Consider the following 61,096-nt stretch of genomic DNA (forward strand, 5'->3'; position numbering starts at 1 on the left):
ATTACAAGGATAAACATAAAAACGTAATTCACAAGGGTAGAAACTTGGGCGAGTCGGTAACGGTGATCCATTTTAGTGAAGTAGCGCAAAACGGGACAAAGGGACAGAGAAAGACAGACAGTAGATAGTCACGGGATTCACCTAGAACCATTCGATTGTTTGTTTTCTATTTTCTGCAATGGGTTGTAAAAGTAGGCTGAATTATTAAATCCAAATTCGGGCAGAAATAAGGATTGTCAGCAAAAATTTTCCAAATTAGGAGTTTTCAGGCCATTTTTGAGAAAAGAAAATCTGCAATTAGCGGTTGTTTTTGCGCGCGAGACAAATTGTTCTATTTTATTGAGCAATATTTTACAGATGAGGTTTACATCACTGGTTCCTTGCGAAATCACACTTTTCCTCCTGACGTATTAAATTTATTTTGTCGCGGACAGTTAAAATATCCTACGCGGCACTTCTGCCAGAGTGCAAGAGCTGCAGGCCTTGCGCAATTCTAAAACTGTCATTAAACATGGCAATCGCAATTTTAAAAGCAGAAGAACTATGGAGCAGTATGTCAATACCCTGGACGGAGCTTGGTTCAATGTCGCCAATTAAATGTTTGGTCATAACCCGTGTTTCAGCCTGTCGTTTATACAACGTAGTTCTGAAAATCATTCTAAAATTACGCCTTCTCATGAAGAGAAAGCGTTACAAGAGATTTAGCATCATCCATTAAATGAAAAATTCCTGTAGTTTCTAAGCGCTGTCTTCAGTGGAAAGCGTGCGTGATGTAGGCTTTTTATAAATGCAATAATGAGTCCCTTATTGTCTGCCTCTGTGTATTCTCTATAAGGGATGTTTCTGCACAGAAATAGGGCTTAACTCTATTTCTAAGACACCTTTTAGGTGTGCAAGATGGCGGTAAAATTTTCATTTATCTGAAAGCAAAGGGCCCCAGATATAACCTAGAGGGGCGGGTGTTCAGTGTCCTAAAGACGAGCTCTAGCTGCACTGAGGCAATTCAAAAAGCCAGTGGTAAAAGGTCATAGCGGCTTCCGCGAAGAAAGCAGATAATGATGGTGTGCATTATCTAGGAAGAAGGTCGAAGTCGCTGAAAGAAGAATAATTACCTTTCCCGAAATGAACCTGTCGAGAAAGCTTTGGAAGGAGATGTCACTTCTTGCCTCTGGCTTCCGTAACCCCTTGAAGAAGCGATAGTACGACACGGCGCAGTCGTATGAATTCCTTGCTACATAAATATATTTGACGCTGGCCACAGGACGCAGAAGGCGAAAGGTGGATTACAATGGGACAAACTCTTGATGGCTTTTCGGCTTCCGAAGCTCCATGCATTTCGATGAGCCCACGCATGGCACCATGTTCGGTAGCACTGTTCGGAACTATTCTTCCCCTGGTCAGAATGCTGTATATGATGAATTGTGTCCAGTGCATGCCGGTTTTTGGGTATGAGACCAGAAATACGTCGCCGTCTTGCGGCCTTTAGTTAATGGCTGAGTGAAAGGTGTCGTCACGAAAGATGTCATTCATCTACAAGCCTCCCACGTAGCGACAAACAATTTTGTCCGTTGTCAGATTGTCTACTTCCCCTGAAATATGTGAAAATGAAGATAATTCAGGTGTAAGCAAACCTGTGTTGCCATGGAGAGCACTAGCATGTCATTACTGAAATATTAAGTCGCAGTTTACGTACATACCAATCACAAAATTACTAAAAGAGTAGACGACAAATACGAACACACGTACTAAAAATAAATGGTCTGTGCTTCGAACAACACGTAATGGCTGCCAGTATTTTTCCAGAACCATTTTGCTGCATTTGAAGAAATTAATAGGACCATCATAGGGTTAAATGGTGCTAGTAATGTGATTTGTGCTGGATGTTGGACAAATCTATAGGTAACCATCCAGAGAAAAGCAAACGCATGCGTGCAGAATTTTAAACCGCCTCTGACGCCTTTTCTTATTATGGGACGACATGAATAAATAGATTCGTCCCAAACCTGGGCTATTCTCGGTCCTTGTGGATTATGCTAAAATGTTTTGCTTTCACACAAATTCATTTATGTGAAATTATTCGTGTGAAAACCAAGAATCGAGTCATCCAGTTTTGCGGCTACTGATCCAAGAAATATTATCTGGCAGCCCGTCTTTGGCTTCAGGCGCAATAACGCGTTCACACGCTTCCCTTATCCGTTCAAACACATCATTGCTTGTTTGTATAATAGTGGGAAGTGCAGTATGATCGATACCTTCAGAAGGAGTCTGGGATTGTTGATGCGACTTATATTTCTCGGAGCAGAAAAGTACGGCCCTCCATATGTTAAACGAAAATAGCTTTTAGCTAGCACACCCTTGGCTAAGTCTTAGCGTAGAAAAAAACCCCTGAAACTAGGCGTACCAGTCACTGGCGATGCAAAACACAATGTGGTTGCGGAGTCAACTGCAGAGGACAAGTACCACAGCACACGGGTGAGTACAGTCGTTCGCACACTTGTCAAGGTCTAGGCCCTTCACAATGACACAGGTGAACTGGGTGGTGCGGCGTTCGAGCGCTTTGGACAGGTGTTTCGATGACTGTAGTACATATACAGCGGCTCTTGGGGGTTGACCAGCTTGATGGTTCAACGCATGCATCCCATGCTAGCCTCATATCTAACATCTGAAAAGATGGCGTGATCGCATAAATTCTAAATGAACCGGCCCCTAAATATATTACTGCCACGTATGCATCCTGTTCAACTCAGTGTTCAGCTTTTCTTTTTAGCACGGCAGAAAACGGTACTCTGGGTCAACAGTCCTAAAAGAATTATTTCCTACATAGAAATTCACTTTGCAAAGTTGTCCCCAAGGGGTTAGAATCACGAAGTATGGGCATATTTTGTATAAGAGTATGCCACTCCACATAAATTTGCAAAGAGAAACTTAAGCAATACCGAAGAATGCTGCAAGACAATTCTTTAGGTTAAAACGATGAGAAATTTTTTGAAAATTGATCTTATCTTTCCTCCAACTTTGTTTTGGTCAAGAAAAGTTATAAGCCTCCAAGAATAACTTCGATTATTTTCTCTGTTCAGTCATTTCAGGAATTCGGTCTACTTATACACATAAACCGAAAAAGTCTACTATTTGTCGGTAAAACGAGCACTTAATGACCCCTTTTTTTGCTAACAGAATACTTTTGTCTTGTAACTGGCGTTTTTTGTCTAACTGAAGTCCCCACTCTGACCTTCATGATGCTTTTCAGGAAATTTGTACCTTTAATATTATTTCGCACTCCGAATTCCTCTTGCAAACAAGAGATTGTTAGGTTGAGACAATTATCAGAACAGGGTGACCTAAACTCAAGTAGAGTTATGCTGCACGATACGCAAGTGAGGTAAACAGTACTAAAAGTGTGCGTGTTGATTGCGAATGAAGCGGTTTAATATCAACACACACTGAGTAAGCTTATTTTTCCTGCATATCAAGGAAGTCAGCAGTCACCGAAACCACGGAGCATACGGAATGTTCCTACATTTTTTAATTTTGTGTTGTTGATGAGTGGTAATTTAATGGTATAATAATTTCATCACTCAGCTATTGACCACCACCGGCAGGCGGTTCTTATAAACAAGAGAAAACAACATGTCATCGGTGGATCCAAACTCACGACGTTCGTATTTTCCCTCCGCTGCTCACAAACTCAACTGTGGCGGCGGCTCTCTAAACAAGCCCCCCATTTTCCTACACCTTCTCTGTTCAATAGCTTAACAAGGGCCTCAGTTGTGGCAGTCGCGATTTCGCAGACAGCATCACAGAGTTCTAGCACCGCGTCTGCCCTCGGCGTTTGATCACGTTATACTTGTAACATTGGATGTACGTCCGCCGCTATAACGATGGTGGCACTGGCGAACACTCTCAAGGGCAGGTTACGAGCAACACAAATACTCCTGAAAGCAGAACAGCCGCCGCCGTGGCTTAGTTACTAGAGAACCGGATGCTAGATATGGAGGTCGTGGGTTCGGATCTTACCAGATGAACGTGGTTGTTTTTCTTCTCCTTTCTGATTAATTCTCTTCGAGCGACACAATAACCAGCATCAATTTTCCACTCAACACAACAACAAAATAGAAAATCTCTTGAGGTTTCTTTTTTCTTTTGTGTCGGTTATTATTGTCTTCCTTTATTTGTACGTCACAGCGAACCCTCATTTCACTACACCTTGTCTGCTCAGAAGTTAAAGTCGATAACAAACAAATTTATACGCCTTCTTCGAGCCGCCGACATTGTAGTGGCCATTTCATCGAGGCGTGTTTGAAACGAACCAGAACAAAGACCCAAGCAGCGCAGGTAATCGGAGGAATATTAGAAATGTGTTGGCAAACGCTGACCCTACAAAGGACCAGGTTGACACCATACGTTTTTAATATTGGGCCGATTACCTGTGCTGCTTGAGGACGTGACTATTAGCTGACGCCCTGAGTCTTGGAGTGAACGGTATGAAATATGTTTCGCATTTCTCCAAATGAAGCACTATATATTATTCGGGCTTTCATTCCAGATGCTAGCGTAGTTGGCCGACTTACAACAACGCTTGTCGTGTATTCTTCCCTCTCGTCGGCCTTTGCTCTTGCGATGTGCACCTCTACGTATGCTAATGAGTAGCCCTGGAATAATTTTGCTTGCCTCTTGTAGGTGCTCGATCATGCTTTAGAGATAAGCCAAACCATGTTTGATAGCTAAGCGTAGCCGTAAATTATAAAAATGTTAAATAAATAGAGAGCACTTTCGATCACTGTACTGAACAATAAATGTTTATGTCGCCCTTTAAATCCAGAAATCTCTAATATTACCTATTTTTTTAATAAACTGGCTTACTGAGAACTAATGTACGAAGTAATAAGCACAATATAGTCTATGAAAGGCGAAATAATACATGGGGAACAAAGCATGGCTCCTGAAGTCTTTAAAAGATACTAGCACATCAGGTAAATGCCTTCCATTACAATCATATTGCTCTAGAAACCACCTCTTAATGTGGCATCCATTTCTACTCCGTCTCATATTCCGGAGCGTTCCAAAGCAAATTAACTAAATTGCGCTCTTTGCTGTATATTTTTTACAGGCAGTACTTATCTTGAGCTTCTGTAAATTGTATGAATCTGGTGTATTGTAATCTGTAAGTGCGGCCCACTATTTTCCTAGCACATTTCGAGGCCCAGTGCTAATGGCTGAGTCAAGCAGTCCAAGGAGACGCTTTTACTATTAGCACACAATCATGATGTGCCATGTGGCGGTTACTATTTCTATTACTATTTCTATTAATATACTGGCCCAGAATATATGATGGGGCACTGGCCGCCTACTACTCCGAACTACCGCTTTGTGCTCGAAGTAGGCGCAACGGCCATTCATGGGTGTATGCATGGATTACCGTTATCGTTTATGTTTTCTTTTCTGAACGCAAGATGTCCTTTTAAAATGACCTTATGATAATCGTCATATTACTGGTGGAACTTCGATGGATGTTTTCTCCGGGTACTCCTCTGGTATTACAAGACTGTCCAAATTTTCATTGTTTCTAGCGCTCTGATTTCTTATTGCTTTGATAAAATACCTGAAATTTCTCAAAAACAAAGCAATAATGCAGAGACTGACACCAGTAAAAACGAGCCCCATGCACTGAGAAGCACAGCACAGGCCCGACTTCGGAGACGAGCTGTTAAACTTCCGACGGATACGCGAGCGCTTGACTCGGAGTTCTGAGATGCGCGATCCAGGCACGCAGTGGAGATCAGTAGCTCCATCTATGTTGTTCACACAAACCATGATCGTTTTTATTTCCCTGTGTTAGAATCATTGTCTCTTTCTTTGAAACAGATGTCTTCTGTGTGTCTGTGTGAAGCCTCCCCTCGTTAGCATGCCTATAAAATCGATGCACTTTCCGGGCAGGTGAAGGGTGATGAGGGAATAGTGGTTGGTTGTAGATGCATTTTTACCGGTGCATACCTGGAAGAAGAAATTCCGTTGCAGGCGCCTTCCGGGGAGGCTACGGGCCCTGAAAACGCATCTATAGCCAACTGTCTTTCACCCAGCACACTCACCAGCCTCCCGTAGTGCCACAGATCAGAACGCAGGAGCGGAAAGAAAAAGTAGCGATGAAATCAAATTCAAGGACGATCGCTGTTCAGAGTTTAGAGCACAAAGAGTTTGCTTCTTCGTGAATTCATGTGGTGTCGCTTCGCTTCCAAGGTTTCAAACCTCTTGAAGGTAGGAAAGACTCTGGTTGTGTACCCTCCGAAAGTTGCGACTTTCATTAATGCTACATGAGCCTCGCTACACGGCTTACAAACAAACACACTGGGCTCGAAGCTCGACAAAGGCTGTATATTCGATACTGCTAATGCAGATTTCTCGCATCACATATCGTACGATCGCCTATATAGTTTTCGTTTAAAGTATTTATTTGCCACACTACCTATTAGTAACCTATACGCTCAGTACAATTCAAAGATAAATCGAAACAGCATATCAAGCAGACTATTTGCACATTCCATGGTATCATATCAAATGAGCGGCTACTCTGACAACGTGTGGCAATCAGATATTGTGTGAAGTTGCCTTTCCCCCTCGGGTAGGATTATGGCTTGTTAAAAGTGCTCCGGGAAAGAAACATTTAACCTTCAGAAATGTGCGCATGATAGGCCAAAAACGGCATGGTTCTAAATGCCAGGTGAGGCACAGCTTGAAGCGAATGGTGCGCCTGTTGTGCGGAGGAAAGAAAAATCGCTCCCACATCTCACCAGCCGCCGTCACCACAGTGCTGATTCACGAAAAATCTAGAAACTTCCGTTCCAAATGTAGCGTACGTAACAGAATCGGAAGAAAAAGGCACTGGAAGTCCCGAGAAACCTTTACCGTTCCACTACCGTCTCTTCTTTATTAAAGCTACCTTCTAATTTCGGTAGCGTTCCATAAGGACACGCTGACACTATTGTTTCCGGAGGCAAAAGGACGTGATCAGGAAGAGTTTTTTTTTTTTAATCGCTCAGTTTTTTAGAGCGCAGCTCTTTACCGCCCGTCCTTGAGTTGAGCCACGTCGCCGTCATTGGTGTAAACGAGCCAAACCATAAATAAATGAAATGAAACAAAACACTGACGCGACAGGGATTCAAAACAGCAACGCCGAGAACAGACCACATGTCTAGCCACTTCAAGAGAGGATTAAAAGAAGGAGTGAAGAACCGTTACGCTGAGGTAGTCGCACAGGTTGCTAATGAAAAGTGCATTCCTTCCCCGCCCCTCTTCCTTTTCCAACTTATGCCTCATGGCACACTACTCGAATAAAAAAAAGAGATAGATAGATAGATAGATAGATAGATAGATAGATAGATAGATAGATAGATAGATAGATAGATAGATAGACAGACAGACAGACAGACAGACAGACAGACAGACAGACAGACAGACAGACAGACAGACAGACAGACAGATAGATAGATAGATAGATAGATAGATAGATAGATAGATATATAGATAGATAGATAGATAGATAGATAGATAGATAGATAGATAGATAGATAGATAGATAGATAGATAGATAGATAGATAGATAGATAGATAGATAGATAGATAGATAGATAGATAGATAGATAGATAGATAGATAGATAGATAGATAGATAGATAGATAGATAGATAGATAGATAGATAGATAGATAGATAGATAGATAGATAGATAGATAGATAGATAGATAGATAGATAGATAGATAGATAGATAGATAGATAGATAGATAGATAGATAGATAGATAGATAGATAGATAGATAGATAGATAGATAGATAGATAGATAGATAGATAGATAGATAGATAGATAGATAGATAGATAGATAGATAGATAGATAGATAGATAGATAGATAGATAGATAGATAGATAGATAGATAGATAGATAGATAGATAGATAGATAGATAGATAGATAGATAGATAGATAGATAGATAGATAGATAGATAGATAGATAGATAGATAGATAGATAGATAGATAGATAGATAGATAGATAGATAGATAGATAGATAGATAGATAGATAGATAGATAGATAGATAGATAGATAGATAGATAGATAGATAGATAGATAGATAGATAGATAGATAGATAGATAGATAGATAGATAGATAGATAGATAGATAGATAGATAGATAGATAGATAGATAGATAGATAGATAGATAGATAGATAGATAGATAGATAGATAGATAGATAGATAGATAGATAGATAGATAGATAGATAGATAGATAGATAGATAGATAGATAAAGAGGAGGAGGGAAATGCAGGCATGTTAACCAGAAAGGGGTTCCGGTTGGCTACCCTGAACCGGAACCCCTTTCTGGGGACTAGACCATCACTGCAGCCGATCACGCCTCGTATTAAATTCCAACACACTCTCGCGCTGTGTATTGACAGCGCCGTCTTCTTCAACTAATACTACTATTGAACTAATATTGTTGCCAGACGTGCCGACGACCCAACAAAGCAAAATAATGAGCCTACAGAGCCTGACACACCGACAAAGCTGCGCTGCAGCTTAGCGTTAGGGCGAATCGTAATATTCCTTGCAATTCTGGTCATTTTGTGTCTTTTCTTCTAGGGTGTAAATGTCTTATCGTTGTAACTCGACGTTTCCTTTCTTCGGACGCCAATAAACTTTCTCCGCGAGTGAATGCGTTTCCTTTCACCACCCAACAAAGAGTCACTTTTAGCCCTGATAATCAGACACGTCTACAATGCTTCTCGCTCGTTTTTTTTTAGTACGATCATCACGTTTTTGAACAGAAGATAATTAAAAAAGTGCTTTTGCATAAATAACCGAAACAGCTGACTAAGCATGTATATGCATGATAAGAAATATAATTTATTTTGCTTGATATGCGCTCTTCAGTTAATTGCGGGATGAGTTGCTAAAATATATGAGGCCGGTTTGAAAAAACGACGATCAATACAAATCATCGCACGACAAAGGCAACTAGCCAAGTTTGGCATGTGATCGCCGATACCGGAGAGCACACAATCCCAGTTTACAGCTTAGTTGTGCTAGTTTCCTCAGTTTTTGTTGATATCTCCTTCACACTTAATTCCCATGATCAGCAGTACCTTTCCTTTGCACAAAAATTATTTGCGCAATGGGTTCACTTTACAGCCGATCTCTGGTTGTCCTGCACGTGTCATCAAATGAGGCAGCCTTTCAAATGTGAAACACCTTCTGAAAGAACAGAACTCTTCTTTGTGTGTTTGAGAGCAGTTTTATTGCTCTTGGAGTGGAATGAAAGTGTTATAAACCAAGCAGGTTTCAACTGATTGGACCCAGAATATGGGGCGCTTGTTATCTGCTTTCAGTTCATTCACGTCCATGTCCATTTATTGCCAAATAACAGTTATTGAAGAAGCATGCACTGCACGCATTTCTTCAAAGCAACTAAAGATGGAAATGTGAAAGTACTCTCTTTTTGGAATGCATGAGATTTGCTTAATTATCCTTGTCCAGAAATAAAATATAACTGACGCGTTTTCGGGACAAATTTTCTTGGAGCAGTGCAACAACTCGACTGCATGCCTGAGTTCAGTAACTGGGGTAATTCTCATTTTTGTGCAGTGGAATGATGTAATTTGGCATGTGGCGTTAAATTTCTTGAACCACCGCACGGGCACAAAAGGCGCGGTTATGAAACACATCAGAGCAATTTCCATCACATCGCTCTATTTAACGCTGAAGTGCAAGTATATGAGCGTCTTTCATTTTGGGTTCATCTAAAGTTTGTATATTAAATATTCATGCATTTCCGCCCGAAAAGCTTGAGCAATCGGCCGCTGTGTGCGTGAGTAATTTCATTTGTTAGCAGTCAAAGTATTAACTGCCACTATTTCTGTGGGTCATTATATAGAAGGAAAGTGTTCGTTTTTATTTGGCAATGCAATTCTTGTTTTTCATTTAAGCAATTCGCAGACAACATTCATTAGATAATTGTGAGGGTAACCCGCAACGTGCAATGAGTGTTCTTTAAGAAATAATTTTTTTAATTATGCATTTGTGTGCTTTAAGTTACGTAGTAATCAAGCATCAGTTCATTAGTAATTTCTTAAGAATATGAATCATTTTAAATGTCCGTTATACACAACATTCCTAAAAGAAAGTCAGTGAGTAAAGTTGGAGTCTTTATTGCACATAATAAGGCGAGGAGTCGTTGCTCGGAAACTTTTTAGTTTTTTTTTTCTCTGGAATGTAGACATAATTTACAGGTTGAAGCGTGACATGCCTTCGATGCGGTACTACAACAAGCTCAGTGCAATTTGAGCTCCTGCTCATTGCCAATGGCTGAGCGTTCACTCTGAATATAATTCAATGTTCCCTGAGAGTCTTCCGTAACAGGAAGCGGAGAGGCACTGGGCGTTTGTGCAGTTCGGTCATCCTTCGGTCTGCGGCGCTGTGAGCCTCATAAGGAGAGACGCATTCTGAAATCCAACAAAGAAGCCGGTTCAATACGAAAATGTGCTATATAATGCGAAACATGATAAAAAAAGTTGTTAACGCAGTAGAATGGCAATAATGTTGGTAGTAATTTTCAATCCCATCTTACTGTGAACGGTTCCTAAATTTCGCAGAAGCAGTAGAAAATTCTGGGTTGCCCAATGAGTACGCCGCGCCTTTTATTAACAATCAGTGGGAAACAGAGAGGTTTCGGAAATACGCAACCAGAAGAGAGACTGCTGGCCGCACTGAGGTTGTGCGATGTGCACGATCCTCTAAATTGTTCGTACCATAGACCTGCAGCACACTTATAAATTCGGAGGGATGCAAAAAACTCCGCTAGCTATGCCGGGAACTGGCAGCACGCTGTCCAAGCTCCTGCAGCCGGAGACAATAAGCTAGCACACGCACGTACAACGTTTCCTGTGCCAAACTCACCCTGAGAGATTGCTCTAATCAGTTTGCCTTCATACGTATCTCCTTGGTTGAAGATCTTATATGCTTTCATAATCATACGTTGTGATATCATAATTAAAATGTGCTTTTACGTGATTTTACGTTAACTCGAATGCGAACGGTTTTAGGCATTCCACCGCTTAAATAATGTCATCCAACGAGGGTCTTTATGGTTGTGATGCGAAGTTTACCAAACTCACCGATCCATGTTTTCCACGATATGGTCGTCAATCAATGACTTCTTGATGATTGCTCCTGCCCATCTTTCGGCATGATGCCTTAAAAATTTATCCTTTAATCTCCCGTGCTGGTCGTCCACTGTGATTTGTGAGGAGTGAAGTGAGAAAGCCCTTGGGCGGACGGGAACAATAGCTCTGGCATGACAGTCTGATGTGATTTCACGATAGACCGGCATTTCTAAAGCAACGCTCATGCCATGATACGTAATGTTGACGGGACCGTCAAGCCCAATGTTCCACTTCAGCGTTGTCACAACCGGCATTGTTGATTCCAGCTTGAACTTTAGGACCTGCAAAGCATGTGGTGGCTTTTCTCTTATTCCATTTCATAGTGAGATCTAAGATCCGCACGTCACAGAAATGCATCGCATTATGTCGGTAAGTTTTATTTTGGTATTGGCTCGTCATTGCAGCAATTCGTAAAAAGAGCGGGAAAAGAAGGCTGATACACTTTCTATCAGACAGTTGTTTGAGGAACACAAGAAGTGATCAAATTCTAGTAACAGGACGAACTTTGTCCTGTTTCGTGCCTGTCAAAGTCCTGTCAAAACTGTGCCCATAAAATCCTGTTGCGGCAACTTCAGGCGGTGTCTAATTATTCCCCTCTTGGCGCTCAAGTAAGTTTTACTTATAACCTCCTTGTCCCCGCCAATAGAAGGCAAAAGCACGTTATAAACATGAACATCACTGTGGTAAACGGCAAAACATTATTTTGATAATAAAAATTGACCATCATAAGAAAGCAGCACTGTAGATAATCGTATGCACTTGACGCATGCTTGAAAAAAAAATTAAGATTGGACCCATATTGCACAGAACGCGTAGGAAGGGTTAACAACGGAAAATGTTCATTTGGCATAGTAATACGTTTTTAGAGCGCCCAATAAATGTGTCTGCAGAAAAAGTAACTCCTGCTGTGAAGGACGGTTTTCCCCGGATTGATGACGCACCATGCCTCTCCAATGTTTCCCTTCTGCAGAGTTATATTGGCGTTATATTGGAATTATACCATGTAGTTATTTTGGCATACGCTGAAGGAGTTGTAATTAAGGAGCGCAGCAGGAACTTATGTTGTACAGCCATATCTATTCAGATATTTAGGTGATATATATTTAACTCGTTGTGCAGATAAGCATCTTAATGTTTACACTGTATTGCCACTACTAAAACAACCATGCCATGTCGGCTACTTCCGAGAGATGGTACTGGGGTGTCCAGAAATTTTAAAGAGCTCACAAGTACGTGAACCAAAATAAAACAATAAAAATATCCTGCCGCATTGAGTTTCAGACAGACGGTAGCTGTGGATTCTTTCCTATGCCTTCTAAAACTGGTATGGGTTTTAGGGTTTTTAACATGCCAAAGCAACTCAGGCTCCCAAGGGATGCCGCAGTAAATGGCTCCGGAAATTTCAACAACCTGGTGTTCTTTAACGTGCCCTGACATCGGGAAGTACACGGCCCTCTAGAATTTTGTCTGCATCGAAATTCGACCCCCGCGGCCGGCCGAGCGCCATAACCACTGAGTCACCGCGGCGGGGCGCCTATTAATACTGCATTGGCTAAATATTTAGGTGGCCATAAAGCAGATTTTTGTAATCTGCTCTCCGCCTTACCCTCCTATGGAGTTCGCAGTAGCTACGTAGTGGTCCACTGCGTCGAAGCCAATTTAAACCAGTGACAACGAAAGGCTTCTTATAATTCTGTCGATTCGCAGTAGTGAAGTCGGAGGAGAACTCGGCTGGCAACCGAAGGGCAGAGTCAAGGGCGTTTTGCAATTGACTGGTGTAGTAGGAGTCGCAGAAATCTGTCAAGGGCCAAAGATATCATGAATTAACCACAAGAAGTACTAGCCGTTCAAGTTCTTGCAAAATAAACAGAAAGTTGGTCATTGATTGAACACACCGTACCTGTGAGCCCACCTCTTCATCACCGCCATTAAAAAAATAAAACAATTTACCATTGGGTAATGATACTCAATTATTGGAGGATTGTGGAATCAGTGTAGATAGCTACACGCGGTACAATCGATGCAATAATCTGAATATTATGAATGTTATTTAATTTATTCCTCTCTGAAAGACGGCGAGGGTATTACGTCAGGGAGAGCAAGCTCAAGTGTTGTACTCGAATAGGAACGCAACAAAAAAGAAAGATAATAGTAAGGTAAAGGAACAGATAAAAAAATTGGCGGTGGTTTTGCTCTGGCTAAACCTGGAGTGACGCGATAGCTACAGCTGGTTGATTGGAACCTGGCCACGTGACGAACCACGTGATCAGCTATGGCGGCGCGCCGCCATGTGACCAACCACGTGACAGCGTGCCAGCGCCGCCTCGCTGAAGGCTCGAAATGCTACCGTAATGTAGCTGTCGCTACAAAACACTAATGTACTGCAGTTGAAAATTTATGCATCAAAAAAAGAGGGCCCAGCTTAACTACACAGCTTAGCCTTTAGTGTGAATAGTTGTTCCGTGTGAGTGATACTTGTTGCTGATGTGATGAGGTGGATTGTGTATAAGGAAGTAAGGGTTGATTTTTAAAGTTGTTGACTGTGGTGACACCTTTTCTTTGAAAGGACAACCTTGTGGCTTCTTTGCTTGTTTTGGCTTAAAGTGCAAGCAAATTTTAAAATAATCAGGGATTTTAGTGTAACGTGAAACTCAAATTACCCTTTTCATTTTATGGCCTTCTGGGTATAGATTTCAGAACATTTTATTGATCAGACTGTTTCTTTGAAATCTATAGTTAACTTGCCAGTATGTGGCGCATTACCTTGCAAGACTATCGCCGCGTATTGTACTGAAGCGCAAATTATGAGCTGGGGCCGATGTCAAAAGAATATATATATATATATATATATATATATATATATATATATATATATATATATATATATATATATATATATATATATAATCACCAAAAATTGAAAAACATAACATTATTTAATTCACGACGTTTCGGCTGGAGGAACAGCCTTTTTCGAGTGGGCTGATCTTCCATCCGAAACATCGTGAATTAAATCCTTTTATGTTTTTCAATTTTTGCTGATTTTATATTTTATTGACCAAGTCAGCTCCCAGAAATCACTTTTGTTGTATATATATATATATATATATATATATATATATATATATATATATATATATATATATATATATATATATATATATATATATATATATATATATATATATATATATATATATATCTATATAGATTGTGGAAATTCTACACCAAACACATATGATGCGCATTTTCAAAACTGAACTTATATACTATCAGTATTTCTTTTATTCTACATTGAGTGGCCCGAGTCAACCCTCCTAGGAATGCGCACCATACATTTACAATGCAAATTGAATTTAGAATGGAAACTTTCAAACATAGTTTGGGCATCTAAGTTTTTAACTTGCAGCCAATATGTTTTACTTTTTTCCATCGTGAAACAGCGCACAAAAAACACCAGGGCCCCAAGAAAGGCTGGGAAAAGAGTCTTCTGTTGTTTTTGTGCGCTATTTGACTGTGGAAAAAATGAAGAACCTACTGGCCTAATGTTCTACCATGCTGAACTATATGTTTTTACTGATTCAGCGACACTCACAGTATTAAACTGCCACTCGTTCAAAAAGGTACTAGTCATTATTCCATGCTTTATATAGATGTGGATTTCTAATCAGGGGCGGCTGTTCTCCCACCGCAGGTGTTCTTTATGAACAGTGCGTTGTTCCAAAATTACGCTCATCTTCCTTTTGAGTCTCCACTTTCGCCATAACCCACCAGCTAACATGAAGAGGGCGCTTGGTGTTATTTACTAAAGTGCTGTGCACGATGCCATTTGCGGAAGTGTAGGTATTTTTGCACGATGCCGCCAAAAGGGGTGTGAGGGCTGGCAGCGATAATTGCAACTTTGCTTTTGCTCATAAAAGACAAAGAAATAGAACAAGTATATTAGTGTTCTCAGTGCCAGTGTACTTCACTAGACTGGAAACTGTAAGTCTAAAACGTTGCTAGAACGTTTCGCTAAACCAAATCGCGTCCGTTAGCCTTGACACTTGTGTTAAAATACGTAAGAACCTAAATCCCCCATAAATTTTTCGTTGCACTTGTCGCTATAATTCTTGAAGGTAACTGACCCTCAGTGCTCAGTAATGCCTAACGAATCCCGCGTCTGTTTCTTCATATGTTCTTCTTGATCAACGCTAGAAAAATGCACCATGGGACCATTCGCCAGCTAGCCTAGTAACATGTGTTAACGACTTCTATGCTAGTTTATTAAAGTCAATATTTTAAGATGATTCTTACCAGAGTTGTAGTGGCTGCGTCCCTGGTCTGGATCACCGTGGCTAACTGCAATGCAATCACGTACAGAATTGACAGTCTCGCTATTGCTTGTATGAAACACTTGGAGGACACACCAAGCATGAAGCGCAAACGTGGAATAGCCACGCAGACGGCGTAAGAATGCGCTCGGTTGAATGTAAATTAATTGGCTATGTGTAGAGAAAAATATTCGTGTATGCAAGTTATTGACTCGTTACCGACAATATTTAGTATTAAACGAAGCGTGAAGACGTTCAAAGATTCAATGCGCTCCTATGAAGATTAAACACCATATGAGCAAATATCTAAGATTGCCGCCTAAAGAGACAATAAGTAAAAAAAACTTCAGGAAAACAGAATATGTGAATAATATCTAAAACTTCGTGTCAAAACAAGCGCAAAAAGAGACGGCACTCCGCTCAAAGTGATAACATTTTTCTGTGGCTATCCGCTTTGCAGGAATAAATTGCTAGGCCGCTATTTTTTGGACAGTCTGAATTCTTAACACAATAGACTTGAACTACTATATTAACACAATACAATTGCAATGAATTCATCAGATCAACCATGAACTATCCTAAATACAATTGGTCTTCATTTAATAACGCAAGCATTGACGTATCTGCCAAGAATACGCTCAGGAAGTTACTGACGTTTAATTAGAATGAATACAAGTCCATCGATTTCTGAACGCATATCTTTCAATTAAACGCTTTTGCTCGCCTCTAAAGCACTTCATGCAAGGTGATCGTCGAAAAAGGGCAGGGTGGCGGTTCTTGAGAATGACAAAGTAAACAAGGGAGAGGAAAGTCCCGTGGTGCAGCCTCAGGACGAGGACAAGTCTTCTTGTCGAAACGTTGGCGAGCACCCTGAGGCTTTCCCCTCTTCTGTTAGCTTTGTGATTTATGGACGGCGGTTATTCACTACAGTGCAGGAATGTTAATGCAACACTAATTGCGCAGGTAGCTTACAAAAGCAAGAGCAGGCCACTTCAAGTCCTAGCAGCATCCAGAGGCAAACACCCAGTGCTGTGCTTCGGCCCATGTCTGACTTCACCAAATTCTATAGGGAGGAAAAACAGAAAAAAATTGGTTTTATTTTAGATTTTGCATGCCTTATACATAAGTAATAACCCGTAACCATAGCTTTATGATACTGACAATGGTGTTAGCCAAATTCATAAAATCTATTGATATGTTATTAACACAAGCTTCGGTGTGTTGACAGAGCAGCCGTAAAAGTTTTTTTTTCTTCTTTGATGATGCAGAAGTGTATACAGGAGTAGGAACTATCAATTTTTTCCCGATGTAACATGCTGGGATGAGCGAAATGCCGTTGCGGTAGTATTGAGGCGGCAATATGTAACCTGTGAAACTGAAGCTCAGTAATTACGGCACAATGACAATCATAATCATCATCAGTTTAACAACGCCCTCTGCAGGGCGAAGGCTTCTCCCATATCTCTCCAGTTAAACTTGTCCTTCGCCAGCTGCGGCCACCGTATCCCCGCAAATTTCTTAATCCGAATTACCATCTAGCTTTCTGCCGCCCCTCTTGCCTTCTCTTGGATTTCATTTCGTTGCACTTATGGACCAGCGGTTATCTTGCCTTCACGTTACGTACCTTGGCCAAGCCCCTTTGTTCCTCTTTATTTTGAATAGGATGTCATTAACTCGCATTTCTTTCCTCACCCACTCGGCCCGCTTCTGGTCGCTTAACGTACCACCTGTCATTTTTCTTTCTTAATATCAGTTGCTGGGCGAGTTGGTACTTCATGCTAACATTCACAGCGCAAGACGAACACGGACACGAGGGGAGACACCACAAAGCGCCGACTTCAACAAATAACCGCTGTACACCATATATAGTCGCTCGCACAGCAATAAACTTTTGTTGAAGTCGGCGCTTTGTGGTGTCTCCCCTCGTGTCCGTGTTCGTCTTGCGCTGTGAATGTTAGCATTTTTCTTTCCATGGGAATATCCCTTCTTCCTTTACTGCAAGCAAACCGGGTGCTGACACTGCATTTAACAAAGAGCGAATGACGTAGAAGGATCATACGCATGCACGGCATGTATTCGTAGTCTTCTGGTGGAAATCACCTGCAGTTCACGCGCTGAAATTACAGCAATTTTGGTTTTACGGAATATATCTACAATGTCGCCTCGGTATTCAGTGATTTGGTTTGCCAACGACACGAATGTGTTTATGCACTGTTGTACACTGACAGGAGTACCTAAGAATGCTAAAATTAGGTTCAGCATGTATTGAATGTTTGAAACTTTTTGGCGACTATAGTCAGCATGTACAGCTCACCTTTCTGCTTTTACTCTAAACAATTATTTCTTGTTATATATTTAGCATATAATAAATGGGACCAACCAGTAAAAACAGTGGATCTAATACCAGCTTACTGCCAAGCACGATCAATCATCAGCGATTAGAAACTTTCTGCCCGGAGGAGCAAGTCAAAAGCGCTCCCTTTCTTCTAAACGTCCTGCTCTTTTGACGCGAAAAAAAAAGGGGCGGGGGGGGGGGGGGGGGGGGGGGGGGAGTTGCTACGAAGTGGAACTGGGACGCAGGTAGCAAACACTTAGAACACGCTTCCGATATGCTGAAACAAGGCTGAGTAACTTCCCCCAACAGCTTGACTCAATGCGTTGTTTTCTTTATGCTTCACATTAAACAGCGTACACCGCCATCGCTTAACTTATTTGCCTCTAAATTCCAAATAAGAGCTTCCTAGTGCATCTGCAGCCATATTTTATCTATCTAGTTTTAAAATACCCTCAGAGCCACACAGCATTTTGGAGGGTAGTGTTCATACAAAGTAATGCAACTAAACATATAAATATGAGCGTATATTTACAGAACCTCGCAAGCTACACAGTGTTAGCTAATTCGTTCTTGAAATAAACGATGATTATTAATTAGTTTGGTGTGGGAAGGTCATTCCACTCGCCGGACGTCCTGGGTAAGAAAAAATCAAAAGTAAGTTTTCGTTCTGAAGAATGGTATTCCAACGTTGTGAGGGTCGTCCACCTTTGGTGACGTACTGTGGAGGAAATAAGTTCTTCGTTTAGGTAAAAATGGTGAAAAGCTCAACTGTTGCTGAGTGCTGTCATCGACTTATAAGCAGAGTGTGCCTAATGTATAGCCTCCTTATGTCATGCTTTCGAATTAAGCTTAAGAAGCGAACCGAATTTTAGTTGAATTGACTTTATACGGCATTTCATTTTTGCAGAGTAAAAGCTGTTAACACCACGGAAAGGTTGATGCAGTCTAGACGAATAGTTTTCTTCCCAACGTGTGCATGGTGCGTAAATGTGTTATACAGGCAATGCGACCATCTTTCAAGCTGTTTAGTTTATTTAAATAGATTAACACAATCCCCAGGGTTGATGGTCGAAGAATCAAAAAGCAAGAAAATGGCGCAGATCTTCTGAAGCACAGGGTAAAAAATCTCCAGGACCTACCATTATGAAACTGGGCGTGTAATGTGCATTTCATAACACAGTCACGGATCTATGCAGAGAGCTCGTTCCTACCACTGCATTTTCGAAGTGTGCATATTGGGAACCGCTAAAGGCCTACTGTGTCCAATATATGCACTAAGGCATGAACTGAGGCAACTAATTGTCAGTCGACAAGCAAAAGTCAATCGTCATTGTCATTACAATCGCTGATTGTGTACACTGCAGGACAGCGGTCTCTTTTCTAAAAAACACCTTTTGTTTTATCATGACAAAACCAGTTATGTTTTGTAATCAGCACTCCCAACTGCCACACATTCTCGGCTATATATTAATTGCTTTAAAATCATCAGCGCAGCCGTACCATAGAGAGGTTATCAGGTCACCGTACTGTATGGAAGCCATAATACGACTTACGTCTCTGTAACTGCGTCACTATATTTGCACAAGTATCATTCTCAGCATTGTTTCTCTCTTTCCGCCTCTTACCGCTACGCCGCCGTGGTAGCTCAGTGATTATGGCGCTCGGCTGCTGGCCCGAAAGACGCGAGTTCGACCCCGGCCGCGGCGGTCGAATTTCAATGGACCCGAAATTCTAGAGGCCCGTGTGCTGTGCGATGTCAGTGCACATCAAAAAACCCCCAGGTGGTCCGAATTTTCCGGAGCCCTCCTCTACGGCGTCTCTCATAGCCTCAGTTGCTTTAGTACATTAAACCCCAAAAACCTAAACCTATCTTACCGCTAGCCTTATCATATCCCGGTTTTCCTTCCCGGTCAATTTCTTTCAAAGCTTTTTTTCAGCCACTAGGTTTCTGCTCCTAATGTTCGTACTGCTACTTTTTAATTATGACACCACTGCGCAACTCCATATACTTTCTCCTGGAGGAAACATTAGGAAGTTAGCAATCCTTCACAATTTAAGGATCACAACATTGCATTTTTAATTTAAAAAAGTAAGAAATATTACTTACTTTTTGCGTGCTTCCTAATCTTGTGTACCTTTCTTTTCTGTGTGCAAGAAAACCTGACGGAGAAGGCTTGAAGTGCGGTGTTGACCAACTGAGGAAAGCGGCAGCTCGTAGCTAAAAGCCGAGACGCTTTATGTTAGACAATACTGGGGACGGGCGTCTTCTTGACTCGCTCTCAGAGGGGACGCTTATTTATGGTCAGATAACACAGCTGACAACCTCCTACTTGCCGCAGAGGGATAGAAGGTGTGGTAAGAGGAAAATGAAACTACGTTCATTAACACGCTGATTGCGCCTTCATATCGCCATATTTCTCAAGTACTTCCTTCTTCCGTATCAAGTTCAGAAAGAACTGCTATCAGACCAAAGTTTTCTCTTTTCTTTAATTTTATAAAACGGCTGCTAATAAAGATTTCCCACATATTGAGCGAATATGTGTAACAACTGGAAATAGTAACGAACAGAAAAAAGAGCAGAACAAATGCAAGACACGTAGAGATCATGAAGGAAAAACCGTAGTATAGATTTTGTGTGCTCTCCTGTCATGTTAACTATGCATCTGCGTTTGGGAAGCTTCTAATGTATAGTTGTCATCACTTTAGTTAATGGCAAATTGAAGTTTTCAGAAATTCAAAATGCACCGCGCTATCGCTTATAATGATAAAAAAATGGAGCAGTAGCAACTTTGACGAAAGAAGGAACGCTTTTAAAAAGAATGATTTCTTTCTTACTGAGTTTGAGCATAATACAAGGGAACTAAAGTCCACCAATAGACGGCAGACAGGGAAAATACAGACAAATTAGGCTCACTAACAACAAAAATTTATTCAAGAATAAACCATAAAGAATAACGAGATCTTCGAGAATTTCAACAATTTTCTAGTTGAGCGCATCATTCTTTTGACAAATACTAGAAGTGTTTGTTCTTTTAATCTTTCTTAGCTTGTTTTCTTTTTTTAAACCTCACTGCTCGCTCCCCAGTTTTTGAGTACGTCTTATTCAGCCTTTTATTCTCGTGTCTCTCCTTCCAGTGTAGCCCTTGATACGCATAGGTAACGGTAGCTTTTAGATTTTGAAATTTTAACACAATGGAATGGCTATTTTTGAGCTCCGCCAATAAGCAGCATACCTACCCCTCTTGTTTCGTCTTCCCCCTCCCTTCCAACATGTATATGCTTTTCTTGTTTCAATAAACATAGCGCTCACCAAAGAATTTCTGCTTACACACGGCAGATAGATCGCTTATTTTCCTTGCCTATTAGCATCTTTAATTCTTATGCTTTTGCTTGGTTTCAATCAGCTTGCAATGTTTGATATGTCATATGATGCATGCTTGCGTGAGTTTGCAACATTTTAGACTTGTACTTCGGTATAATTGCTCATTTTCTACTTCTGTAAATAATTCTCTAAATTCTCTAAATAACGTTGCGCTTCTCTCGGTCTTAATACATTAATCTATATAGATAAAATTCTTCATTTTTTCTTTACCAAGGATTAACGTTATACCGGGTAGCCGAGATTGGTTAGCTCGCACCTGGGTTATCTTTTTACACCAGTGATGGAGATGTTTAGTAGTAGAGTGTGAGCGTACCTTTTGCAATTTATCCAAAAAAGCTTAAACGAGCGAAGCACTAACTTATGAGAGAAGAATTTCCCGACAAATAATTTACTTCAGCACAAATATATCACTCTTCAGTTCGCAGTTTTAATAACAATTATTGGACGAATACTTCCCCGCCAGTTAGATAAGTGCTACCGAGAGCAGGACACGGAGGTTACAGACGTATTGCTGCCTTGCTAACACACGCAAGCGTGAGCACGGCGTTCGAAGAACTTCATCAAGAAATTAGAGAACTGCAATTTTAATTTATGCGTAGGTGAGAAGTGTTGCTTCAAACTTAATGATTATTGCGCAACACGTAGCGTGATAGGGAGCGGAGATGGCCCTATTGTATAAGCCGGCGCGATACGAAGCTGCTATATTTTTGCCGGCGGTGGTTGATCGCCTGCTGAGTTCTTTTTTTTAGTTTTCTTCCTCTGGGTACCGTTGTCATGAAGACGATACAACGATCCAGAAGGCTTCCCACCTGCCGCCATCGGAGGAACAGGTGCTGGCTCCTGTACTGGCTGCACTATGATGTTTATAGCCTCTGGCCCAGTTACCTGATGCATACCGCCAGTGCGCAAGCTCACGCCTATAAGTATAGGCACGTACAGGATAAGAGAACAAAGGCGTCAACATTAAAGATCCGTGCTCCTATCTCTGGCGATGAATTGGTCCACTGCGATCGAAAGGGCAAACGTCGCCACAGGTAGCCTTTGGAGCCATTATACAAGAGACTGAAAGGCAGGTGACCTCTGCTGGAGTGCTGCGTGCGCACAAAGCTGCGTAGTTGCGTTAGGAGCAATGACGTTCGTTATTGCTCTCGTTTTTTTTAATATGTTAGGTTTGTGGTAACATTATACACCTAACGCGTTTATAATAACAATGCTGCAGATGTAGAAGGCAGAAGTCACTTGAAATCTAGTCCATCAAGCGCTTTGATATAATGGCATCATTAATAGTACTTTATTTGTTTTAATGAACACAAAAGACGGTTTCCTTGCATTTACCAAGTACAGCAAGATCTCTGCTGGCGGATAGCATCTGGCTCTAATCGGATAGCATTGGATAGCATTTGGATAGCATCTGGATAGCATCTGGCTAGCGGATAGCCTTCTTTCATTACCGACGATCAGCATGGCCTGATGAATACTCCTTCATGAACCGGTAGATAATTTTTCCCTGTGCTTGTGAAGACACATCTCCGGCTAGTAACTGTTCAATATGATCAGTATCAGTATTTTACGAATTTAGAGCCACCACAATCTTATAACTAAAGCAAACTTGACTGTAATCCAGTTTGCGCTCTTTTTGGCTTTGAAATGTAAGAAGGAAGTACTGGACAGATATTGGGACACGCAGTCGCTCTCAGCACGTGCTGAAACAGCACGCTTTTTAGTTTCCTTTTCGCGCCGTTAGCTCCTTCCCAGCCATTTCTGCATATCAGATCTTCGCACGAAGGCTGTAGGCAACGGATTTATAAAATGCTTTATATTATTTTCAGCTCGGGGTATTTAGGTACTCTACGTTAGCACCAAATTTGTCGCCCGTAATACAACTCCCACTGTAAATTTTGCATGTGCAAGAAAAACTAATATTAGAGTCTATGGACGACGCTTACTTTTCTTCTCGCATGGCTTCAACAATATCCTAAGCTACGTAAGCTTAAGAAAGCAGGGCAAGCGCATGTTTCGAGATAGTTCCTGCTCGTCTTGAGCGAAAGTTGTATTCTCAGAAGCGTTTTTGCGCAGCGCAACACGCAAGAAATTAAATATCTGACACCACGAGCGCGCGTCATAGTGTGGAAATCCTCTAAGTGTGGAACACGTCAAGAGGTTTCCGCCAGCGGGTATCAGCGAAGTCGTGTACGCGATAGTGCCAGAGGCGTCGGGCGCAAAATCCGGAGCAGACATACGCAGTTCTGAATTACTGCAGGACGTCAAGAATGGCCTTGCATGAAGGGTTGAAACACGACAGCTAGATGTTTTGGGCTTACGTTCCGCTTTTTCCGTCGTTAGCAGTCACATTTGAGTCTCAGATAGATCAAAATTCTTCAAAAAACAGCTTTCATCTTTCTGAAGCGATTCATGCAGTAAAAAAATTTCCAGCCTGGTTTATAGCAAGTTTCGAAAAATACATATTGTTGGCGCTCGGAAAATAAGAACATATTTAGACAGCTTAGGTTCAAGGGATTGCTTGTGGGAGACGCAAATGTACGGTTAGAAAGACGGATAAGGGGATGTTTTCATGCAGATAATTGTATTAAATAAAAGACGCTTGGCACTATGATCGGAAGGACGTGGGATGGAATCCCGTTTTCAGTGGCCCCTTTAGAGAAGAAACCGGAAAGTGAAAACACCTGGCACTGCGCATTGTGAGAACCCTTTGCAGAATCTCATGTGGTTGAAATCAGTCCTGAACCTCACCATACGGCCTCTCTCACAGCCCTTGGCTAGCATGGGATGCTGAATGCCCCGTACTATACCATACTATGCAATAGCATACCCTACTATTTCGTACTCCTCCATGTACCTCAGTTTTTTATCGGTATACATAAGTTTTGATGTATTTACCGAGTACAGCAAGGTCTGTGCTGGCGGGTAGCATCTATGTCCCTCCTTCAGCATTTTGTTCTTTACCTGCCACTTCCATGCACTACAGAATACACTCCCCTAAGGTCCGCAATTATTTTTTCGCCGCACTTGTGAGGACTCCTCATCTACAACCAGTAATCGTTAAACCGAATCTATATGAATATTTTCTGAATGTAGTGCGAGCACAATCTTATAAAACTAACAAAATCTTGCCGGCTACCACCTCCCTTCTTTGCGAAATTTTCTTGCGACGAATTCAAGATGGCGGCCCCCATGGTATCCCGATATAGCAACCCAATTTTTGACTGATTGGTGACGTTATTAGCATATGGAATTGGTGATGTATTGGTGACGTCACTGATTTCGTGACGTCATAAATTAGTGGTCAGGCGACTTTTTTAATCGCTTATAACACAGTTAATGATGAGCTCTTGATCAACCGAATTAGATATTTGGAATCTTGTATATGATTAAAATACGGTACACACCAAAATTAACTAATGGAGTTTATTTATTTATTTATGGTTAGGATTATATTAAAATTCCTTACGATTAATTAACCGATGTCATAATCTAACTAATGGTATATTGATAACGATCTCGAAAAGTAGAACATGTTAGACACCAATATCCCCTCATTAAGATAATATTTAATTATGGTTGTGCTTAACATAGCGGCCGCAACGTCAGCACTCATGTGGTAGTACATCGCATGGACGATAGATGGCGCTAGCATACAGCTAATGCTCGTTACTTCAACATCTTCCAGACGGGGGCGGCACAATTTTTCGTGATATAGACAGGCAGCCGTCAGATTTTCTCTTGAAAGAGACCTGCACTTCTACCGTATGTAAATGAACCAGGAAAGGCAGGCAGCTTCAATGAGGTAGACAATGTTTCGACAGAAGTACTTCGCTTCCAAAGTTGGCTCGCGGACTAACGCTACCTCTCGGCTTGGTTCTTTTGTTGTCACGCGTCATGCATTCCAATCTCTGTGCCTACAGTACAATAGAAGGAGCACTCTTAAACTATCAGCTAAATTACTACCACTGCATTTCCGAAGTGCGCATATTGAGAACCGCTAAAGCCTACTGTGCCCAATATATGCACAAAGGCATGAACTGAGGCAACTAATTGTCAGTCGACAAGCAAAAGTCAATCGTAATTGTCATTACAATTCCTGATTGTGTACACTGCAGGACAGCGGTCTCTTTCCTTATATTTCCTTATATTATTTTCATATCGCAGTGTTTAGGTACTCTACGTTACCACAAAAATCGTCGCCCGTAGTAAGACGCCCACAAGAAAGAACTGACACCTCGAGCACGCCTCTTAGTGTAGAAACCCTCATAGTGGGGGAATCCCTTTAGTGCGGAAATATTAAGAGGCTTCCGCCAGCGGGTATCAGCGAAGATATGTACGCGATAGTGCCAGAGACGGCGGACGCGAAGTCCTAAGCAGACAGACGCTGTTTTGAATTACTGCAAGACGTCAAGAGTGGACTTGCATGAAGGGTTGAAACACGACAGCCAGAATTTTTGGACTAAAGTTCCGCTTTTTCTTTCGGCAACTGTCACATTTGGGTTTTAGATAGATTAAAATTCTTCAAAAAACAGCTTCCAGCTTTCTTAAGCGATTCGTAGAGCAAAAAGAATATATATTTCCAGCCTGCAGTATTGCAAATCTCGAAATATACCTATTTTTGGCGCTCGGAAAATAAGCACATATTAAGACAGCTTAGTTTAATGGGATAGCTTGTGGGAGACGCAAATGAACTGTTACAAAGACGGATAAGGGTTTGTTTTATTGCGGACCACAGCAAGAAATAGAAGACGCTTGGCTCTACGATCGGAAGGACGCGGGATGGAATCCTGTTCCCAATGGTTCCTTTAGAGAAGGTACCGGGAAATGAAAACACCTGGTACTGCGCGTTGTGAGTACCTTTTGCTGTATCTCATCTGATTAAAATCAGTCCCAACTCCCACCATACGGCATCTGTCACTGCCCTTGGCCATTATAGGATGCTGAATGCCCCATAATATACCATACAATACAATAGCATACGCTACTATATCGTACTCATCCATGCACCTCAGTTTTTTATCTATATACCTCAGTGTTGATGCATTTACCGAATACAGCAAGGTCTGCGCTGGCAGCTGGCATCTTTGTGCCCCCTTCAGCATTTTGTTCATTACCGGTGACCTCCATGCACCACAGAATACACTCCCCTCAGCTCCAAAATTATTTTTTCCCTGCACTTGTGAGAACTCTTCATCTCCGACCAGTAATTGTTAAACCCAATCTATATGAATATTTTGTAAATGTAGTGAGAGCGCAATCTTATAAAATAACAACAACTTGTCTGTAATCACACTAGCACTTTTTTTGCCTTTGAATGGAAAAAGCGCGTACTGGACAGATATTGTGACACGCAGTCGCTCTCAGCACGTGGCGAAAAAGCAAGCGCTTTAGTTCTGTCTTCACGCCATCAGCTCCTTCGCAGCCCTTTTTGCATTTCAGAACTTCGCCCAAAGGCTGTAGCCAACAGTTTTATCGCGCAATATATAAGGGTCCCCGCTCAAAGTCGGTTGACATAGTGCAGTTCGCCAGCGGCGTGTTTAAACACACATTTCGGCTTTTGCCCACGCGCTGATCCTTTCTAAAATTCACCGTATCCTTGGTTTTACTAATTAAGCCGATAAGGTTTTCTTGTTCGCACCGAAGGGAGGCATAAGAATCGAAGAAAATGCAGCGTAAGCACCCCTTTTTTACCATGGCTAGAATCACAAACGCGATGAGGGGTACTTTCCTTGTTCGAGGGGAGGTACCACAGGGCTCGATATTGTGCTGTTTACTTATGGTCGTTAAAACTAATTACCTGCATGATTCTTACACAACCTTTGTGCGCCTTTACGCAGAGGACGAGATTCTCGTGAAACGGGAGGTTTGTGTGTACGCTCAGAGTTTTTGTAAATATTCTCAGGTATACAGCCTGAGCAGCAGGAACACGTTTGATCTTAGGCTTAGAAGGAGCCAAAATGCTGGGTGGGCTTTCCTCAAGCTTAAACAAAATAATTAAAAATCAGACCAAGCGGTGAAAAGAAAACATTAGCGAATAGCAACGATGAGAGACTGCAATGACAATTGGTGCTCCTTTATTATGTGTTCGTGAAAACTAAAACACAGAATAACAAAGTTAGACTGTGAAACAAGAAAGAATCATTAATAGACAGCAAAGAAACTCTTGTCTACAACAACCATCTTCACTTTTAATTTCACCTGTGCATGACATGGGCGTTTCGGGTTTGCTCTTCGAAAAACCTTCTTTTTTTTCAACAGAACATAATATTCAAGAATGGCGAGCACCAGTTTCTAGTCGAAAAAGAATTTTAATAATAATTTCTACTTTCTTATGTCACTTTACATTTGAAACTAATATTTATACACACTTGTGATAGCAGCATAACATCTTGAGCATACACTTGCACTTTAGAGGCATTTGGTTTGGATTATTAGCTCTTGTGTCTCATTATATTAGTACAGAAGCACAATTCCGATGGGCAAAACCCGAGCAAAATCTTGGAGTGTTTGTTTCTTTGCGTAGATCTGGGGATGTTTCTTAGTTAGAACCAAGTAAAAGAAGCAAACAAAACTAGGTTAAATAAACATCCGCCAGTGTGATTGGAACCCATAGCGGCACGAGCAGATCAGCATCGCTGGCCTCTATGCGAGAGCAATAAGCTTTCGTCACAGCAGAACACGCCTCATGTTAGGCTCCGACCATGGGAGCACGGCTCACGCCAACGAACACGTGCCTTCAGGTCCCGCAGTGTTTCTTGCTCAAGTGCGTAAACTAGTGCCTTGTAATTCAAGCCGAAAACGTTAATGCTGTTCACAAATAAAGGCGATTCCAACTGACTGTCGTAACCAGGTGCCTACGGCACTAGATCGCAACTTCGGATGCAAAGCGTTCAGCGGAGGCTCTGTTCAGGTCACCGCTAGGGACAATCCCTGTCCCAGTGTCTAGCAACACGATATAATCGGTGACTTAAAATGCTCCATCATAAGGGTCGACTGAATCTTCCAGTAAGTGAGCAAGAATATCGCGCCTAAGAAAATTTTCGCCTGCTAGACTGTCAAGCGTTGCTGCACATTCGCCAATGAAGTCACTGCAGAGATAAGAAGTGTTGCTCGGGCAAATTCCATGAACTCTGCCCTACACGTTTCCTCAGCAATTCCGACTGGCGCACAGTTGACGCCCACTGGAGTCTAAAATGAAAGATTTCGCTCTTTTTTTTTATGGAAGTGCTCTCATACTTGTTATAAAACTAACGGGCTAGTGAGAAAATGCAAGCCAGCTTGTTGACGATAATCTCCTTCAAATTTCTGTTCAAGAACATTTGTGGCGGTGAAAACAACGGAAATTCTGGTGTTCGTGGCATATCCTAGGGATATTTCAGTTGTTTTTATGATGGTTAATATTAACTGGTTTATTCCTGCACCAACCATTTGGAATTTCGACGCGGGGAAGGCTTTTCCACATGAAAGCTTTCATATGGGAAATATTTTGGCCCGGTCATAAATAGTGGAACAGAGAATTTTTCACAGAAAAGAGAAGTTTTGTGATTTCCATGAGACGAAGCGACATATTGCAGGAAAGCTTGGGATAAGACGTATGAAATAGTAAATATTGAAATTTTCATACATTCGCTTTTCTGGAAAATTGTATCGTAGTGCGGCACAACACCCGAATATTATCGCCTGAAAATTTTTTATTTCTTTTAAAAGATGTGTTGGTATGCTTGGTTAAATTACTATTTATTGTCTCCTTGCTAAGGATGTTGTGGTGCACTACATCGAACTTGATTTCATCTAAAAAGGTTTGGTCTGGAATTTTTTAATACACCAAAAAGACGACACTCGAATTCTTAAATTTTTCAATATTCTGCAGGGTGGAGACACTCTAAAGAAGGTAATTTTGCACACTGTTCACCATATGAGCGCCGCGCCAAGTGACCTCAACAAAATCAAAGCTGAAATGTACAGTAACTCTCCAAAGAATTTTGGAAGCGCTTGAAACTGTTACCGCATTCACAGAGTTCTACTCACAAAGCCGTAGAAGAAATATAATTTCTTCAAAAAAACAGTTCTTATACACAAGCTTTTCTCTGTGCTGCGTAGAGATTTTGTTGCTCAGCGTGCTTTTGCATTCTTCCCTGTCGCATGGGTGGCTGTTTAGTGTGGGCACTTTCATAGCGCAGTCAAAAAATAAAATTGGGAAGAAAACACCTCTGGATTTGTTTTGGGTGCATTATTTAACGCTGAAAGCCCAATTTCTTAAAGGTGCTCTTTTAAATCTAAGCACAATGATCTTTTATGTGCGAATTCACGTCCTTCGAATTTATTCGACATCCACGGGCGCTCGTTTTCTGAAACTTTATCTTCCTTTGCCTTTATTCGAACAAGAGAACAGCACCAGTAACCCTTTCTGAATGCACTTATGGTTTCTACTCACTACCACAGTGTTAGATATTTTACACAGTTGACATCTTATGAGGCTTCAGTTCGTGTCCTGCACAAAGCAAAATAAAACTTACTGACTTAAATACGGAATCCTGAGTGCACACTATGCATGCTACGCTAACAAGAGTAATATTAATAATAATTCGTTTTTGGGAAAAAGGAAATGGCGCAGTATCTGTCTCATATATATCGTTGGGCACCTGAACCGCGCCGCAGGGGAAGGGATAAAGGAGGGAGTGAAAGAAGAAAGGAAGAAAGGGGCGCCGTAGTGGAGGGCTCCGGAATAATTTCGACCACCTGGGGATCTTTAACGTGCACTGACATCGCACAGCACACGGGTGCCTTAGCGTTTTTCCTCCATAAAAACGCAACCGCCGCGGTCGGGTTCGAACGTATTACTTTTTGATGAGTGCAAAGTTACGCTATATAACATTTAGTGTACTCTTTAGCATTAGTCACTTCTAGGAACTTGCTTTAAGAAAAATAACATATAGCGTGGAAAAAGACAGCTGAAGGTCCGGAATGTCGATTTTTTTGTTTACTGGCGTGGCTACAGTGATTGAAGATACGCAAAATAATTAGGAAGTGAACCGTGTCAAAGCACTGTCAGCCTATTATTGACGACTTTAATCTTGTTTTGGCAATAAATAATCAGGAATTAAGAAAAAATATTTGCCTTTTGAGACCCTTGAAAACATCTCCTTCATGAAGCGCCACTGCTTTTGACAGAGTCTTTGACTAAGTGAAACTCCTATTATGTTTCTCTGCTCTGTTTCCTTTCATCGCTCTCAACAAGAAAAGGAAGCGCCTGTGAGGTCATCCTCCCTCCTCTTGCAAGAATAAAGACATCATCGCCAGACGAAACAGGCGAGACAAAATAGCTCTCAAGAAACATCGTTCAGACCAGGGAACGTGTTTAAACAGGTGGCGCAATGCTCGGCGAGCCCCACTCTTACTCTTCAAGGCGCATTCCTGGCCGCATTCATTTCGGGCATATGCAGTATGTGTCTTGATAGAGCTGCAGTACCTTGAAAAACTGCACGTCGTGTGGGAGTTGTGGCACTGGGGAGCAGTTTCTTGCCGTTTCAAGAGCTAATATATGAGATCCCACTATTTTGTAGCTCGAACATGAGGAAACCGCTACGAGCTGGTGCATTGTCCCTTCTTGACCGCGTTGTAAACTATCTTTTTGAGGCCAGTTATATCTTTTTAATTAAAGATAATTGAGTACACCTAAAGAGGAAATTTTAGGAGCTCTCCTCCATTCAGTGGGGCGCCACTTACACCCTGAATCTGGTGGCAGAGTCAATACAGTCTCCATTCCTGCCAGATGCGGAGCCCGAAAATTCTTGCGTTTCTTCGGCTTGTGAAAAGGTGCGTTAAAAGAAAGTGTTCTGAAATTTTCTTGATTTCTTGTGTATGATTTTTCACATTTTGGTACACTATTTCTCGTTTGAGAAAATGAACCGCTGACCAAAAAAAGGCGTAGTCAAGATGGCAGAGATGTTTCGAATCGCACACGGAACCCTTTTTCGCTGAAAGAAAAATTTCGCACTCAAATTTTAAGTACGTTGCAACAATCGTCGCAGGCATGTAGCGTACGGGGGCGCTAGATTGCCGATGTTACGTTTGAGAGTGTGATCTGTCGTCTGGATGATCAAGGATTCCAGATATTGGCAGGACATCAAGTTTTTCTCACGGCCGATAACTGCCGCTTCTTCCCAAGCGGTATCATGCTTCACGTTTTCAACGTGTTCAGCAAGTGCGTTTTGGAAGCTGCCTTCTTGTTTCTGACATCATTCTCGTGCTCTTTCGGCCTTCTTTCAAAGCTTCCGTTTTCTCCTGTGTAGGAGAGATCGCAGTCTGAGGAGAAAATTTTATAAAATACGCCGGGAAATTTTTCCTTTTTCAGCTTGTTTTTTTCGGCCACCACCTCGTGACGAAGCTTGCACGCAGGAACATGAGCTATATGCACATCGTAGATGCGAAAAACGCGGGAGAACGACTCACTCACGCCTGGCACATAAGGTATTGCAGCTCGGGCACGGCAATGTAGGCCAACGGGCAGAGGTGGTCTCGCTCTCTGTCGCATTACAGCGTCTGCGAAGGGTTTTAGGTAACCGCATTTCTTGAGCTCGTGGCGCACTTGGCATAGGTCAGAGGCTTTACCTTCAGGTTCTGAGCATATTCTTTGCGCATGTCGGACGAGGTTAGAAACAACGAAGCGCTTGTGGCACGTAGGATGGACCGAATTAAAATGAAGATATCGGCCTGTGTGCGTGTCCTTTCTGCACACCTTGAATGATAGGCATTTATCACGTCGCTCCACCATGACATCCAGAAAAGGAAGATGGCCAGAAATTTCCTGATCGATGGTGAACTGAATAGAATCTTCCATGCTGTTCATATGGTTCGTGAAATCAGTCAAGGCATTCTTTTTGATCATACAAAAGCAGTAATCAATGTACTGCAGAAAGACCTTCGGACGTGGCTCGAACGAAGCCAGAGCGCGGCTTTCCAATGCCTCCATTGTCAGGTTTGTGGTTGTGACCTAGATAGAAGCACCCATGGCAGTGCCGTGAACCTGTTTATAGACAGTGCCCTGAAAAATGAAGTAGGTGCTTTCCGGCAAAACTGCAGAAGCTTCAACAGGTCCGGTGTATTGATAGGTGTCCTTGCACTAAGTCCACCGTCGTCCTGCAGCGCTTATCGGCACACCTCCACCGCCAGATCCACGGGGACAGTGGTAAACAGTGATCTGACGTCAAACGACGCCCTGACCTCGTCGCTGTAAATCGGGACATCGCGTAATTTTTGAATAAAATCGTAGGTGTTACGTACGAAAGTCGATCCCTTGCCAACAAGTGGCGAAAAAACCTTGTCCAAGTAGCCTAAAAGCCGGAGCAACGGAGAGCGGGTAAAATCCACTATTCGTCGCATTGGTACGTTCGGCTTATGGATCTCCGGGAGGCCATATAGAGCAGGTGGAGATCCATTGTGGCAGAGGAGCGTGAAGTACAATGACCTGTGCTGTGGTGAAATAAACTGAAAGACGGCAGTCAAAAGCCTTTGCAACTCTCGCTATACCTTGAGTGTAGTCTCCAGCTTGAGCCGCACGTACGTGTCTTCATCCGCCAGAAGCCTCGTCATTTTTTCAACGCAGTCGGTGTTGTTTGGGATGACGGTGGCGTTGCCCTCGTCAGCAGGTAGGATTACAATATCCGTGTTGCATCGCAGGCTCTTGACTGCATCACGCTCCTCAGCAAGTAGTCGGCTGGGAAGCCGTCGTGGCAGCTTGGTGAGTATGCTGATCGCATGGTTACGAGCTTCTTCTCGATGATTGTTTCCCACACGCCCTACAGCCCGTTCCACAGCACAGATGATTCCTCTTGCGTCCGCTCTCGTGTTTAAATTCGAACCAAGCTCCAGGACAGCGACCGCTGCTCGAGTAGGCCTATACGAAGACAGATTGTGGACGGTGGAGGTGAGTTTGTTGGTTGGACACCATTTGCGGCTAGGCAACAGTCTGGTTAACTTCTCTATGCGTGTGCCCTCACGCTGGCGGGACTGTAGGCTAGCTACGAAGTTCGCGTGCAATTGGAAGCTGGCGAATTCGCTTGGACACTGATGTTCTAGGTGGCGACGGGCAAAACAGACTTCGTTCTGCACATGTATTCACCTGAGCAGACGATACTTCGTCAAACCTTAGATTTTACAATTTTTCGCCCCTTGAGACAAAAGAACAAAGAGCAGCGGTAGAATATATTAAGTTGCTGTATTTTTAGTCGTCCTTCTACAACGAAGCCGAAAGAAGCGCGTATTCATTAAAAGCGCTGGCAAATAAAGCGCCTTCATAGTCCGGGCTTTTTGAGTGAAAACTCAGGTTACAAACCGGGAGCTTCGTGTTCTTTTTATTCCAACTGATGTATACATCTGCGTTCACGTTGAAAGCAAAAAAATACATGTCAGGAGTCCAAAGGGGTAATAAGAATTGCAGTTCCGATCTACATTCACAAAGAGACAGATGGTTACTGCGATTGAAACAACAAGCAGTGGTACAATTTCTGTTCAAAGAATAACAGGTTTAGATCAAAGCAAAGCCACCAGATGCAGCGTAACAAGAGTATAATTCCGCTTTGTTTCGTTTCTCCTTAGCTCTTTGCTGTGCCGTCACCCTCCTCTGGTGTCCCCAAAAGCAGTAAAAACGCTAGCAAAGCTTCTTTACAGTCAAAATGAGGTAACGGCTTTTTCTAAACGTGATGTGACAAATGTCTGTTTCCTGAATTGTTATCCTGATGGGCTGTCAATTTGAACGCCAACTTGGATGCCTGAGGCGTACAGCTGCATAGCTTGCCAGATCTACTCAATGACTTAACACCCCACAGATACTCGTGCTGACGGAACAAAACACAAAACGGAGAAAGCATTACTAAAAACGTTTGACTTGGTAGAAAGCTCAGCTGCGCAACTGTGCAGACGCTTTTAGCCTATGTAGTTATTACCTCAGAAGGGCTAACGTAGATCTCAGTCGCAATTGTCGCTAGAATCAATATTCGCGGTGCGTAACACTTTATTCTGGAACACCGCTTCTCATGTGATGTAACATAAAAATTGCATGTAAAACACATTGCACAAAGAACAAATCACATTGCAGGTGTTCATTAAGGCTTGGGCGCTATTTCAGCAAAAAGTGCTTCCAGCTCGGAAAAGAGCATTCCATGCCACAAATCATAAAGAAAGTGCGGAGGTAGTGTGCGTGTGAAAGATGCCAGGGCTTCGTCGGCGTCCTTGTCGCCACCTTTAATTCCAAACGAGAGCCCTGTCATAGAAACGGGCATGTTCACTCGATGATGAATTTTGACAGTCTCGCCGGAGCCAGTGACGGCAAACTGTGCAGTAAACCTCACAAGAAACGCCCGGCTTTCGATTTCGTGGACTTTGCTGCTGTCTCCAGTGAAGGATCCGATGAGGACCAGAGGATTCTCGTTGGCCAGATCGAACTGAACCACGCGGGTTCCGTTAGGGCAGAATGTAAAGAAAGGCCCGAACGGACGCAGCGTGTTGAGGCCGAGAAATCTGAACTTGGTCACGTTCGCGGCTGGAGGTGACTCCCCCGGTGTTTCATCGTCGCTGTCTACGGTTTCGACCCGCTCAGCTGGAAGCTTGGCAACGAAATCGTATATTGCACGTTCGAGATGCTTATCATGGAACGAGCAGGTCTCTATAAGGACAAAAGAGAAAAAAAGGAGGAAATGATGCGTGTGAACGTCAAACTTAGATAAGAAAATGCCCTGAGCACAACTCTACACAAATAATGTTCTTGGTGAAAATTGGTTCTCTGGCTCTTTATGGTCATGTAAAATGTGTCGCTGAGAAAAATGGATTGAAAGAATCATGCCGCCGCCGCCTGGAAAACTTTGAAGTAACGAGCGTTAGCTGCTGCCATCTTGAATTAATTAATAATGTAGTCAATTAATTACCATTATTGGCCGACATCTTGGATTTATAAGTGACGTCTCTAACAAATCACCAATTTTATACACTAATGGCGGCACCAATCAACCACCAATTGGGTTGCTATATGGATTTACTATGGGAGCCGCCTTATTAAATTCCTCGGACTTACAAAAGTTAGCGCAGGAGAGGGATGGTAGCAGATCCCAAGAAATAGAGAAACGTGGTTAGATCTAACGCCCTTAAAAGAAAGGTGGGCTGTTCTGGTGCTTAGGTTATAGATGCGGCAGTTTTAATGCAGCTAAACACAAAACAGACAGCGATAGAGGAGAGGCGGGGCACAGCGCTGGGCACGAAATGATTCTGATTTTGAGTTTCTTTGAATTACGGCCTGAAAGTGCCAATGCTATTCATTCAGTTCTGACTGGTCAGCAATGATCTGTCCCCGGTTGCTGTAGAGAGAAGGCTGGAATTGTGCCGGCAATGCAGAGGTTAAAGGCGCACAATAGGATTGGTATCTGCTTTCATTTTCATTTCATTTATTTTTCCCTAAAAGGTTAGGACTCATTACATAAGGCATTACATTTCTTAAAAGACTGTGTTAGAAATAATTATTAACCAGGTGAAAAATTGACCAAGCGTGAATGTGATATTAGCTTTTGTGTGTTTGTAATCATATCTGCAATAAGCTCCCAGAATCATGTTTTTCAATCCTTATTTTGAGAGCTATTATAAAACTGAGACGACCAAGTTAAACTGCTCCGTGTCTTGACGAGTTGTTCATTATATACTCATTGCTGAGTATCTATGCTTTAGTTGGCGTGAGCTTCGTGGTCAGGTGTTCCTTGCTTAATTGGCAGTGGTCACGCTCGTGGGGAATAATATGTAGCTATCAAATGCACTTCCTTTGCCCGTTGAAGAAAACTTCCTGTTTTTTTTATTATTGCTGCTTATCAGGAAAATGTTCGTATCCCTGGCCTCTAGTAATAGGTGAACCGGAATTTAACCTTCGAATATATATCACCAGAAAGAAGTTTTCTTACGCTTTCCGCGAATGTCACGCTCCTCATGTGCGCTTAAAGAAGCCAGTGACAAATAATCCCATGGCACAGAGTAGATGAACGGCTATAGAGCTCTGAGGTAACGAAAAAAAATCCTGCTGGTAATTCAAGCAAAAACAGGTACGAATACTGCGTAATGATTTTAGTTTGCCGAAGAATGCGCGGGGAACAAAGAAAAAAGGCATCTAGTAGTATTCTAGTTATCCACACACCTGCCAATGTAGCGGTCGAGCGGTACATCGGTACATTCAAGGAAAAACTTGCAAGAATACTGCGTAAAAATTATTTTTGTTCGCCGAAGAATGCGCGGCGAACAAAGAAAAATAGCATCTAGAGCTATTGTTGTTCTTCAGACACCGATTAAAGAAGCGATTGAGCGGTGCATCAAGGAGTGAAATTCCGTCATTCACGAGCGGCCTAAAGTTTAAAACAAAACCTTGTAGAAGATGGGCATTGCCATGGCTTGTGTTTTAACTCCTGATGCACTGAACAGCTTTACCGGGCTTGCCAGGCAGTGGCGACTGGCATAAATGCAGAAGAAAGTGTGCCGCTTTTGTGGACAACTGTAAATGTTGATTTCGCCCTAATTATTTACGGAATACAGTAAAACAGCGGTCATTGTTCCCCGAAGTTGATACCAGGAGTCGAAGTCCCTTGTTTCTTTTAGGCGAACATTCTCATAGAATACCTCAAGAAGCTATCCGATAACTTTTTCTAACCGACGTTCGTCTAAACCCACCGATGCGCAGTAGAGCTGATTAAGCTAGGTAATCCTCATTAATTAACTATCGATTCTGAAGTGTCGGCGCGGCGACTTCAAACTGTCTGTTGCGTTCTGGGCTGACGAGCAGAGAACCAATAAAAGGAACATTGGCTTTAAACTGGACAGCACTGCGCCTGGATCAGCATGTTCATCGTTAAGCCAGCGGGGGGGGGGGGGGGGGGGAAGCGGTTGGGACCTCTTGTTTTATTGCTGTGGTTAAACCCTGAGGACCTTTTTTCCATGGCAAACATTTTCATTGCATTTTGTTTCTGCCATTTATCTTTTCAAGCGCTTTTAACAAAACATTGCCACCGCAAGTAAATAGCGGTGGAAAGGACACGCGCACACGCTAGCAGCAATCTTGCCTCGATGTTTATCCTGTAGCTAGTGCTTCAGGTAGTTCTTAGCGTGCGCTCCACAATTACATGTTTCCTCGTCCATGGCTGTGCGTTGGTGTGCGCGTGTGACTGCGTGCGTGAATAGATTATTAATAGTATTGAAGCAAGACGCTTGCCTTCATCCGATGACGCAGCACTGGACATCAGTAGTACAGTTGCGAAAATAAGGACTGTCCTCTTAGCGTCCATTTTATGGCCTGAAAAAGATTTAAGGAAGGGTTACACATCGAGTCCGTCGAAAAAACGCCGTTAAATTGGTAGGGATTTGTTTATATTTCACGAAATATGATAGGTATGACGTTTTCACGACACTGAAAAACAAGTGCAATGTTTTTTTAATTATTTTGCACGCTGTTTTAGAGGCACAAGAAAACTCCTTGTCCGATAAAGTGAACTGCGGTTTTCAGAGAAGGTGAATATGACACCTCCGCACGACGGAAATCAAGTAACCGGTTTATTGGCTAAGGATTTCATGAGTTCAGTTGTGCTGTTGGCGACACAAGGGACGTTTTTTTCTTTCTAACATCTTCGGCACGCACTAATTCGCAAACCTTGACAATAAACGTCTTCCATGATGCAGATTTAGGCGCAGCCATAATTTTTTTTCTGTTCGAATTTTGCGCTGATGTTTGATGAAACCGTCTGACAAGCTGTTGATGCCGTATGTGTCCCAGTAAGATCCCAGTGTTCTGTACAATCTTAAATATTTTGGTTATACGTGTTCCACTCAGATCGCAGTCACGCTGGCGCTATGATTGGGACAAATGAATTCAGATAAATTAAATTGGTTTGTTTTTTTAGGGAAAGCAATTGACGCAGTATCTGTCTCCCATCTCGGCGGACACCTGAACCGCGCCATAAGGGAAGAGATAAAGGAGGGAGTGAAAGAAGAAAGAAGGAAATAAAAAGAAAGAGAGATAGAAAGAAAGAAGGAAAGAAAGAAAGAAAGAAAGAAAGAAAGAAAGAAAGAAAGAAAGAAAGAAAGAAAGAAAGAAAGAAAGAAAGAACGAAAGAAAGAGGTACCGTAGTGGAGGGCTCCGGAATAATTTCGACCACCTGGGGGCCTTTAACGTGCACTGAAATCGCACAGCACACGGGCGCCTTAGCGTGTCGCCTCCATTGAAACGCGTGTAAACTTATGCATGAGTCTCAATCGCGTCTTCTTCTCGTTATGAATTTGACGTTGTTTCTCTTAATCAAGAGCTAAATGTTCAGATAGCAAGATTACGTGCATTTAGCATTTCAAAGGAAAATGTACAATGCCCCCTCATAAAGAGATACCGTGCCACAGTGAAGAACTGTGAATGTCAACAATAAGCCTTGTAGCTTAGAGGCGTAATGAGCACATGATATTTCTCACCTTGAGGAGAGTAACTTCGTAGGATGAAATGGCGTCAAATCAATCTCTGTGAAATGGAGATGCTTGCGGTCCTTCTTACGGAGATCTCTTCGCGTTGGAATCTAAAACAAGCTTTAACTTAGCTGCGGTTTTTATACCCGGCGCTGCCGTTTCCGTTTATGAAATGGTCGTGATCGAAGCTCACGAAACCCGCGGTCACAAAGGGCATGAAGAAAAAGGCGCGCACAAACATCGTTACCGAAGGGCGCTGATGTTTGTTTTGTTATTGAATTCTTTTGCTTTACCTTCGGGGACTATGGGAAAACCTTCCTCCTTTATAGTCGCTCGTTCAGCCGGACCGGCTGCGAGACAGGAGCAATTTTGTTCACCGAGGTCGTCTTGTACTTCGCGTGGCTAGCAGCCGGCTAAGAGTAGATGATGAGTGGGGAAATGAAAATATGTAGAAATGTCTCCATCATTATTAGCGCCATCCCGACTGACACCTGACCTTGCGGTGCAGCGGGTAAGCTTGTTGCGCAGTCCAGCTGCTTAATAAGAATGTTCGTCTTGCGCAGGTGCTTGGAGGAAGTGATGCGCTGCCTACCTGGTTTCACAGAAGCGATCGTACCTATATGTATCCAATTCGAAAGGAAGCAAAAGTTGAGGCGCGGAGTTTTCGAATATGTGACCTGCCTTACAGTGCTTAGTGTACATTTAAAATGACTTGCACATATTTTTTCGCCGACTGGGTCGGGGTTGTTGTTTCTTTATATAATTAACATTCGCAAAGATAGATCCACAAAAATGGAGTGAAAGTCACGAAGCACGTATATTAATTTCTTCCATACGGGGAGTATATTAAAAAAAATAGAAGCTAAATTTAGCTATCCTCACTTCTGCAGAAGCTTGAGCACTCCAATCGACGTAGTAAACGCAGCATATAACTCGAATTATTGTACAACCCTCCCATGAAAAAAAAAAACAGCACGATCAATTTTTATTTCTAAATGTGCTTTTACAGAAGGACGGCTTTAATGTGTTTCGAATATGCTGGCAAGAAAACTGTGGAGCGTCTTGTTTTCCTTATAAATGGCCTTTCCTTGACTCTTAGGAAGACAGGTTGATCGCCCTGTCGTTTCTGTATAAACAGTCAGAACAAAAGAATGAATACTAACAAGGGAGCATTATACATGTCTGCACAGACATGTACGCGAAATAGAATGAAGCCGCTAGATGAAGCCCTAAACACACGCAAAATGGAAAAAGAAGCGCGCAGAAACACTAGAAATATTATGCCTCGCGTAGTGAAAACAGTGAAATATATCTGAGCCGCATAGCAGCGTCATCAAAAGAAGGCGAGTTCTAAAAAGAAGTTTTAAATGTGCATATCAGCGCCCTAGCCTCGATTGCGAAGCAGGCGTCCTTAAGACAGCGGCAGCTGCAAGAGGAGCTGTGCTTGTAAAAATCCATAAATCATGTATTGTGTTCTACAAAGCTACATCCTATATGGAGTCGGGTGGATGTTTCGGGATCAGCTTACCATATAATTTCGCTTATATTGTGACAGCCAATATTAGGACCCTCTTAAGATGTTTTGTAATATTTAAATGGATGAATATTTTAGCTTTAATGGGGATACATTGTTACGGAGTGCGCGGGCACTAGCGGACAAAAACACAGGGCAGCGCACTACAGCAAGCAATTTTCAGCCCTCGTGACCTCACGCCGTCCTTTCGCCGTCATCATCGTGGTGTGGTCACACTTCGTTGTCGTTACATTTTTTCCACGGATGGGCGAGAAAGGGGGGGGGGGGGGAGCACGGGGAGGCTTCAGCGTGGGTGCCGGGGACACGTGTTTCAGGTGAGAAATATGTTCCGGGAAGATTCGGTTTTAATGCGCTTCTTAAGTCCTGTCCTGTTGTGGGTAAAAATGCATATTTGCTATCCTACAAGACCAATTATTTCATCTAGATGGTCCTGACTTACCCTTTTAGCCTTCTTTTGTACGCCCAAATAGAGATACACAACGAAGCGCAAGAAGTGCATATAAACTAAAGCAGTTTTTTCGCCTCTCACGTCAAAATTATTTCCAAGCCTCAGCGAGAAGTCTTCCTAAGCGTTCATGGTTGTCCCGATCATCTTCGTTCCACTACTTGGAATTTTCGCTATTTCTTTTGAAATCTTACAAATCCATATTAGCGAGGCGTGGTTCAAATTGTTTTTCACCTCAATATAAATGCGTCAAGGCTTTCTACTTTCACTTAAAGATTGCTTTAAAAACTTTCCCTCAAAAGTAGTTCCCTAACAGGATTTACTCTCTTGGTTTGCGACGGATCATTGCTATAAATGTCAAATTATTTCGCGAAGGATGACTTTCTAAGTGCGTTCAGTGCCGTCATTTTGTTTACAACCTGCTCTGACTAAATGCAGTTCAGATGTATGACTTTGAGGCTTGATTTTGCAAAAAAAAACGAAAAATCGCCTGTCCTCTAATTGAATGATCTCTTTGGCAAGAGTGGTCACACAATGAGCAGGTGCTAGAAAGTATGAATTGCTTAGACTTTTCATTGTGTTGCAAAGGCTGTTCAAAAATTTTGGTGAGTTCACCTACATCACATCGTAAACTCCATGCTATACCTTTTGGATGCTGTTTTCGTGTAGGTGCTCATTAGCACATTAATTTTTATCATACGTTTTTCCGTAAACTGCCAAAACAAAACACTCCTTTGATGAAAACAATGTAAACATGGTATGAAAGCAGCTACGCACTGTTCTATTGGGGACAAAAGTCTCCAGGACACGCCACCGCAGATCCTGGCGCATAGATGGAAAGTGTGCCAATCTTCCGTTGAACTTACTAGCACACATTGCGGAACCGAAGAACAAATTTCAGCGCCGCAAGTATGCCTAGCAACCACCGGCTGATAACTTAGTTATACGCGACTATTGCGAGTCGCACGTCTTGGGGACTTCTGCCTCCGATAGTACGTTCTGCAGTTAAGCTTCAACATGTTATTGTGCATAAACGCTGAAATTGCATTGTTCGTAGTTATTCTTCTTATGAATGTTACGCGCAGGCTGCGCACTGAGAGCTCATATGAAGATTTATTCTCATTATGAGGGTTGCCTCCTAACCTTTGGGGCAAGCTCAATCCGAATTTAGACTGAGCTCATTGTTCAGGCCGATTTCGGTCAGTTCTATGCTTTTTTCTTCAAGCCAAGACTTTTGTTTACTGGCTTCATTATGACACTTCATCGCCTGCCTCTATATCCACATTTTTTTTTACGGGAGCTTTACGAGAGGAAACCATACGGTAGTGTTTGTGTGATTTTATGTGTGGAGTTCGTGAATGAGAAATTGGTAGTGTAAATTACATTTTTGCCTCGAAGATATTGTTACGGCCGTAGGCTTGGACAAAGATGATGACAAAGCATGGTGCTTGTGTGTGCGGTGGACGAGGAGAAGGAAGTCTATTCCGACGCTGGCCCTTATTTCATGGCTCCTCTCTGCTGTCTCTTTCTGTATATATTAATCCAGCTTACCAACTCGCCCAAATGTCAGCTTTACTCAATGTGATTTCTAGTACTTTGGGCTCTAAAATGTGCAGAAACTTATATTAATCCCCTTCTGTAAATATATCTCTCTACCCGTTACATTATTAAGGAAGAAATACAAGCACATGCCGCCTGTGATATACAAACCCATCACCTCCGCATATCGCGTGCGGTGCTCTCTGGCGACGGCAGCTCAGTGGACTTCTACTTCCGAGGATATCTATGTTCCGCGTAATCTAAACAACAGAGCGCTGACCAGCACCCCCTTCGACTATCGCGGTGGACATCGGGACGTTCTCTGGCACACCAAGTTCCACGCAAAAGGTGGCCGAACTGCAAGAGAGGAAGCAGTGCGAGAACTTTCGAACGCTTCCTAGCTCACAAAGACTGCCAGAACAGATGCCCTATTTGAGCTGTATAGCGGAAAAGGATATGCAGTGAAAGCGCTCTTGCAGCGGAATCCTGCAACTTATTGGTTTGTAGTGTTTATCACTGGAAACTTTATAGTCTGATTCCTTATTTCTTTTTGTTTGAAAGATAACTGCTTTCGACTCCAATATTTCAATTCCCAATAGAATATTTTCAGGTAAAATAATTATAGCAATGAATTTCAATTTATAAACAAGACAAATCTAAAAAGAGTTGAAACACACTTCCCCAATGCTTTCTTCAGTTTCGATAATTGTTTCCTTTCTTTCTATGTGTGTCGTGCGAGCGTCTCAATTCCCCATACCCAACAATTCTTGACAACAGCATTTTTGAACTTGAAATCGTTTACGAATGCAAATTTTTTAAATAATGGAATATTTCACTATAACAATCAATAGATTCGCAGATCACCCGACGGCTGTCGTGCATTTTTTTTTCTATTAACGTTTTGGATATCGTCAAAAGCGTTTCCCTTTGGTTTTCTAAGGCATTCTCAACTGTTCGATGCGATTGATGCAAACTCTGTAAAAGAAATATTTTGCTACACATCGGAAGAATGGATCATTATCTTGAATATTCCCATAAGAGTGTCTCACAATTTTTCAATTTAAAAAAAAATTGTCCGAGAATGTTGGACATCTATTCATTCTACTAGGAAATCAGGTTATCCGTGTTGTTTACAAAATGAGGCGCGTTAAAGATATTTTCGCCTTGTGAAGAGGAGAGTTTACAATCTCCCACATGTAAGATTTTATTTTAGATTTTGCTGCTTTCTTTCAGCCTTTGCTAACTTTCACCGCAGATTTATTCACGATGATCATGTAAATAAATCAGCGATGCAAGTTAGCAAAAATTCATTGGAAGACAGGCGGCTCAAAAGCCGAGACGTCACATAAGGCTTGAACAGTAAGAAAAGGTTTTAGAGAATATGGCGAAATTCCGCCAAAAATTTGTAGCACGGTTAAACAGAAATAAACAAATAAGCCAACCATGATGGCAACTGCCACTTCCCCGTTTCAAAGGGGACGCTCCTATCATCCATTCATGCACTATCTTTGATCCAGCTTAGCAGACACACGGTGCATATGTATTGTGTGTGCTTCCTGTGTGCCCTGTCTAAGACTCGTTGAGAGTGAGCGTGCAAGCACCACAGCAGCAATGGCCTCCCGCTGGTCTCTGTTCCTTGTGCAATTTCTCGGTGCCTTCCTGAACCCCTACCAGTACGGCCCTGCTTCGACTCCGGGTTACGGGAGCCCCGTCTCGGACTTGTCCTTGGATCTGTTCTTCAACAGCCCTGACGCGCTAGCCTTCAATCCTTCGTTATCCAGTTGCGTGGTCTTTTTGCATAAAGAGCACACTGTCTGTTTGAATGAAGTGGTGGCACTGGGCAACTTCACTGCAAACAAGGCATCCGGAGGGACATCGACAACGACGAGTGTGGCGCTGACGTGGGCAACAAAACCGAGCATCCCGAGCACCGTTGTAAGTGGGCGTGGAGGCACCGCAGCACCAATGACCTCCCGCTGGTCTCTGTTCTTTGTGCAGGTCAGTCAACTTCCTCAAGAATGTTTTAAATCTTATGACCGATGTTTGGTTGTGCTTCCACGCCCAGAAGCAGTGCTGCAACCCTTCAGTGTTCTTCTTTTGTTGATGTGTGGCGATGTAGAGAGCAACCCTGCTCCGGGGAGTGCGTCGCTCCGTGATATTTTCAAAATCCTGGATGACATACGTCAAAGCTCTATTCGTATAGAAGCATCCCAGGCTGCGATGTCTAACGACTCATCCGAGTAGAAGCGAGACCAACAGGCGGCAACACGCGATATTGCCGACATTAAAAAGCGTCTAGAAGCTGTAAAAACGTAACGACTGGTTTTGAAAACTTGCAGCGGGATCTTTGCAATACACGTAAAGCACTCGAAGTTGTACAAAAGAAGGCACATGCTTTGCGTGCTCGTTTAGATGATAGCGAGGACCGCTCACGGCGTGACAACCTTATCTTTTATGGATTTGATGGTAGTTTTGCTGATACTAACGAGCAATGTGAATAAAAACTTCTTAACCTTATCGCCGACACATTAGAACTCTCCTTAACCAGTGACTGCGTTGCTCGTGCGCACAGAGTTGGAACACTCGACGAGAACAAAACCAGGCCCGTGATAGTAAAATTCGCCGCTCACAAAGCCAAGGTGCAAGTGCACTCAAAGCGATCGTTGCTGAAGGAACAAGAAGTACCTATGACCGAAGATTTTTCTGCTGCGACACGTAAGGCGAGAAAGCGGCCATTTGACTATGCGAAGGAGTTTGATTTAAAAGTCAATTTAATGCACAACAAACTAATTGCTAATGGCAAATGCTATGATTATAATGCGGAAACTGACCTAGTGTTTGAAATTGGACCTGCTCTAAACAAAGAGCACATTGAGTCTCCGCGCTCCCTTCGCTCTGGTCGTACTCTACCAGGTACTGGAACGTAGGGACTCGCCATGGGTGGTGGTACTGCCATTGAGAACATCGGTCTGAGTGTGGTTTTTACCAATATACGAAGTCTTTTGCCGAAAAGAGATGGCTTGTGCGCTTTGATAAATTACTGTAGTGATGATATTATTGCTTTATCAGAGACATGGTTGTCAGACAGTGAACTATTTGTTTGTGAAAAGAATTACAAGATATTTCAATGTGACAGATATGAACGGCACGGCGCTGGTGTTTTACTTGCTGTCAACGAACAAATTGAATGCTTTCGTATTGCTGAATTGACTAGTTTAGAAATTGTTTGGTGCTGTATAACTTTCCATTTTATGAAAATTGTTACTGGTGTGGGCTATCGACCACCGTAAGGCCCCATAAGTTTATGTGAAGACTTGCACGCCTGTCTCAATGCAATTTCTCTTCGCTTTCCGGGTGTGATCATTTTTCTATTAGGCGATTTCAATTTCGCAGACATTGAGTGGAATCATGATTGCCACGTCTTTATTTCTACGTGTTCCAATTTGAACCGCTTCTTTCGCATATGTTCCAATTTCGGGTTATCGAAACTTATTGAGCTGCCCACACGTGTTACTCCCACTGCGTCATCCCTTCTTGATCTCGTGCTCACATCATCACCAGACATCGTCTCCTCTATCACTCATTTGTCTGTGTTAAGCGATCACATGATAATCAACTTCAACGTCTCTCTCCCTCTAGCACGCTGACGTAAGCGGTTCAAATGCATCATAGATTACAGCAAGGCTGACTTCCAGGCTATTAATTATAATTTGTCTTTATATTTAGATGAATTCTTGAGTGCTCATGTCGATCGTAGTGTTCATCGTAACAGGGAGATCTTCAAAACTAGAGTTTCTGAACTTGTGAAGGAATACATACCCATCAAAAAGGTATATAGCAACAATGCTGCAGCCTGGTACAACAGGTATCTTAATCGCATTTCCAATAAAAAAAAAAGACTTTTTCGTACAGCTCGCTTCATGCACTCTGCTGTCAGGTGGTCTACGTATAAAGCCGCTGTAGTCGCTTACTCAAAGGCATTAATATCAACCAAATTTACCTTCTTTGATCAGACTCTCCTAGCAATGCTAAACAATAACCCGAAGTAGTTTTGGAGCACAGTGAAAGGCAAATGAAATACCATCATACAACTATTTACCCAAGAAAGGGATCCAGTTCCTGACCAGCTGTGCGCATCGCTTCTCAATAGCACTTTTTTCAAAGCGTTCTCTAGCCCCAACGACACTTTCTCACTACCTTCACTCATAGAATATCACTTTTTACCAATGAATTCCATTGTCATCTCATCTGAAGGAATTCGCAGCATTATTAATCAGGTTAAAATGTCATCCTCTTATGGTATCAATGGCCTCAGTACTAAATTCTTGAAACATACCGTATAATATTCTTCCATTATACTACAGTGTATCTTTTCGCAGTCATTAAACCATCACACACTTCCTAATGACTGGCTCACCGGCAAAGTAATCCCACTGCACAAATCAGGAGAAACGCAAGATGCACGTAATTACCGTCTCATCTCACTTCCGTTCCATGTAAACTTCTAGAGCACATGATATTCAGTCATCTTGTTAATTTCTTAGAAACCAACCAGTTCTTTACTCCGAAACAGCATGGATTTCGCAAATTATTCTCGTGTGAAACGCAGTTAATGAATTTCTCTAAAGACTTGCATGATTCTTTACACTCTGGACCCATTACAAATTGCTTATTCTTACATTTTTCAAAAGCCTTTGATAAAGTTGAAAATAGAGCAGCGCGTAACAAAACAGGACCCCTGTCCGGTTTTGTTACGCGCTGCTCTATTTTCATGGATCACCAACTCGCCCAACAAGCAACACTTCTTGATAAAGTTAGTGATTCTCTTCTAATTTTAAAGCTGAGCCAGCTTAACCTTGATCCTAATGTACTCGATTGAATTCATGCCTTCTTTCGTAACCGCACTCAGTTCATCTTCGCCAATAACCACGACTCATCACCAGCGCCAGTACATTCAGGCGTGCCCCAGGGGTCGGTCTTTGGCTCGTTATTTCTAATATACGTAAATGACTTACCTTTAAAGATTTCTTCTAACATGTGCTCGTTTGCTGACGACTGTGTAAATTACAGAGTAATTAATAACACTGATGATATTGTTCAGCTACAGACAGATTTAAATAAAACATATAAATGGTGCCAATCGTGGAAAAAGGGATTAAACATATCTAAATGCAAATGCATGCGTGCAACCCGTAACCAGCAAACAAGCCCAGAGTATTTTATTAACAACACTCAGCTGAATCCGGTATCGTCTTACAAGTATCTTGGCACTAATATGTGTTATAGCCTTTCTAGGAATGCTCATATCAAGTTCACTTCAAAGGCTAATCGCAGGCTAGGGTACGTCGGCAGAAATTTTTCTTCTTCTCCACCTTTACTGAAAATGCTACTATACACTAAACTCATTCGTCCGCATCTAGAGTACGCATGCTCGGTTTGGGACCCCGGCACCGTCATATTAATAAAAGAACTAGAAGCCATGCAAAATCGAAGTGTCCGTTTAATCGTGGGAAAGTATCATCGCACTGCCAGTGTAACAGAAATTAAATCTTATCTTAAACTTCCTTTACTCTCCACTCGCCGTAAACTTTCACGCATTTGCCTTTTCCATAAAATTTACTACCACAATCCTTACCTGACAGCTATCTGTGTAAAGGCACCATCTTTCATCTCACCTCGCATAGACCACAATCAAAAAGTAGCTGTTCCACACTGCAGCATAGTGACCTGCTCTAATTCCTTTCTCTTTAAAACATATCGTGACTGGAATAATATTTTACCCACAGCCACTTGCATTAGCGACCATGCGCGTTTTAAAAGCAAATTACTCGCACTGTTCGAATCAGGCCAATTGTAATACATTATTTGCCCATATAGAGATTATGATTGAGGGTTTTTTTGTAATCCTTTTATTTACTGCTGTATTTTTGTTCTCAAAGTTTTCGTCCTTTGTCTTTAGCATTTTTCGATATTGTTCCTATATATAGCGCTCTGTTTCATCTATGTGTTGTTTTTTCAATGCCCCACCCCTCTATAATGCGAAAGCCCTGAGGGTAAAATAAATGAAATGAAATGAAATGAACACCTTTAGCCAAAGCCACTTACGTTGTTAGTGCCCTGTGCTGTTTGAAACTGCCTAGCCCCGTAAAAATTATAAGCATTATAGGCAGGAATGAATTCGTGGGGAATATAAAAATATGATAGTACAAAGTTTACGTTTGCTAACGCTGCAAGCAGTGCGGTGGCTTACAATTTCTGCCCAGGACAAAGCAACCACTAAAGGTTGTGCCCGGAAATGCTGGCTTGTGAAATAAGTGAGAGTTCATCATTGAAACCACAAGTAATTGCGAAGTGGTGCAGCCGCCGAACTGGCTTGATCCAGTGATTTCGCCAGCCGTGGCTTTATTCATCACCGAAGTTAAAAAGTTACAATGACAGATTGCCGAAGTTTTTCAGTGCCCGGAGAAGTTTAGGGGCAAAGTTTCTCTCCAGAAAGTCGTGAATGGGCGCCATCGCCATCGTCTTCAGCAGGCCTTCTGAGGTTATCGACACCAACTTGTCAGAGAGTTCCTTGGCGCCCTGTGGTGGAATCATATCAAGATGGGCGAAGTTGGGAACAATTGTGCCAAAATGCAAAGTGATGTTCACCGAGTCTTCATGTTCTGCTGTGGTTGTTCCAGAATTAGAGACGAATTCAGTTGACCGTTTTTCAGAGAATCTGAGCTGAAGAGACGCTGAGACATTAGTGAGAGAGAAGTAGAGAGATCCGTGCCCGCTTGTGTCCCACTGCACCATGAGCGGTTCTTCATTGCTGATATCCAGGTCGACCACCTATGGATGAAATCATGGAGGGGTTGTAGGTTTGAGCAAGCAATGTAAATACGCAGAGAGGAACAAGTTGCTAGATACTATAGTGGCCTTTTTGTTCCCCCAATTTACAAACAAATAGATCATCGGGCTTGGTATTGCTCCTTTTAATGTACGTGTCAGGTATTAACTTTTCTATCAACCTATCTGTACGTGTGACAAAGTGAACAGCATCTTTTCGTGGTTACACGGTATACCGAATGGTATACGACAGGTTTATTGCTGGCAGAATATGCGGTACGTAAGAATATTGCCGCCGGCATACGTAGCGCGACTCAAAAAGGGCTTTTAATCTAACGGCCAAGCAGACCAGCCGCACGCACACGAGCGGAAGCGTTGTCTTAATCGCTCCTTCACGAGACAAGTCATGCCGCTCGGCCGCATGGCAGCGCCGTCATAATTTGAGCAGTGTGGCATTGCCTCCGTCCTATCAAGAGGCATCGCCGCGATGACACGGTTAAGAGAGAAACAGTATAGAGGCACCGAAAGTGCAAAGGTGCGTGTGTCGTCGGGACTGAATGGGAACCCCACAAGGGGCTAACTGGTGTATTACGGTTTCATGCGCGACACGTAGACGACTTCAGACTTGGCCGGTCGAGAAGAGCGGGCAGTTCCTTGCGGGAACACTTCATAGTTCCCCTCGATGAACTGACGAAGCACATTGTTGGGGCTGAAGTAGCGGCGCAGAAGCTTTTCAGAGCGGCCGCGCAGATGTATTGTGCTATATTCCCAGGCGTGCTCGCCGGATATTAAATCACCTCCCTGGGGCGGAGGTTGTAGCGCCGTGCGTCGGTTTCGTGCTGGTGTCAAACGCGGTGTGTAGCAAGATGGTGAGCGTCTTCTGCGTCACGAACTAATTGGTCAGCGCCCGCGACAGACGAGGGGGCACTACCGGGGACAAGCATGGCGTCCAGCATGGTCAAGGCGTCACGACCATACACGAAACGGAACGGGTGAAGCGCGTCGTTTCTTTAAGGGCGGTGTTGTACGCAGGCATGACGTAAGAGTATAATATTTCGTCCCAAATGCGATCGTCATCGTCGACATACATAGACATCATATCGGCAATGGCCTTGTTCATCCTCTCAGTCAGTCCATTCGTTTGAGGATGGTAAGCAGCCGTTTTTCTATGATTGGTGCCACTGAGACGCAGGACCTCATGTGTAAGAGCCGACGTAAACGCGGTTGCCTTATCAGTTAATACGACCGTGGGGGCGCCATGGCGAAGCACAATGTGGTGAACAAAGAACTGTGGAATATCAGCCGCGGTGCCATGGGGAAGAGCCTTGGTCTCAGAGTAGCGGCTGAGGTAGTCAGTAGCAACAATAATATACCGGTTACCTTTGGAGGACGCCGGGAATGAGCCTAGTAAGTCCATATGCCTATCTGCTGAAATGGGATTCGCGGTGAATCAATTGGCTTCAAAAGGCCGGCCGGTTTTTTCGGCGGTATATTCCGGCGTTGACACTCACGACAGGTTCTAAGAATGCGTTGGACAACCTCAGCAAGCCGAGGCATGTAGTACTTGTGTTCTGGAATGTTCTGGAAAAATGTTCTGGAAAAACCATGGTGGCCAGAAGAAAGGTTGTCGTGGCATGCAGTGAAAACTTGCTGATGAAGCGCGGTTGGGACAACGAGGAGATACGCAGTTGCGGTCGAGTAGTAGTTTTTCTTGTAGAGGATTCCGTCTCGCATGCAAAACAAAGACAGTCTGCGCGAGAAGTGTCGTGGCGGAAACGGAGCAGTTCCATCAAGGCACTGGATGGCAGGCAACAACTCGCAGTCGGCCTTCTGGTGTTGTGCAAGGGCGGATGTGGTGACAGTGCCGAGGATAGCAGGATCATCTTCGGACTCAATCGATGTGCATGCAAGAGGAGCTCGGGAGAGACAGTCAGGATCGCTATGTTTCTGACCTGACTTATGCACGATTGTGACGTCGCGCTCTTGCAGCCGAAAGAGGGAGGAGGAGGAGGAGAGACTTTAATGAAACAGGAAGCCGAAGGGTCCACCGTGGAAGCTGCCCCGATGGATCTTTCAGATTAGCAAGCCAACGTAAGGAGTGATGATCGCACACGGCTCGAAACGGGCGGCCGTGCAAGTAAGGACCAAAATTCGTGATTGCCCACACAATAGCCAGACACTCATTTTTCTAGGTTGAATAATTCACTTCGGAACAGCACAAAATACGACTTGCGTATGCGATCACGCGTTAGAAAACGTCTTGGCACTGCACAATCAAAGCACCGAGGGCAACATTGCTGGCGTCTGTGTGCAGTTCCGTGTCGGCCTCCTAATAGAAGTGACCAAGGATAGGCGTACATTGGAGGCGGGCCTGAAGTTCAGTGAAGGCCTTTTCCTGATCCGGGCTTCAGAAGAAGGGTTCGGCGTATTTAGTTAGGCGAGTTAGCGGCTCTGCGAGCTTGGAGAAGTGTTGAACGAATCTCCGATAATAGGCGCAAAGCCCCAGAAAACGCCTCAAGCTTTGTTTATCGGTTGGCTGGAGAAATACAGTAACGGCGGCCGTCGTTTCTGAGTCGGGGCTAATGCCATTACTGCACACGATATGGCTAAGAAACTTGCGCTCCCTAAAAGCGAAGTGGCACTTTTGAGGATTGAGAGACAAGCCCGCGGAACGAATTGCCACGAAAACAGCGCGCCAACGCTTTAGGTGCTCCTCGTACGTGTCGGAGAAAATCACGAAGTCGTCGAGGTACACAAAGCAGGACTGCCACTTCAGGTTAAAGGCTACAGTATCCATCATGCATTGAAACGTTGCAGGGGTTGAATACAAGCCGAAAGGAAGCACCTTAAATTGGTACAGTCCGTCAGGAGTAAGGAAGACGGTGTTTTCTCGGTTGCGTTCGTCGACCTCAATTCGCCAATAACCGTTACGCAAGTCGAGTGAAGAAAAGTAGGGGCATTGGCGGAGGTAGTCTAATGAGTCATCAATGCGCGGCAGTGCATAGACATCTTTTTTTGGTAACGTTGTTGAAATGTCTGTAATCTACGCAGAACCGGAGGCTGCCGTCTTTCTTTGCGAAGAGAACAGCAGGTGATGCCCAGAGGCTCTTTGACGGTTGTATGACGTCGTCGTTGAGCATATCGGCAACTTGGCGGCAGATGGCATCACGTACCTTTCACGAAACACAATGAGGAGGCTGACAGAGCTGTCTTTTGTCGCTAACGACGATCATGCGGTGCTTAGTTATTGGCGTCTGATGAACCTTGGAGGTTGAGGCAAAGCAGTCTCGGAAAGAGTCAATAAGGCTTTCCAGGCTGCGTTTCTGATTGGTCAGAAGGTTCGGATTCACGTCGGTCTTAATGGCTGTTGTCGTAACCTGTCCCACTGTTACGGACTCTGTTGTGGATAAGGCACGTTGGCTGGCATGCTCGCCAAGTTCTTGAAAATTGGCAATCATTGATTTTTTCGTCAAACGTTGGGGTTCGCAACTAACGTTGGTCACTAAGAGCTCGGTACGGCCGTGAACAAGGTCGACCAGGGCGCGAGCAACGCAATCTTGCCGAGACAATAGCAGCGGTATTTTTGATTCGGCAATGCCCCGAGTACCGAAGCTCGTATCACACTGCACCTTGACAAACTTGCTTGCTCTCGGCGGTATCGTTATGTGGTCGTCAGAGATGCGTAGTGCTGCTCTGTGCGGCTCGGGGTCGGTATAAACGGCTCGCTGTGTCGAAAACGGTACCAATTGATCCTGCAGGTTGATGACCACTCCATACTCTTTTAGGAAATCTATGCCGAGAATAAGTTTTTTGGAGCCAATGAAAGTGGCAGTGGCACCACGGATTTGTATGCGGCAGGTGCAGACGCCAAACGGCGTTACCACATGGCAACCAGTTGTGCGTATCTGCGGCCCCGGCGAAGGTGTTAGAACCTTTCTGAAGGTCGTGGCTAGCTGGCTGCTCATGACAGAAAAGTCAGCTCCGGTATCCATAAGTGCTGTAACGTCATGGCTGTCGGCGGCAACTAGAACTTCTGCTGCGGAAACCATTCTTTTACAACTCGTCGGTGAGGTCTTCAGTGGCGTCGTCGTTGTGGTCGTCGCTGAGGTCGTTGTGAGGTCAACGATGTGGTCGTCGATGGGGTCGGCGGTGAGGTCGGCGGGTGAGGTCATCGGCGTTAAGGTCGTCGCATCAAATCGTCAGATCGAGGCTGTTCAGTCTCTGCGGCAGCAGCGGTCCTACCCCCGGAGGACGCCGCCTTCAGTTTTCCGGACATATATATTGAATCTAAGTACTGAATGCATTTTTATGAAGAATTGCAGGCGCAATCAGCGTACAGTTTATAGACGCTCAAAACTAGACTTGTAAAAATTTTACCGTTGTTTCCTTGCCGCAGGAAGTGTGGATTGGGCCCTTACGATGAAGCCGGTTCGGTTTTGAAACTGTGTATCGGAGAAAACCTTCCAAATACATCATCTTTCCAGGCTTCAATTCGGTGGCGGTGCTCTCCGGAATTGCGCTCAGCGTTAGATTGATGGCACGTTCAACTCGGAGGTCCAGTGTTGCATCGCACCACTCTGAAAAATGCACCTAGATCAAGTCACCGCGCTTCGCTTGAAACGTGCCATTCGCAGTGTCCAAGGGACGCTGTCAGGGACACTGCAAGTAACGAATGAATGGCAACTGTCGCAAAATAAATGAAATGCGTTTCAGTGCTCTTAGTCTACCTTTCAATGTAGCGACGTGCGCTGAAAAATTTTTCTGATCTGCAGGACTTTGGACTACATGATAATTTATAAAAGAATTTTTTATTCCTCTCTGGTATGTATATACCCGTGCTCTCTGATGACATTCTATTTCAAAGCCTTACCGAAAGGAGAATGACAGCACAATGGTTTTTATGAACCGACTGACTTCTCGCTGTATTTTTAAAGAACAATCTTCATTATGCCTCTTTCAGCTAAGCTGCGTTCGAAACGGAAGCCTACTAGCAAGAGTAAAGTCGCAAGCAGAAAATATTTGTAAAATAAACTCTCAGAATTTGAATAAGACACGCAGGTTCCTTGTTTCCAATAAAATTCTGAGCACCAATATAAACTTCTGCTCTTTACGCGACCAGCACCCTTCCTTATGTAATGCATTTCCGTGCCCTATAGGTATGTAAACAAATAAATGCTTCCAATCAGGTGCCATGCGAAAACATTTATAGTGAAGAGGATCTTCGTATGAGAGCAAGAAATTTGTGAGAAACTTAATGTGGAAAACCATGCTGAGCCCCATTTTATCATTGACACAAATACAGAAAACACGTGGTCCGAATAACACCGCTCCACTACCTCCCCCCCCCCCCCCCCCCCGCGGGCCAAGAATTATTCATAAATACGACCATGCCGGTACCCCATGGTAAAAAGAAAACGTTTGGAACTTGTCTTTCGATTTGGCTTATTTTCTCATTATGTTCCAACCGGCTGTGTGCGGTAAATCCCCTTCTATCCACAATGTTTTTTAGCAGAAAGGTGCTTTGTTTCCACATTCTGTAATATTAGTTGAAAAGCCCGCCTTCAAACTTCTCCCACACTTCCGGAAGCTTTCTTGTAATCACCACGTTTAGTTTACCAGTGGGAGACTTTTTTCTATTTTCCAGAAACGCCCCATACGGTGGGTTGGATTTGAACGAATAAGTTCTCAGATTTTCAGCGCCTCTATGCACACGCTTAAGCTTTGGTTTGTTTCATCCTGCATTTTAGGAACTATTTTAGCCGTAGCTTTTGCCGCTCCGTAAGCATATGACCGCGTAATTTAAACCTGCAGCACATTTTTGTGATGATGATCATGATCATCATCATCAGCCTGACTCCACCCACTGCAGGGCAGAGGTGTATCCGATGTCTCTCCAATTAACCCTGTCTTTTGCCAGCTGCGGCCACCCTATGCCCGCAAACTTCCTAAACTCATCCGCCCACCTAACCTTCTGCCGGCCCCTGCTGCGCTTGCTTCTGTTGGAATCGTTTCCGTTGCCTTTAAGAACCAGCGGTTATCTTGCATTCGCATCACATGCACTGCTCAAGCCCATTCCTTTCTCTTGATTTCGACTAGGCTTAATGGCACATGCCCACGGCGGGGGATTGGCCAGGGTGCACTGCGGATACATACGCACTCATGGGCAAGGATTGTAGTAATTGGATAATTTTGTGTCCTATAGACACACTATTTATGTTGCCTTATTCCACTCTTTATCTTCACCCCCTACGACTAACTCATTGAAAGTAATTGAATACCTCAGTGCTTTGCACTGTAAAAATTTTTGTGAACAACAAATTAAAAATGTTACCACTGGTTTTAGTGGTCGCCCTGAAATTTTTATCACAAAAAAAATCACATGGAATAGATTGGTGGCTGTTTCTTAGTTTTTTTCCTGTGTGCGAAGTTTCAGTCCAAAAACCGAGTGTGCAGAGATATATTCTAATGCTTTGGAGATACACCACCACTGAGAAGAAGAAAAGAGAACAGTTATTAGTTAGAGAAACGAAATATATTGGAAATGAGAGAGAGAGAGAGAGCAGGGATATAAATAAAGGAGAACTTGTTGAAGAAATTGTACAATGTGTGAACATATTGTTGAAGCAAAAACCAGTGCCAGTATATGCGTGCGAAATGGCATAGTACATGTTACGTGTAACGAAAATTCTAGGGCAACTTGGCCTCTTCTTCCGTGATGTTCTTGAAGATGTCCCGCATTCCCGGTTTGGCCAAGTAGAGAAATGCGTCCTTGGATAGGCCTGAAAACAGCTTTCCAATTACCGGTGCGGCGCGGTCCAAAAATGTGTCTGTTCTTTCCAGGAAGACATACACGTCCTCCAAAGAAACAGGCATGGTACCATCGTGAAGAACAAGCTTTGGTTGCAAACTTCCAGATCCAGCTTTGTCAGCGACGTTTTGTATCTGCAGGAAGAAGCAAGATTTGCGCTAATTATTCATGGCCAGCATTCCAATAGATTTGGCGACTAGCGTCATATGTTGGCCGCCACCATTAGAGCGAACTGCGAACCTAATTTGGGACATTTTAAACATGAAATTTTGAGATGACTAGAGCGCACCGAGAGATAAGGCGCGAACATGTTGACTATCATGCCCAAGTATTCCTCCTCTTAAGAAATGCGTCCGTTTCTCAGGCTACCTTTCTACAATGGCCATATAAAACTGACCGGATGTACGAAACATTCCAGATTCCCGTGATGAATCAGAGTGCTTTGTGCCATGCGGCAGAGGATGGCAGCCGTACAAACTAGAGGCGTTTGCTCAGTTTTCCTTGCAGGTGCAGTGGTCACGTGATGCACGCCTGCAATGGCAGGCGGCTGTTCCAAACAGAGCCACCCGTAGGCCTCCCAGGTTGACCGTGATATGAGGTGAGTGCGATAATGACCGGAGGGTGTATTAACGACATCCACCCGGTGGGTGTATGTCATTAACGCACCCACCGGTTACGCCGACGGCGATGCGGAAGCCAGGGACGGGTGCCTAACAGCTATCGCTGTAAAATGCATACCTCTTCAGGAACGTCATCGCACTGCGCGCATGCTGAAGAGTGATTACCTCGAATGTGATGGTCACTTTCACACTAGCGATGAGACCAGTGGCTCCCCTGGCTTCATTGCCACTGAACCATGGTAGAGTGAACCTGACGAATCCCCGACTCATGGCGAGATCGACCTGGACGAAACGGGAGCCGTCTCGACAGTAGGCAAGCACAGGGCCGAAGGGACGCAGATTATTGAGGCCAGAGTAGAGGGCGAAGCCACCGACAGAAACTCCAGGAAGCAGTTCGTAGCGCTCGTACTGCGGGTCGGTGTGCTCAACGGGCAGGTGTGTGACGAAGCTATCGATCATGGCGTTGAGGTTTAGACCGGAGAAGTCGCACGTTCCTGAGAATAAAAAGTAAAAAAAAGGGCGCTTCGTTCACGTGTGGTCAGTGGGGTATATAAGAAGAGAAGACAAGCGCTGTATGCTTGGAAAATATTCATCACCAAAGATAAGGGAAATGTTTCTTCGTAAATCATGAGCGACATAAATGGATCATTCAACGAGTTTCGCTCTCCGACATCTGAGAGCAATTAGCAGCGCTTTAGGTTAGACGTAGAGCATTGCGCGTGGGGTGTATCTGGTCGACAATGATTGACATTTATGCACCAAGAAGACGAAAACTTCTCAGTTACAGGCGCACTCTGGCTCGAGGCAGAACACATAAACTTTCCTACCCTCATGATATACACTGTTTTAGAAAAAAAAAACAATTTTATAGTATATGGCTTTTATATCTTTTTTCACCATCGTATTACCAGTAGTGTTGGCGGACAACAGAAAACCAGTGAATCGTTTTAAGAATAAGCTGCCTAACTAATTTATAATAAGTAACTTTTGAATATAACAGTTAGGCGCTTAGTTTTTATTTGAGGTTTATAGACAGTCGTTAGTAAGAGCCATGTCAGTTTTTAGAATTTCGAAAACGTGGCTACTCTTCGCGCTCTGGCTCGACAAAATTTTTCTTTTTTTAACTAGTTGCGTGCACTGGAATGGTTTCTTTGCCTACATGCTTTTCGAAAGTGCATGTATTTTGGAACAATGTAGGCAAATTTTGCCGAGTCCCTGCGGCGAGAGTAATCGCGTTTTCGAAATTCTAGAAACTGATATTGCTATTAGTAACCGCCGGCTACAAATCACTGATTGCAACTAGGCGCTTAGCTCTAATAGTTAAAAACTTATTTATTAAAAATTTGTTAACCAGTTTACTACTTAAAAGGGTTCTTCGGTTTTATGGTGTCCTCTAACACTGGCAATACCATGCCGCAAAAGCCACATTTTTAATTCAAAAAGCCTGTTTTTGAAAATTACTTAAACTCTTCCATTTAGCACCTGGTATACCGAGGCTTTAAGCAGAAGACAAGCAGTAAGTACCTCTAAATCTTTGGCAGCACACGCAGATTATTTACGTAAAGGCCAGTTTTTTGTACAGTATTTTGAATTGTTACCGCATCGCAACACAAAGCGTCCCCTGCCTCAGGCACAAGAAACCGTTTTCCGAAATTGCTAACAGAACTATTTTAAAGCAGCAAAGCGAGACACAGACTAAGTTAATGGTCAAGAGCAATGCTATATTGGCTCAACAATGACGTCACTGATGTAACAGACGTCACAGGCGTTGAATATTTGAAATAACGACTTGAAATGACGACACCGTTTATAACATGTCTGAGAAAGCCTAATAAAAAACCTCGAAATTTGTTCCTCATGTAGGGAGCGGACGCTTTTAAGTGCGAATAATGTTTGTAACTTCAAAAACGCAGTGTTGCCAACAGAAGTCACCTACACTGAGGCCACGGAAGCAGCAAACATTAAAATCGATTTCCGATTAAAATAATTCTTGCATGGCTTGCAGACTTGGATAAAATGATCCGGACAGGGAGGATATATCTAAAGTAAATGTTTCATAAAGTTATCTGAGGCTCGAAAAAAGCCCTGGAGTTGCCTTTTTAAAAACTATTCGTTATTACGTCATGGCAGTACAGCTATCAACATAGCTTTTAAGTAACTCATCCGACTATAGATATGGAGCGTGAAGAATGCTTGAACCGAAGTGCCCGTCAGTGCCAAATACCGCTCATGCCCAGTCGAAAGCAACGACACAAATGTGTCAATAATACGACAAAATGTTTTGCTGCTTGGCGTAACGAAGATTTTTTGTTATTTTGTGGTATTTTCGTAGTACAGTAGTTTTTTGAGTAGTATGTTTCCGTAGTGTGCAGTCCTGTACTACTTTTTGGTGATTAATACGCAACACTGTGTTGTTGCAGCAAAAATTCCTATTATTACTAAAAGTTTTTCTTCGCAAATATTACAAAATATCTATTGTGACAACAGGAACGTTTCTGTTGTGTTTATCGACTGGGCTTGCGCGGACGAACGCAAACGCAAATTACAATAAATCCATGCCCGTAACTTGCGCTCTGTCACAAAGTTGCGAGTCAACCCTTGTAATACTGCCCCCCTCCTATGATGATCACTTTTTTTTTAAATATAGGAGAGTTATTATTTGAGTCTGAAGGGCAGGCATGAATTCGGCCTAGAAATCTATTCACCTGGACACCGAAAGCAAATTCTTTCATATGAATGTTAAAATACTAGTTCTTTAGAGCTATGCAATTTGCCGTGCAAAAGAGTATGGTAGCGATAATGTATTGAAAGTATTAGTAAAAGGCAGGCCACAAAGAAGGACTTATACCAAGGTAAAAGGGAAGACGAAAAAGCGATGCTGAGCACTGCCTGACTGCGGCTTCATTTGGCATAGTAAACTGTGGTGGAACTGCACAATCGTGCGAATAGTCCTGTGTACTGCTACAGCTGTCGAAAAGAGAAAATTAATTATAAAGCCAGTTCTTCCGATGAGTGCCGGTTTCTCTGTGCTTTGATCATACCATTCGTCGCCGACGTCTGCTGTGGACTTGCCTGCCTAGGCTGTGCGAGGGCAAAGACAAACCCCAGGCACAGGTGTATCGCACGTGCAAAACCTCCGTGTTTCATGGCGACAGCGTCTGCAAAGAGATAGTAGTTAGGATTTATCGGAACAGAATAACAAAACGGCTGCTCAGCTGCGACATGCTAGTTTGCTCAAAACGCTCAGGATCCAACTTTGCTTTTTTTTTTACCTAGCAGTATAAATTTGATATTTCTTTCTGAAGAACGGGGTTATGTATTTTTAAAGTATAGCTATTATTTTACTGACATTCATTACACATAATTGTTGCGCGACAAACAGACCGCATGTTTATTTTCGAATTCAGCTGGTTGGAAACGTCTTTGATGGGCCTTCTTATAAGTGTGCATATTTCTTTAATCTCTTCGGCGCATATACTTTGATGCTATATATTTCAAACATTTACACGTGGTGCTCGATTTATTCAGCTCTGCGTGCAGATTAATCAACACAGTCAAACAAAAAACGCAACATGACACAGTGTATTCCCTGGGTGTTGCTCTTTTATCACTGCAACTTCTTAAGCTTAAAAACTATTATTGTTAATGTTTATTCACAGTGTTTACTTCTTGCCTCCAGTATTTTCATTGCAACATATACCATTAAAAATTACTGGAAAATAGAACGCTGAAAGGAAACAAAAATAACCAACCTCGTTTTCTTTAATTTACATCAACGTTCTCTCTCTAAGTAAAAGAAAACTAGGCATAAGCACACATTACTCGCAATGAGCACCCTTAACAGGTAAAAATATCGCGAATCTGGGACTCTCTACAACTCCTTGCACGAAAAACCATGCGTCCTACAGTCCAGATCCTCCAGGATCAGAATTACTAGATACCTCTCTACAGGTAATTTATGTTTACTAAAAGCAAGACGAAGTGTACCTGCTGAATCGGGACAATTTTACACGGGTAACCGCTTTAGGTGCCTCAGCAACTACGGCGAATGGATGCGGTGCGAAGCGCTTTGAACGCGGCTTAAGATGCTCACCTCTTGGTGCCGAGGGGCAAATTTTCTACTCCGATGGTGTCTCTCCTTAGCGGCTGACAACAGTCACGGCACCTGTGCGTCTGACACTTCTCTTTATACCCGCCGCGCGAATGCTTTTACTACGAAACCCTACGTCGGGGCGAAGACTACGTCCTGCAATCGGATAAGGAAGTAATGCAATCAGCTGAAAACACGAAGCATATTCTCTACAGGAAACAAAAAGTACTCGTGAAAGAAATACTCAAAATAGCTGCCGTCCGGTGTTTTCTGCCAGTTGCGCAACGCCCAAATAGCGCTTCGTACCAGAGCGCTTCCTCACCCGGTCGTCGGACGGTGAACGAGGTCGCTACCGAAATAGGGTGTATTTGACCTAGCGGATGGGCTGTCCTCTTTAAATATGTGTTGTCAGCGTAACCTCTCGACACGTGGAATTTTACATGAGTGCATATTTCCGGCCAGAATCCTGTACTGTGTAAGAAACGAGCGCGAAATTTAGGGAATATTAAAGCTGAACTTTTAC

General features: G+C 43.0%; 4 protein-coding genes across 4 annotated transcripts; all 4 read right to left on the reverse strand.

The window, feature by feature from the left end:
* Window positions 1-10,193: 10,193 nt before the first annotated feature.
* LOC144135203 (uncharacterized) lies at window positions 10,194-20,110 on the reverse strand. Its single transcript, XM_077667945.1, has 6 exons — window positions 19,963-20,110; window positions 16,493-16,583; window positions 15,504-15,548; window positions 12,814-13,004; window positions 11,160-11,488; window positions 10,194-10,487 (listed from the first exon to the last, which is right to left on the reverse strand). Exons 2-6 carry the CDS (start codon window positions 16,563-16,565, stop codon window positions 10,469-10,471), a joined length of 657 nt encoding a protein of 218 aa, XP_077524071.1. The 5' UTR covers window positions 16,566-16,583; window positions 19,963-20,110; the 3' UTR covers window positions 10,194-10,468.
* Window positions 20,111-34,117: 14,007 nt separating this feature from the next.
* On the reverse strand, window positions 34,118-38,852 carry LOC144135204 (uncharacterized). The gene is made up of 3 exons (XM_077667946.1): window positions 38,719-38,852; window positions 37,475-37,555; window positions 34,118-34,903 (listed from the first exon to the last, which is right to left on the reverse strand). Exons 2-3 carry the CDS (start codon window positions 37,545-37,547, stop codon window positions 34,344-34,346), a joined length of 633 nt encoding a protein of 210 aa, XP_077524072.1. The 5' UTR covers window positions 37,548-37,555; window positions 38,719-38,852; the 3' UTR covers window positions 34,118-34,343.
* Window positions 38,853-48,595: 9,743 nt separating this feature from the next.
* Window positions 48,596-54,309, reverse strand: LOC144135205 (uncharacterized). The gene is made up of 2 exons (XM_077667947.1): window positions 53,433-54,309; window positions 48,596-49,058 (listed from the first exon to the last, which is right to left on the reverse strand). Exons 1-2 carry the CDS (start codon window positions 53,529-53,531, stop codon window positions 48,654-48,656), a joined length of 504 nt encoding a protein of 167 aa, XP_077524073.1. The 5' UTR covers window positions 53,532-54,309; the 3' UTR covers window positions 48,596-48,653.
* Window positions 54,310-55,434: 1,125 nt separating this feature from the next.
* Window positions 55,435-60,727, reverse strand: LOC144132858 (uncharacterized). Its single transcript, XM_077665561.1, has 4 exons — window positions 60,577-60,727; window positions 59,525-59,641; window positions 56,649-56,977; window positions 55,435-55,997 (listed from the first exon to the last, which is right to left on the reverse strand). The coding sequence occupies exons 2-4, from the start codon at window positions 59,628-59,630 to the stop codon at window positions 55,743-55,745; spliced, it is 690 nt and encodes a 229-aa protein (XP_077521687.1). The 5' UTR covers window positions 59,631-59,641; window positions 60,577-60,727; the 3' UTR covers window positions 55,435-55,742.
* Between the last annotated feature and the right edge of the window lie 369 nt (window positions 60,728-61,096).

Source organism: Amblyomma americanum, chromosome 5 (assembly GCF_052857255.1).
Source record: "Amblyomma americanum isolate KBUSLIRL-KWMA chromosome 5, ASM5285725v1, whole genome shotgun sequence".
Taxonomy (NCBI): Eukaryota; Metazoa; Arthropoda; class Arachnida; order Ixodida; family Ixodidae; genus Amblyomma; species Amblyomma americanum.

Bases quoted from the DNA above. Each gene is read 5' to 3' on its own strand.
- LOC144132858 (XM_077665561.1), bottom strand. From the start codon at position 59,630: ATGAAACACGGAGGTTTTGCACGTGCGATACACCTGTGCCTGGGGTTT. The intron at 56,978-59,524 runs GTATGATCAAAG...TTTTATTCTCAG, and splicing joins GCAGACGTCGGCGACGAATG to GAACGTGCGACTTCTCCGGT. The intron at 55,998-56,648 runs GTAATCACTCTT...TTCTTCCTGCAG, and splicing joins AAGTGACCATCACATTCGAG to ATACAAAACGTCGCTGACAA.
- LOC144135204 (XM_077667946.1), bottom strand. From the start codon at position 37,547: ATGGACGCTAAGAGGACAGTCCTTATTTTCGCAACTGTACTACTGATG. The intron at 34,904-37,474 runs GCAAGCGTCTTG...TTGTCCTTATAG, and splicing joins TGCTGCGTCATCGGATGAAG to AGACCTGCTCGTTCCATGAT.
- LOC144135205 (XM_077667947.1), bottom strand. From the start codon at position 53,531: ATGATGTATTTGGAAGGTTTTCTCCGATACACAGTTTCAAAACCGAAC. The intron at 49,059-53,432 runs GTAAAATTTTTA...TTTCATCCATAG, and splicing joins CCTGCGGCAAGGAAACAACG to GTGGTCGACCTGGATATCAG.
- LOC144135203 (XM_077667945.1), bottom strand. From the start codon at position 16,565: ATGGGCCGAAGCACAGCACTGGGTGTTTGCCTCTGGATGCTGCTAGGA. The intron at 13,005-15,503 runs GTAAGAATCATC...GGCCCTTGACAG, and splicing joins ACGCAGCCACTACAACTCTG to ATTTCTGCGACTCCTACTAC. The intron at 11,489-12,813 runs GTAAGGCGGAGA...CATGCTTTGCAG, and splicing joins ACTGCGAACTCCATAGGAGG to GTCCTAAAGTTCAAGCTGGA.